The sequence below is a fragment of the Rhinoderma darwinii genome, chromosome 10 (assembly GCF_050947455.1).
Source record: "Rhinoderma darwinii isolate aRhiDar2 chromosome 10, aRhiDar2.hap1, whole genome shotgun sequence".
NCBI lineage: Eukaryota > Metazoa > Chordata > Amphibia > Anura > Rhinodermatidae > Rhinoderma > Rhinoderma darwinii.
The window spans coordinates 21,981,309-22,053,397 of NC_134696.1; positions in this window are offsets into that span (position 1 = coordinate 21,981,309).

A 72,089-nucleotide genomic window follows, 5' to 3' on the forward strand; every position below is an offset into this window, starting at 1 on the left:
GGTGAGGTCCGGCCATGGTGTGAACAGGACTCCCCCTCTCCATAAACGTAAGTATATGCAAAAATCGGATTTAGATTCTGATCCCATGCTTGGGTTGTTGGCGTCCGCAGGTGCACGGATCAACCCCCCTCTCCGCAATCGCAGCAACCTTACCAAACAATTAAGGTTGGAATGGCCAGAGGTTTATGGCGACTTTTTCAGAGAAAGGAAAAGGGTCAGGGGAGACTACGCACCGGGCTGTCCTGCTCCAGGACGGTGGGTGAGGATAGATGTTAGGAACCTGAACGACCAGGGTGCAATATTTTGACTTTTGCTAGGGGTCCCCTCTGCTCTGTGTACACCACTGGGTCCTAGTGCAACAAAAATAATCCATTTCTGTATACATAAACAAAAAGCTTTGAAGGTTGTGTTGATCTTTCAATGTGAACGTCATGTTCTCTCTTGATGCCAGTCGCCAGTGACGTCCATGAATCATGCCAAGCTTATACTGTCACTCTCATTTTCTTAAAATACTCTTTGGATGGACACAACCGCAAAATTCAATCTCCTTCTATTTTGTTTACTTGATACATGTCCAGCAATGGATTTCTGAAGGTAAATGCCTGTTAATTCGGATTAGTAATGCACGGCAGACTTGGCAAAATCATATTTCAAAAGTCATTTGTGCTGATGCTGCTTTCATGCAGATATTCCGACTGAACCATCAGATATATGAATGCGGAAAGTGGACAATTAGTAAAGAATTATTTAGAACCAACATGAAGAAACATAGATAAAGTTACACTATCTGGCAATACTATGGAAAGATCCTGGCACCAGGGGCATAATGCATTATATTGGATACGTTTATATTCCTTTGTCTAGAACTTGGCTTATCACATAGTTCTATGATAGGAAGTACTAGGGTTCATTTCCATTTAGGAAGTTTGTTTCGCAGCTGTGCATTTTATTTCGACATTTACTAGGCTTTATGGCAGTAAAAGAATGGAAATACTATAGTGGGCACTGCCAAGCCTACATAACCCTTCTCTGCCCTCAGCTCACTGCCAATGCAACCTTCATCCGAAGAGCTGTACCAAGTATCTGTCGACTAGAAAACCCATATAAAAGGAGTTATTAGGCCATATAGTTAGCAGTTTGTGTTAAATGCCCCTCAAGGCATGTTGGGCATTGTATTGGCAGGAGGGAAATAACAGCCTTGCAGCAGTCTATCCATGTGGTATCCCATCATTGGCTCCAGGTGTAAGTAAACTTTTGGGCGTCAGTGGCATCTTATCTATCCCACCCCCACACTTCAAAAAGCAAAGAAGATGTTTACCCAGATTATCATGTGCCCCCTCTGCCCAGGTTTGCCTACTGCTGACACCAGCCCTGCCATACGCCCTCCTCTCCTTTGCCGCTCAGGGCAGGCTGAGATCTGAGATGCTGTATGGAGATTATTTTAGCTGAAGAGCTGATTAAGCGGTCACTGTGGCAGCTGAACTGACACATCGGGACCGAGGAAGCCATTTCTTGAAAATCTTTAAAAATAAATCTATTTTTGATGAATTACTACATTTTCAATTGATGACTTTTTCTATAAAGAATAATAATTTCAGGAAGCCACATTAATGCAATTTAGTTTGAAAGAACAATTCTGGTTAGTACGTTTTCTATGATGAGGCTGAGCAAAAAATGACAAAATGTATGGAGGGCATGCTCCATACAAGTCTATGGTTGTTACCAAAACAGCTGAGCATGCTCACTCCATATTTCCCCTAGCTATAATGCGGCGTGCAGTGGGCATGCGAGGCCTCCGTTCCATTTATTTCCTTCCTTTTCTCCCAGCTTGATTATAGAGAATCAACCCCCATTCTCATGATTGTCGCTCGTTGTCTTACCTACCTACCTGACTGCCCGCTGCACTACTAAAAACGACATTTCGCAGTGCACCCTGATATGTCCTGTGCATCTTGTGTAATTAAGACACAGCCGAGCGGCGCCAATAATATCTGGAGATACAGGGCAAGGCTTTGCAGCTGTAGTAGTGGAATTGATGACAGAGGTCCAGGTCTTATGCAACAAGTCCTTTACCAGACTGGCAACTCCACACATGGCCATAAGGGTAGCACTTCTCATGGAGAGGCACAATTTTATAATTGTAGCTCACCCAACGTTTCCTTTTCCGGACAGAGCTAGTGCTCCTCCTTATTTCAGGTGACGTCCTTCTCAAATTCAAGGCCTGTCATTATCTTGGATCCACTTTACTTGTTGTCAACCCCATTAATGATTTTTTATTACCGATACAATGGAGCATGAATGTAATGTTGGAAGTAACCCTTTAAATATCCTACAAATATAATAAAGTGTCCATGATAACATTGACTTCATAGTATCTGGATCTTGTGAAAACGACCTAACGCACAGTCAGGTCACCCATGTACATGTTAGATTGTGGACCAATCGGCAGGGGCATGGGTACCCCTCCCTATGACGTACATATAACCCAATAGGGCATACGGACAAGGGTTGTCTTCATGGAACATCCCATTTTAAGACATGATCGTTGGGTAGACCCTGTTACAGATTTTGCATCCGGGCCAAGGAGCTTCACGTTAAGCCGCGGCCTCTTAGTAGCCAGAAATAGTTTCGGATACAATAGATTAAAATCTATTATCAGTCATCTTGATACATGGGCAGTTAAGAAACAAATGATTGACTTTTCTAAATGAATTTCTAATAAACACACATGCAATTAATTTACACCATCAAATGTTGTGCTCCTCAATGTATTACCAACTGCAAAGAGTGCAAAGCCAAGAAAAACAAAGAAAAGACTTAATCGTAGATCCATTTGATTAATATCTCCTAGGAGATGAAATATAATTAAACAACGTGCGCTAACATATCTTTGTGTTTTGATAAGCAAGTATTTAGACCTATCTATAGAGGATCATGTAGTATAGGCTAATCCTTTGCCTCCCCTCCATAGAAAAGACATTGGGGAACATATGTCAAGCACAACATTAATAAGTGTGAGGTGTGATTAAAAAGTCTAATCCTGAAGCAATATGGAAGAAAAGCTGAGCCGGAAAATTAGCATTCATTAGGTTTATGCCTATAGGGTATATCATCGAGGGTAATGGTTAAAGGAACTGTCGAATTAACTGACAATCAACTCTCTCGAGGTCTTGTCCTTCCATAGTTTATGATGCCTTTACAAAAAGAGAAAGCAAAAATACCATTTGAAAGTACACGATCGTCATAATAAAAGAAAAAAACATGAAATATACTTTATAAAGTGATGAAACTGTGTTGATCTTACTGGGAATTATATACCAGCAAGGGCATGCTGATCATAGAGGTGGATCCTGTGAGTGGCATGAGTCCTGTGGAGTGATAGAGCCGCATTGTATGAGTCCTGTGCAGTGATAGAGCCACATTGTATGAGTCCTGTGGAGTGATAGAGCCGCATTGTATGAGTCCTGTGGAGTGATAGAGCCGCATTGTATGAGTCCTGTGGAATGGGGATCAAATTGTATGAGTCCTGTGGAGAGAAAAAGGCCACATATTATAAGTCCTTTAGAGAGAGAGGACAACATGGTATAAGTCCTGTGGAGAGGAAACACCAGATAGTATGAGTTCAATGGAGACAGAGCACCACATGGTATGAGTCCTGTGGAGAGGGAACACCAGATAGTATGAGTCCAATGGAGACAGAGCACCACATGGTACGAGTCCTGTGGAGAGAGAGGACAACATAGTGTGGAGAGAGGACCACATAATATAAGGCTTGTGTAGAGGAAGGACCACATATAGTATGAGTCCTGTAAGGAGATAGAACCACATAGTATGAGTCTTGTGGAGAGGGGGCACCACATAGTATGAGTCTTGTGGAGAGAGGGGACCACATAGTATGAGTCTTGTGGAGAGAGGGGACCACATAGTATGAGTCTTGTGGAGAGAGGGGACCACATAGTATGAGTCCAGTGGAGAGAGGACCACATAGTATGAGTCTTATGGAAAGGGAGGACCTGTGGAGAGTTGATCACATTGTATGAGTAATGTGAAGAGAGAGGAGAGGACCACATAGCATGAGTCCCGTAAAAAAGACCACATAGCATAAGTCCTTTGGAGAGAGGACCACATAGTAAGAGAGGACTCCAAGTAAGAGTCCTGTGGAGAGAGAGAGCACCACATTGCAAGATCCCTGTAAAGAGAGAGGACCACATGGTATAGTTACATAGTTACATATTTGATAAGGTTGAAAAAAGACACAGGTCCATCAAGTCCAACCTATAATCCTACCATGTTAATCCAGAGGAAAGGAAAACCTCCATGAGGTGGATGTCAATTGCCCCATATTAGGGGAACAAAAAATTCTTCCTGACTCCAAATATGGAAATCAGAATAAATCCCTGGATGAACGTCCCATCTCCTAAATCCAGTACGCACAACCTGTAACATTATATTTTTCAAGAAAGGCATCAAGACGCTCCTTGAACTTGTTCAAAGAATCAAACATCACAACATCGTGTGGCAGAGAGTTCCATAATCTCAATGCTCTTACCGTAAAGAGTCCCGTCTGTGATGAGTCCTGTGGAGAGAGAGGACCACATAGTAAGAGTCCTGTGGAGAGAGGATCACATAGAAGGGCCTAATTCACACGAAAGTGTCCGTTTTGCGCGCTTAAAAAATGCAGCGTTTTTCTTGTGTTGCAGTTCCGTGTGAAATCGGTGTATGGTGCAGGTCTGCATTTTTTACGCGCGTATGTCATCAGTATGTCACGCGTTTCACGTCAGCAAAATAAAATGAAGGAGGTGTTTTTCTTTTTCCAAATCATTTCTTTAGCAACTGTTGCGCGAATCACGCACAGCACACGGATGTGCGTCCGTGTGCTATCCGGGATTTTCACGCACCCATTGACTTCAATGGGTGCGTGATGCGCAAAAAACGCACAAGTATAGAACATGCAGTGAGTTTCACGCAGCGGACACATGCTGCATGAAAAACACTGAATGTCTAAATGGCCCCATTGAATTGCATAGGTCCGTGCGACGTGTGTGAATTTCACGCGCGTATCACGGAAGTGAAGTACGCTCGTGTAAATAAGGCCTAAGAGTCCTGGTGTGAGTCCTGTGGACAGAAGGAACCCAAGCACTATTGCACTTTCTAATTTGGCTGGTTTCCCCTCCTCCCTTCCTTCGTTTGATGTTTGAGAGTGGGGGGAACCCCCTTACTACTTATGAGAAATGGGAACTGTGCCAATAGCAGTTGCCGTAACCCCCCTTCATGGACAGCTAATGCACCGGTTTTGTAACATATCCCCATGGTCAATGTATTCATAATGAGTGCTGTATCTTTTACAATGAAGGGAATCTTTGAAATGTATCCACTAAATATTATTTATCATTTCACCAAGAAAAGAACAGATATTTACAGTAAAATGTAACTCTGTAAAACACAAAGTGAAATGAAACACTTGAAGAATCAGCTCGCTAGCATCTGCAGTTAGTGGCAGAACGTGGAGATATCTCGCTGTAGCAGATCATTTATCATGCATGCATAAAAACAGAGCTTGTCTTGACTAAAGCAGAGGAATATTGTGTATCTGAAAGTTCTCGCGCCGCGTGCTTTTTTATGTCTGTTTTTTATGTTGTTGACGGTTTTGCTTTCAAATAACTACTCTCTTTTTCCTAAACTTGCAAATAATCCATCTGGATTTCCATGCTATAACTATACACCTTGCTGGATATTCTTCTGTGGGTCTAAAGATTTATAAGATAATGTGGGCCCTATTGTAAATGTAATTGTTAAGGCTCCTCTTGGGCGGGGTTTATGTACATTTGCATTAAAAGAGGTGGTCTATATGTAGAAATGGGTAGGGGCTTACACATGTGCTGAGATTTGGAATTCAAATGTTGGTTGGTATATTGGGATTTCAAAAAAGGGTTTTTTCCAGGTATTTTGGTGCCCATGTTGGAGTTGGCAAAATGCAAACCCCCCCCCCCACACATACAATTTAGATGTAAAATGGTTAACCCTGGAAAACACCTAATATTCCTGGTGTTGTGGGACGGTGCAAAGGTTGATGTAGATGGTTTGTCTATCATTTATTACAGCTGCATATTTTACAGTACATTTCCCCAGCTGCTGCAGAACCCCTTTTCAGAAGGAAGAATTGATGATGCCAAGTTTACTACACACAAACAAGACATATTATATGAAGTTCAGCATTGACTAGGTACTTCATGATATACATACAGCTGCTGCACAGCGTCTTTGAAAGTAGAGCTTTATCCAGGGATAAACTTTACTTTACCAAGGTGAAAGTTCAGTTTGGCGCCCCTCCCCCACAAAGTAATACATACAAATCCCTATATGCTATAGCCAGTCCTGCTCTCCTCAACCACTATGCATAGTGAGTCTGCTTCCAAAAAGGATGTATCCCCTTTTATTATTAAGAGTTTATTATTAACTCTTGCTGCTCTGCCCTAACCCCCCCCCCCCCCCCCCACACTATGACCAGCCCTCAGGGCTCATGCCCTGGCTCCCCTTCCCCAGCTATGCCCCATTTTATGTTAAAGATGTTTAAAATGAGAAAGGGGGACTTCATGTCAATCATTGTGGGGGCTGCACAGAATAAAGTTGTAGTGGGGCTTTAAAATGAAAAGAGGGAGGAGAAAATTAGTAACGGTTGGGGGATGGGGAAGGGGGGATTTGGTGGGGTTGCAATGATGACATCTTGTCTATCAGTAGCGTGGGAAAGCGCCCCGTCTTAAGCCTTCTGATGCTGTTCCATACAATTAGAGCAATCTCATGTCAGAAACGTTATGCATATATGTTTTTTTATAACTTATTATCATTTTTGTATTGCTTATTATTATTTTTATTACTTATTATTTTTTTATTTTTTTTTTGCAAAGTTTTATCTCTATAGCCACAGGAGCCAAGACAGGATTTACAGTACTACATAAGAAGCAATATACGGTATCCAGACTACCCCAGCATGCATTAAAGTCAAATGTTGCAAAGGCACTAAAGGCAATTTAGTTTCCCATATAGACAGAAATTCATAGCACATCTTGAAAGCAATGTCATATGGGTGACAAAAAAAAAGAAATTTTTTTTCCCTTGCTTTGTCCGCACAATGCATCAATGCAAGGTTTGAAGTTAGAAAAAAAAAAGATAAAAATGGTAAAACAGAAATGGGAAGAAATAAAGGAATAAAGTAATGTATAAATAATGGATATAAAAAGTCTCTGCAGCTTTAAAATATATAAAAAATATACGTATTTGCGACATGATCTTTTATGCAGTGGACTGGATTTTGTTTATGGCATCATATAAAATATGCAATCATACAAAGCAAATAAAACAAAGATAAATGATAGATAGATAGATAGATAGATAGATAGATAGATAGATAGATAGATAGATAGATAGATAGATAGATAGATAGATAGATAGATAGATAGATAGATAGATAGATAGATAGATAGATAGATAGATAGATAGATAGATAGATATGAGATAGATAGATAGATAGATAGATAGATAGATAGATAGATAGATAGATAGATAGATAGATAGATAGATAGATAGATAGATAGATAGATATGAGATAGCTCCCTCTAGTGGTGGTTTCGGGCAGACAGAAATGTACTATTTAACTATATCAATGCAGAAGATTTGGAGCTCTGTGTCAGGAAAAACACGCTAAAACCACTATACAGATATCTTAAAAATGGAATCAGCACAGTATTTTAATTAGATGAATAAGTAAAAAAAAAAAGTTTTTCTGAATATTTACTTTAACGACCGGCCTAAAAGTAACAAATATTCTTCCCCTATTGTTTCTAGCTGTTTTCCTTTGTTAGGCCCTCTGCTGCCATGATAACCAATCAGCGTTCCGCGACACGATCCCCCTCCTTATATCAAACACCTTAGTTGCATACCTCCCAACTTTCAATTATTGGAAATAGGGATAACAAATACGACGCGCATATCAATTTTTTCCCTGTTAAGCCACGCCTCTAACCTCACCCAATCCCCACCCATACCCACCCAGTTCAGCCCACTTAGTATCATGCTCCCATAGTGATTCCCAACTGTATAATGCCACAATAGACCACTACACAGTATAATGACCCCATAGAACTCCTCACACAGTATCATTCTTCTATAGCTTCCCCCACACAGTATAATGCTCCCATAGAACTCCTCACACAGTATCATTCTCCTATAGCTTCCCCCACACAGTATAATGCCCCCATATTGCCTCAGTATAATGTCAAATAGCTGCCCCCACACAGTATAATACCCCCATAACTGTCCACACAGATGCCCCATACAGTGTAAAGCCCACACAGATGCCCCATACAGTGTAAAGCCCACACAGATGCCCCTATACAGTATAATGTCCACATAGCTGCCCCCCCACACAGTATAATGCTCCTATAGCTGCCCCCAAACAGTATAAAGCCCCCCATAGTGCCTCCCAGTATAATGCCAAATAGCTGCCCCAACACAGTGTAATGCCCCCATAGCTTCCCCACACAATATAATGCCCCCATACAGTATAATGCCTACACAGATGCCCCTATATAGTATAATGCTCCATAGCTGCCCCATACAATATAATGCCCCATAGCTGCCCCCATACAGTATAATGCTCTATAGCTGCCCACATACAGTATAATGCCCCATAGCTGCCCCCATACAGTATAATGCCCCATAGCTGCCCACATACAGTATAATGCCCCATAGCTGCCCCAATACAGTATAATGCTCTATAGCTGCCCCCATACAGTATAATGCCCCAATAGTGCCTAATAAAAAAATAAAAATACATAAATACTCCCCTAGCCCTGAGATCCCTCTGCTCTGTGCTATGAGTGGCTCAGCGCAGACAAGGTGCGATGACATCACTGCATTGCGCTTGTCTTTGGCAATCCATGACATACCTCATTAAGGTTAAGGGGTATACCCCATGTTAAGGGGTTAGGGTCTTTACATTTTCAAACCGATTTTAACAGAATTTCATATTTGTAAAAAATCTTGGCACACAAATAAGTTTTAAGTCATAAGTTCCAGTGAAGAACAAATCAGCTGAGCACTTTGGATATATAATTGGCTAACCATCGTGCGCGCGTTGTCTCTGGTGATACATATGTAGACAGACTATAAGCATTTTTACAGACGGAAATTTATTAACTTTACTTTGCAGAAAATAATAATGTCCTGAGAGAAAACCGTCTTCCAGTAAACGACACATTCTGAGTAATGTATGTCCTAATTTGCTGCTTTACAAATGACTGCAGTTAGTCTGACAATTTTCCCTGTTTTTTTCCTCTCTCCGATTTTACAAAAGGGCTGCACTAAGGAAGGAAACCGGGAACCCAGCCGTGATTGCTTTATCTCAATGATTGCTATTTCTGAACTTCTAATAACCAATTGTCACTTCAGAAGACATAATTACACGTAGGGATTTTTTTTTTCTTGCCAGTGGTAACAAGTCGGAATCAACAGTTGGATTTTTCTTCTGCTGATTTCTTAACATCAAGACTTTATTTCTTCTTCTGCTAATTGTCACAACTGTATCACGTAAATGATTTCCACATTTTGTATGTGCCAGCTTAAATGAAAGTGGAAATCTGTTAAGACTGTAGAGCTGACAAGTTTTTTAGTTTTTTTTGCTGTTTTTGTTTTTATATTTTTTGATACATTTTCCTTACTCTCGGCACTAAAACCTTGTTCGGTGCTTTACCTTTGTAGAACTCATTCCCTAAGGAACAATTAGCAGTGTGAAAACAATCCTTATTAATTCCGACAAGGTATAAATTGACAGCTTGTGTTGCAAATATACACATAATTGTCACATCACAGTTTTGCCACATCGCACTGTCTCGTTTTTCTGTGCAGTTGGTGACGTCTGATATTCTCATGAGGTTCATTAGTCATATAGTATCACCCAGAAGATTATAGCTCATGGTCGCTAGCAATGAAAATCTGGATAAAGGTCGGGAAGAAGAGCACATAATATAGAAATTGATACATTTGGAGGTTGGAAATTGGATGCAAAATGACAGTATTAATTATTGATATATGATACTTTTGAATTGCATATTTCATAGAATTCAATATTTGTTAACATCATTATGTAAAGGTGATTGAGGATGTACTGCTTCTTGGTGCTGGAACTCTCCATCGTGCTGAATGGCATTGTATACTCATACTATACTATACTATTCTATACTATACTATACTATACTATACGATACGATACGATATACCCAAAATATGTCTGGAAAACACCTTCTGTCTCATTAGAGTCCAAGGTTGTTGCTCTATCTTCCATACTTTACCTTGCAGATCTGCTTGTTCAGATTGGCTGCTGTAAATCAGCACGAGCTCACCATAAGCTCACCAGGAAGTTAGTGTATAGAAAGCAGATTTGCATTAATGCAAGTTAGCCATTATTAAGGAAAAGGCAATTGCATCCCATAAACTGAGGCAAATAAGGCTCAAGAAGCTAGGATTCTTAAGTTCCTTTTTGAAGGACTTGTCTGGTTTAGAGAATACTATTTTAAATACATTATTAAGGCATTCTAAGTTAATAGTATAGGTCCCTCATTTGGGCCGTCCTTCAAAAATCCGGAGAAGAGAGCGGATACAAAGTGTAAAGGATTTGCCAGACACAGGTTCTGTGTCGACGCCCGTGGGCAATCAGTCTGCACCTGCTCCTATGTCTGTGAGACTGACTCCATCTTCCACCACTCAGGATGGCAGGCTTAGGAGTGGGAGAGCCTATCACAGCCTGGCCAGACGGAGCTAGTTCCCGCCCACTGTCTATTTATACCTGCCTTTTCTGTTCCTCCTTTGCCTGTGATTCTTCTATGCTTGTTTCCTGGCTTGCTGCTGCTGCTTGTACTACTGATCCTCTGCTTGTTATTTACCTAGGCTTTCTGACCACTCCCCTGCTCAGCGTTTTGTACCTCGCTCTCTCCTGGTTTGACTCGGCTCGTTCACCACTCTTGTTGCTCACGGTTTCCGTGGGCAGCTGCCCCGTTTCCCTAGCTTCTGTGTACCCCTGTCTGTTTTGTCTGTCTTGCACTTACTGAGCGTAGGGACCGTCGCCCAGTTGTACCCCGTCGCTTAGGACGGGTCGTTGCAAGTAGGCAGGGACTGAGTGGCGGGTAGATTAGGGCTCACCTGTCTGTCTCCCTACCCTGTCATTACACAAAGAGCATTTGTCACTCTGGAGGACCCAGCTATATATTGCTAATGTAGCGCCAGTAGATTCCACGGTGCTGGACAGGGATTGTCATCATCACATAATTCTTTGTCTCCAATGGGGCTCACACTCTAAGTTCCTGATCTTAGATACATGCACTAGGGTAAATTTTCGTAGCACGCCCGTTAAGCTTTCAGTATGTCTTTGCACTGTGGGAGGAAACTGGAGAACATGGAGGAAACACGGGGAGAACATACAGACTTCATGCAGATATTGTCCTTGGTCGGAAATCAGCATTGCAAGGCGACAGTGCTGACCACTGAACTGCCATTCATTACATGATTAACCCATTGATTTCAAGTCGCATTACGTAATGCTTCACGTCTCCCGTGGTGGCGCTGCAGGAGAATTGAACAATTACTGTTGGATTCCTCCATAGGTTAAGCCTGATTGACAATCCCGGTTGGAGGGACAGCCTATGATCCACGTATATATGGGGGATCGTTCTAACACATAAAGATTGTAAAAAGTGAATAACCCTTTAGGAAATGAAAAGGCTTATTAATTAAAAACATAAAATCAAAAGGTAACTATACGTTCAACAAACTTCTGACATGTCATAGAGACATGTCAGAAGTTTTGATCGCTGGGGGTCCGAACACTGAGACCCCCACTGGTCGCTAAAATAAAGCGGCAGAAGCGCTGTGTGAGCATGAGTGCTGACCCGCTTGCTTTCTGCTCGGCTTTTCTTGTTAAGCCAAGCAGTTGGTGTATGGACACAATAAAAAGTCTATGAGCCTGTACACCTCTACATCGGCTTTCTGAGAAAAGCCGAACAGAAACTAAGCAGCTCAGCACTCACACGAGCGCTTCTGCCGGTTCCTTTTTAGCGATTGGTGGGGGTCTCAGTGCTCGGAACCCCCACCGATCAAAACTTCTGACATGTCACTATGATATGTCAGAAGTTTGTTGAACGCTTAGTTACCCTTTAAATAGCTAAATACTTTGAGTCTAGAGGTGGTGTTGCATGTATAATCATTTTCCATTGGAGAAAGCCTCTTGAGTGATCTCGCTTGGAGCTTTCCTTAATTCTCATTTATTCAAAGGGGTTAGACTCTACAACCGCTGCCATTTTTTGCAGGTAAAGGTAAGCCATAATTTTTTTAGACCAATGGGGGGGTCCAAAAAGTTAGCCCTTTTGATCAATGGAAATCAACACCCTTTTCAGCAGCCCATCACCAGCAACAGCCAGCATCAACACCACACCATTGGCTAGTGCGCAATTAACTGTACTACACCGGTTAATATCAGAAACACTGCTGTATTATATTCTGCAGTGGTTTCCATGGTTTATGGCAGGGATGTATTATGTGTATGAAACAGTTTTTTAAATTAGTTGACAGATTCCAAGAAACTGGCTTTTATCTGGAGATCGAATCCATAGATGGACAAGAAAAAAAATATATAACATAGAACAAAGTAAAGGGACAAAATATCATAGAGGGAGAAGCAAAGGCTAAAAGAAGGGTAAGGGTAAAAAGTGCGACCCTGAATATGCGTGGGATAACAGGGTGTCTACATACATGGTACCCAATTAGGATGTACCTTATTTGATGTTCTTCAAGAGCCCCCGTTATGGTATAAATAATTTTAAATCACAATATATTCTCAACTAAATAAGGTCTCTTATATTTTTTGTGGACTGCTGATCTATTTTTCATGAAATTTTACTTAGGAGTGAATGAGATCAAAGATGATGTATCTGCCCATGTCTTAGGGCTCTTTGGCACAAGACTGGTTTTAGAAGGTGGTAGACTGCCCATGGCCCCTGTTTCCAAGGGGCCTCCAAAGTTTGGCAACTAGAGCAACCCAGTAGTATTTAGCAATGTTTGATGGTTTGATTATTTGGAATTTGAAATACAGTATTATGTGGTCACTATATGTGTTATGGAATAACTGGTTGAGCAATTCCCATGGTGGAAGTTGTATGGAATTGCTATATGAGCGATTCCCCAAAGGCTGCTGGAGACTGTAGGGACTGAGCGTGCAAATAAATCCACAACTCCAAATCCGTCACAACTCTGATCAACAGTGTCTAAGGCTACTCAATGGTTTTTGCCAGAGCCCACCGCAAGGCAGGTTGGACTTTGCAGCATAGAACCCAGGTTGTTTTAACAGAGTTCGGTATTTGATAAAAGGTGCAATGGAGGCAATACCAGAGCAGATAACAAGACAGCCACAGGGTAAACAGAAAGTCCAGGTCACAAAGCTAGGGGATGTCAGGAACAGCAAAGGTCAGTACCAGTTGGGAGCAGAAAGTCCAAATCCGTAAGCAAAGGGTAATCCAGAAACAAACCAAGATCCAGTTACAAAAAGTGCAAATAGTCAAAAATACAGGGTTTAGTCAGAAGCTTGATCAAACACATGGAGACAAGGAAAATCACAAGCAAAGAAAACAGAACCAACGCAGATTTAAATACTCCACCCTTCAATCTGATTTGAAGAAAGACAGAGAGAAGGGATAGGCTGAACAACTAAAACCAGAACCGCCGAGAAGCTAGACTAGTAGTCATGGTAATCTTAAAGGGACGGATGTTTCCTAACAATATGGTAGCATTATGTGGGCTTTATATTGCCAGCATTGTCTTGACACTGTAAAGCAGTATCATGGTAATGTGTGGAATATTTTTTTTTTAAAAAAGGACCCCATCTTCTATAAGCCCGCCCTGCATAGGCCTAGGCACTCTATATGCCACCGAATAATGCTTCCATATAGCACTGTATTATGAGGCATTGCTTCTACGGGTGAATTTTCCTTTTCCTGTCGAATTGTGTAAGAATCTGACAAAAGTGAACATGCATATGTCTCTGTATAAAATCAGAGGCAATTGGAGGTACAGCATAGTCCACAAGACTTCTATGAGTGCTTTTTCAACCTTCATACATCTTGGAGCTTGAATGGATCAGTAATACGGCCGTGTGCATGAGGCCTAAAGGTTGGAGTTGTAGTTTAGGCTTTGACCGGTCACATTCACTGCTGTACAGGAGGTCATATAATTATATATTGTGAATGAGCGGAGACCCTAATGAATATTCATGAGCAGTCATATTTATTACAATACAAATATGAAATTCAGAAGGATCACTGTATAAAATATATGTCCCATGTTTAAACATTTTTGTCTGTCAAATTGATCCTATATAAAGAAAATTGTGCGGATTCGTTGTGATGTCTAATGGGCAGTAGGGTGGGCCCCTGTTAGCTGTGAGTGCCAGCTGAGGGTGGGTCCTTGTTTGAACTCATTTACCTGGGCCCTTTACAACAGTACTACCCGATGGCGGGCCTGGATATACTTTACCTTTCATCTCTGCTCCTCTGCTCAAAGAGCTTTGTAGAGCGTTCTATGCAAAGCATTTTATGTTAGTAAATAATTCCGTCTGCCACATTTCCACTTTATTCTCCTTTGTAGCTTGGCAGCATCTTTTACTTTTCAATCACATAAAATCCCAGCGAGCGACTCTGATGACAAAGGAAAGTCAACAGACCCATCCCTTGACGGGGATTTTTGCTTTGTTTGTAAGCTTTACATGTTGTTGGGGAGAATGTAGCTCAAATTCTCCAAAAAACAAATATAAACAAATACATCCATCTGTTAACTGTGAAACATGTCTGCAATACTGTGTGACGTGTTCAAGGAGAGACGCCTCTGGCGTCTGCCTCGCTGAAAAGAAATATGCCTCTTAGATAATTTTCGAGATTTTATTTTATTATATTTTTTCTTTAAAACAATTTGCTAAATTTTGGCCATGTTCACATAAATTATAGGCAAATCTGCCAGGGATTATTTAGAAAATCTGCAACATTTCAGTATACAGCACATTCATTATTCCACACGGAGAGTGTGAATGGGGAATAAAATAGTGTTAACTGAATCAGTGCTGAAATCCGGATAGAGTAGTGTGCATCTGAACATTGCCAACCTGTTAAATATTGCTCCTTCCCGCTGTCATTTGGTGGCCTATTCGTGGCTACTGTTCACCGTACAATATACGAACATGGAAACGTAGGTCCTCATACTGTATTCAAAAAGTGCAGTAATCAACCCTAAGCGCATCTTCACATACGCTACGTAAAAGCACACTGTGTATCCACCCCGGTTGCCGCAGGGAATTCCGGACCAAAAAACGCACCAAATTGTGGTGCAGTTTTTTGGCCAGAAAGTCTTCTGCGGAAAACTGCGCGTAAAATAAAAAAAAAAAGTATACTTATGTTGCAAGGACGACGCATCCCTCTTCCGTCCTGCAGCCCGGCCTCCTATGATGACGTTTCATGCTGCAGCGTGATTCCCAGGAGGCCGGCTTGGACGAAGAAGCACAGAATTCTGGTTAAGTATAAGATTTTATTTTTTCTGAGTTATGATTTTTCCTGCAAAAATCGCAACATCTGTTATTTGTTGCGGGTTTTACCTCCCCATTGAATTCCATAAGGAAAACCCTCAACAAAAAAGCAGCGATTACGTAAATACAATTGACAGGCTGCGGATTAAGAAAAAAACCGCACCTCATGTAAATTTTTGAACAGTTTTTTTCACAATCTCATCATTTACGCAGCGTGTTGGTGACATTTGTTCAAATCTCATCCACTCTGCTGCTACTGTATTATGCAGCGGATTTTCCACAACAAAATCCGTTGGGGAAAATTCGCAGTATTTACGTAGTCTGAACTTTCCCTAACAGAGTAGGTTTTTTTTTTGTTTCAAATGAAACATAGTAACATAGTAATGGTAACAAAAAGTACATAAATCCATCAAATGCAACCTATTATGCCACAGTGTTAATCCAGCGGAGGGCAAAACACCTGAGTAGCCAATTGCTTCAAAAAAAGTAGAAAATGTTCCTTCTTTACTCCAAATATGGCGTTTAAAAAAATCTCTGGTCCACCAACCAGAATCTAGTACACAAAAGGCTCTGTTCATACCACATTTGCCCAATACGCCTGTAAAATCTTCAGGCATATATGCCCAATGTAACGTCCATGGCCACGGTCCGTCATTCCTACTCACCCCTCAATGACAGCGGTCATGGACTTGTGAGTGCTGGCCGGCATCTCCTTCCTAGGAGACGCCAGCACTCACTTCCGCTCCGCTCTGCAGTGTTCTGTAGTGTGTGCGCGCTCGTGTCTGGCCTTAAAATATGTCAAATATTGTTAATTAGCCCTAATCACCATGGACTATAAAAAGGGCCCTGCCCTTTCACTCCTTGCCTGAGCATTGTTGTAGTCTTCCCATGTTCGTATTGCAAATGGTCTCTTAGTGTTACCTTGCTCCCAGTGTTCACATGCCCTGCTTCCTGTATCACATGCTGTGTTTTGTTCCTGAGCCTGTCTAGTGTTGGAGCAGTGTTGTGCCGCCTACAGTTGTACACCACGTCTGGTGTCATCTGCCACCCCTGGTATCATCCGCCACATCTGGCGCAACCTGCCACACCTGCTGTTATATGCCACGTCTGGTATCATTCGCCACATCTGATGCAACCTGCTACATCTAGCCCCATCCGTGCCAGAGCCTCTACAATTTTCTGGACTATCTCAGGTACCCTTGTGCTACGAACTCTTTGTATAAGACTATGTATAGACTGTGACTTGGCCAGCTGCCTCTCCTCTACGGCGGAGCGGCAAAGTGGGTCCACATACCCCTAGATCGTGACACCCAAGGTAAAGCCCCATTAGAATCTGTAAGAAAAATAATTGTGGCATGCTTCATCACGTGCCGTATTACGTAGATATTCTCCCCTAGAACTATTGTTTTAGGGGAGAATATGGTACCTCAGTGAACACGGACTCGGAGGGTGTGCCACCATAGAGGTTCCGTGGAAATGTCTTTGCCATGTACATGAGCCTTAATTTTGTCAACATTTTTTCCATGAAATCTTTGTCTGCCAGTCAAAATGTGTCTCTTAGCTTTTAGATATGTAAGTTTTAGAAATGTAAGGAAGAATTGCCGACTTTTTATGTTTATTTTTTGGGATTAGCTGTAAAGACAATGGGAGAACTACAGTATTTATAACAAATGTACCCTGATACCCTCAAAAGGCTTTCCATCCTATTTGGCATCTAATAATAAAACAAAATTAGCTAATTTTACTCTTTTAATATATACAGTACATTTTTATTTTATATTTGTTCATTCTTCCCCTATTAAAAACTAAGCTAAAAAGAATAAAATGAAAAAATACATGTTTTATCTACTTTTTTTTAATTCATATTTATTTTATAGAGCTTAATTAGAATTTGGTGGTACAATGAATTTATAAAATGTGTAATTAATAAAAAGATAAAAATATATATTTTAGCCTAAAAAGCTATTTTTGTTTTACCTTTATGTTTTTTTTCTATGTTTTTGAAAATGAATTATTATTGGTAATAATATCTTACAAAAAATTCTAGTCAGCAGGTTTTTCTGACCTTAGAGACAATGTTCAATCTTGCTACAACTAAATACATTTTATAGCACGGTATCATAAAAAATACTAATATCTCCGTGGGACAGTTTCTATAGACTCAAAGTATATAAAGTATATAAATGTACTTTAATAAAAAAAAGAGTGAAAAACACACTTGGGTCAAGGGAATCCGGCAACAGAATAAAGGATAAATGGTTCTATAATGTCACCTACTGTGGAGAGTCATTACCACAGGTAAAGATTAAGAGCTCTAAAGACCAACTGAGTATCAAAAGATCCTGTTCTTACCCAAGACACCAGTTAACTCTTCCTCACTGATATACTGGGAAAGAAAAGAAAAATGTAAGAAAAACAATATAATATGGTAGACCAGGAAGCCCCATAAATAGCAATTATGAACAAAATTATTTACCCCAAAAATTCTCTTCCTAGTCCCCATACATTCTATATGTTTCTAAACCAGGTAGCCCTAACTCAAACAAATTACATCCAAGTACCCCAAGGCTATGACCCTATGCTTTGCTGCATATTAAAAGCAGAGACGGGACGAGGGGTAGGCGGGGTGCACAATTGATGGATGAGCAATGTTCTGCCTCTAAATTTTTGATAAGTTAATGTTTCCCTATATCAATAAGAACAAGTAAATGAATGATTGTCTATCCGACAACTATCTTGCGAAGTTTCAGAGACAGTCGGGAAAAACCACCGCCTTGGGAACCATTACAGTTTGTCCCACATCTATTTAAAAGCACAGCATGAGGACAGTTCAAGTGCCCCATAAAGACAGGTGTACCCTCTGTACCCCATACCGAGAAGCTAGGCTATAGACAACTCAGAAATGGATGAGTTATATATTAAAAGACTTTATGCAGTATAGAGCTGTATTTATATGTGCACATTGTGTAGCATTTTTGCCATATTTTTGCAAAATGTAATTCTAACAAAAATTTAGACCTAAAAAGTACAAAAAAAATGCATTGAAAACCACTCCAAAAAAAAAAAAAAAGGCTGCACCTGTGAAAATAGCCTATGATAAATTCACATGTGCTGATTTTGTGTATGTTTTTTTTATTTTTTTGCCTTCTTTATCTTGACTCATTAAATACACAGTGGCAAGCATTACTTTTTTTAATGAATTGTCAATGGCTTTTGTTGTGTGACATCAAGCTGTAGCTAGTTATTATTGTCAAGATAAACTTGGCTACATCTGTACGTCACCCAAATGGTCCCATGTTGAAAAATATATACCATGGAGTATTTTTTTTTCAAGATGCCTTAATAGGGTTATAAAAAAAGGTATATTGACGTTTACATCCCCGACCGATGACAAAGGGAAACTCTTTTGGGTTCCGTTGGGTGAATGGGGCCCTATGGATGCGTTCAGGGTATGCACCTGCAGCTCCGTGGATAGACCCCATGGGGTTAAAAGGCACGTGCATGTGTAGATTTTTGTTCCAATATTTCCTTTATTTCTTGATGTTATGTCACTCATCTCCCATATTTGTTTTTCTTGACTTTGAAGTTTACTTGAAACTATAGAAAGCTTACAAATTGCCTGCGACACAAAACCAGTTGATTTGCACTTGATTAAGTTGTTGAATGAAGTAAGACAGTAAATCTATAAATCGGACCATTATATGCTAATCTCTTTTGGAATCCTCTGCTTGATATTTTGCCCTCAGCTATTAGTTAGAAAGCCTTTCAGGTTGAAAGATTAAGTACAAAAACACTTAAACAGCCATGATACTTAAAGTTTAGCATTCTTTCTCAAGCAAGTCTATTTTTCTATTTTAAGACTTGTATTTTCCAATGCAAGACTAGAACAGGAGCCTTAATAAATGCAAATGAATTGTATCAAAATGTATTGCATCGCTGTGACATTTAAACAGCTGGTAAATGTAAACGGGTTGTACAAGAACACAATGGAGCTGAGTTGCAATACAAATCTGTGGACTGGTGTGGCTCTGTTTTTGGAAGAAAGTCGCCATGTGTTTCTAATCTTGAACAACCCCTTTAAAACAAAAAGAAATGTATTTATGAAAACAAGGCAAAACAAAAATAGAGGTGTTGGGCAGAACGACCTTAGGTGACTCTGTGACTATAAGATAGCTTCATAGTTGCTAAAATGGTCGCTGTAAATTAGGAACCTTCTGGATTTTGCTACAGGAGCACTAAGACTATAGTAGTAGATTCTGTGTTAACATTTTATCTATTTTATCTTCTGTTGTTCTCTCTTCCAAGTAAATTCAATATACTTCTCTTTAATCATTTGATAATTCTGAAAATCTGATAATCTGGCACTTATCATTGTCACATTGATGTTGGATTAAAGGAATTTACTCTCTTTCTCTCTCTATCTATCTATCTATCTATCTATCTATCTATCTATCTATCTATCTATCTATCTATCTATCTATCTATCTATCTATCTATATATATACATATATATATGTATATATCTTTATATCTATATATATATATATATATATATATACACATAAATATATCTTTAAATAGATCTATATATATCTATAGATATCTATCTACAGATAGATATCTATAAATATATATAGATCTATATATAGATCTATATATAGATCTATGTATAGATCTATATACATCGGTCTATATATATATATATATATATATATATATATATGTAGATAGATAGATAGATAGATAGATAGATAGATTCCAATTTCACATGAAATAAATTCAATACAATATCGTGACATGCTAACAAACCCTTGAGAGGCTGTAATGCACATCACAACCACTGGGTGGCCACACACAGACATCTCATGTATCGCAAAATCATTTTTTTTTCCAAAGCTGTTTATCTCGCACCACACATGTCATGATATGTTGAGATAAGGAAAGATAAGGTCTGTAAATATATTACTTACGGACTGTACTGTAGCTTTATTGTGCATTGAGATCCATTTTAAAGTCTCTTCTTTTTTATTCTTTGCCAATGTCTTACTTTTTGAATTCCTCTGATGAAGCTGCTGCTAATGTAAAGCTTTAATGATGAGGCATAGAATATCTGATTACGACTATAATGAATGTCTGCAATTTAGGTCCCCTCAATATTGTGTGCTCTGTCAATTATAGAACTAGTAAAATGTAATTAGGTCAAAGACACTTGAGTAATTTTTTTTCTTTTTTTTTTAATCAGTGTTGAGCTTTAATGGTTCGTCTGACATGTAACTCACAGACTAATTATACAGAAGCATGACCTCAGAAGTACATCCTACCCAGCGTGGAGCTGCAATACTATATGGCATTTCATCAACACTTTTTGTTTCAGTCAGACCCTAGTTTGTCTCTTCTTCATTACCTAAATGTGTCAATTGTTTTACCCATTGCTTTCATACAGATTGTATTCAGAATAAAATGTACAATTTTGTACTATAGAAACAACAGCCTTGTACTATAGGAAGAACCTCTTTGAAATGTGCAAATTTATAATAGGCTCAACACAGAAAAAAAATGGGGTTTAAAGTGAATCTCCACCTTATAACATCAAGTCGTTGTTAGATCAAACCGGCTGATTCATTTCTTAATATATCTTTATAACAATCAAATCCCAGTTTTTCTGATACAAAGCTCCAAATCCACCGCATAGACAGAGCGTTAAATAATTTAATGAAAACATGATTACAGTACGGGACAGTTGTCCTGCAGAGAGGCAGGGACTCCTAGCATCGTACATAGCTAGAAGCCCGGCTCCCTGCACTGAGTTCGGTCCGGGACTTCCGGCCGAAATACGTCCGTCCATTACGGACGTTAATGTGGTCGTGTGAATCCAGCCTTAGAGTGAGGCTGAAGGGACACATAGAATGCCATTGTGCAAGTTCATATACTCCCAGTCTACCCTCCTATATATACTCAAGGAACTATAATTCTGTATTCATCACTGTGAATCATATTGATGTGTATGTCCAATAATACAACAGTATATTTAATACTATATTAATATTCCATTTTATATGGGTTATATTAAAAGTTACGTTTAAATGGGTTTTCCAAGCTTATGAAAATCACAGAAAAGTACCTATATACGTCTAAATGGTCACCATAGCACTGAAGTAATTATTTCTTCATTTTCATTATGCTCTGTGCAGCACTGTTGTTTTCATTTTGCTAGGGCTTGCTGTGGGCAGGATTAACATGTAAAGGACAATAGTTCCCATGAGTCCTCTTCCCTCTTACAGACATTGCCTATATTTACAGCTGCCTGCATGCCCCTTTATTGCAAGGTGTAAGGTAGTGCTGGTAATAACTCACTGTCTGCTACTAAGACACAGCTTTGCTGATCTGCTGCTAGACTCTGCACTATTTGCTGCCCAGGATGTGAAACACGATCCCTCCAGAGACAGTGGAGATGAGAGGCATGTGCTGTATGATGTCCCATATTACAGGGAGGGAGAAGAGAGGAGATAACCATGTGTTCAATATTTGGAACGTCACACAAGCAGGAAATAAATATCAGGATCAGTATCATGAATATGTAACTGCTCGTGACACTGGATTACAGAGGTATTTCAGCTACAGACAGTGCATTAGTAAGGGACTAATCTTTCTGTAGTTAAACCATTTGCACCCAATTTTTAAAGACCGGAAAACCCTTTTCATGATAAAATTCTAGCTGCCTGCAGTCACCACTAAGGGGAAATTAGGTGCTTACTGAATACTCAATTATTATTTACTTCAATGAGAGCTCCATATAGTAAATTCCCCCTAGTGTAGGCAGACAGAATAATTTATTTCTAATTCTAAGCAGGAAAAATGTTGTATTGCATGGTGGTCAATCAAATGATTGGCCATCTTTGTAAGTCCACCAGAACGGGAGCCTAGTGTTGTATAGCAGAAGTTGTTACATCCTTGTCACACAAGCAATTGACACTACACACCCTAAACAATTATTCACTTGGAGTGTCACTTTAAATTATGCATTTTACATTTTATTTTGCACATTATTAATGACCCCTAAATGGTTCAAACTCAGACATTTCCTGCGCGTCCTCACTTTAATTATGTGCATCAATTAGAATGTAAAATTCAATCATCTGCCCCAGCTACTGAACCATCACAGGAATTGTTTGCTGCCTTTTTGATGCAATTTGCTACTGTATATATTTGCCACATAATTCTTAATGTTTACACAGCGGAGCATTGTTCTCCAGGTGAAGTATTACCAGTGATAAAATAAGCAGCACCTACCTTTCTGCCGGCTTTCGGCTGCTTCTTGTCTGCTTTTATGTCACCTGAAATAATGACTACAGGGTCCCTTTCCTCCCTCAGTTGACATAACAGTGCCATTAATCCTATATTCTGCCTTTGGCTTGTTCTGGCCCAGTTGCATTATTTTGCATTTATGGTTTTTACATTCTCAGAGACACCTTTTCCTACTTTTCTCTTGTCCCAATACTAGACCAATAATATATATTGTCATCACTTACATGCTTCTCTTATTAGCCTGAATGTAGAAATCTATATATCTGTACATGATGTTACTTATTAAATAATATGTCCACCTTTGGAATGTAATGTTTTTCTTTCTCCAATGTATCTGAAATGAAAAAATACATTTTATTACTTATCTTGTACTGATCCTGAGTTACAGTCCGTATTATACTCCGGAGCTGCACTCACTATTCTGCTGGTGGAGTCACTGTGTACATACATTACATTACTTATCCTGTACTGATCCTTGGTTACATCCTGTATTATACTCCAGAGCTGCACTCACTATTCTGCTGGTGGAGTCACTGTGTACATACATTACATTACTTATCTTGTACTGATCCTGGGTTACAGTCTGTATTATACTCCAGAGTTGCACTCACTATTCTGCTGGTTGAGTCACTGTGTACATACATTACATTACTTATCCTGTACTGATCCTTGGTTACATCCTGTATTATACTCCAGAGCTGCACTCACTATTCTGCTGGTGGAGTCACTGTGTACATACATTACATTACTTATCCTGTACTGATACTGAGTTACATCCTGTATTATACTCCGGAGCTGCACTCACTATTCTGTTGGTGGGGTCACTGTGTACATACATTACATTACTTATCCTGTACTGATCCTGTATTATACTTTAGAGCTGCACTCACTATTCTGCTGGTGCAGTCACCATGTACATACATTACTTATCTTGTGCTGATCCTAAATTACATCCTGTATTATACTCCAGAGCTGTACTCACTATTCTGCTGGTGGAGTCACTGTGCACATACATTATTTTACTTATCTTTTACTAATCTTGGGTTACAGCCTGTATTATACTCCAGAGCTTCATTCACTACTCTGCTGGTTCTAATGAAAAGAGTCAACAAGATTGTTGTCAGCCACTCCCCTTAACATCCTAGCTTTACTATACAGCTCTTGATATAAACATTACACTTCCCAGATTGAAAATTACTGTGCAGACACCATGCCAGTAAGGAATGCTGGGAGATTTCAGCTCTGAAGCCTGAATAATTGTGAATGATTCTGTAAATTATCCTTCTATAAACAATATGGTATCATCACATAGAACATAACTAGGTAAATAAACTATTTCCTCTACCTACAATATAACACCAAAGTGAATTTACAAGAAAGCCTATGTGCCAAACCTTCCACCCTCCTAACAAGCTTATATCCTTGGGAATACGACATATGTTAAAGTGAAACCCTGCAGCTACTATGTGCATATTACTAAGCTCTGAATTTCGGTAAGACCGCTCAGCAAAGAGAATATATTGCTCAACTATCTGACAGATCCAGGGCACAACAGCTTTAATATGCAAAAAGAAATTAAGGCTGAGCCAAACGGTTTCAGAAATCATGAAGCAGCGAGCGCTCATTCATCTGTCAAACCTACTTGTATGATTTATCAAGTCTATTTTAAATCACAGGCTTCATGTTATGTACTTTTCAATACTTCACGTTTTCGAGAGTTAGCTGGTGATCTGACAACTGAGCGTTGAAGGTAAGAGGCATCTGAAGATTAAGGATGAAGAACGGTTTGGATTCTATACATTGTACCGAGTCTTTATTTGGTTATGTGGCTGGTTGTAGAGATAGTTTGGCTCATAACTACCACGATAAGGCTGAAAAAAGGACGCCATATGATGATTTAACCCCTCAATGCTCTGTGCATAAATGTACGGCGCTGGAAGCCAGCACTTAATGCCCAGAACCATATACTGTCCTTGTGCTAACCACCAGGGGAGGACAACTGTGACTGACAGTTTACACCAGCAACGGCGAGGAGAAAACTACAATCATTGGTGTTTAACCATTGTGATGCCGCGATAAATAACCATTGCGGCATTGCCAGGGAGGGGGGCACTTTTTTCCCCCTGAGCGTCAGTCCTGACAGTTGTCTGTGCATTTTACATATACTGGCAGTAATACACTTAAATACATAGGTATTAAAACAAAGTAATTAAAAAATAAAAGTCCCACCAATGCCAGAATTAAATTTTTGCTGTTTGTAGAATTGATTTTATAGTATCAAAAAATGATACAAAAAAAGAAAAAAAAACAGAAACGCAAAAAATAATAATAAAAAAAATGACCACACACACAGCCATGTCGGCAAAAGAAGGAAATGTATTGTCATGGGTCTCGGAAAGTAGTGATAAAAAAATTGAAAGATAGGTAACATCCTAAAGGACAAAATAAACTGCACCTTTAAGGGGCTAAAGGAACAGACTGTGTTATTAAGGTCCATAATACATTGATTCTCTCTTTAGTGTTCTGTAGGTAGCAAGGTTAGGGTGAAAAGGGCTAAAAAAACAAAACATAAAAAAACACCTCCTTTCACAAGCATTTGCCAAGACATTCTTATAGCTGACATATTTATATGCTCAATTCTATCACACGTCCACGCAACAAGGGAATTAATCCTCATTCTGGGATAGAGGGCGGAGACATTCAAATTCCTTTTTGCCCCTAGTGGCCAACTGTGCATCCAGAACCGCTTTTGTATAGCACATATACAGTATAATAAGCACAGAGCCATGAAAACCCAACTTCCATACAGCTGTTACTGGCTTTTTAGCTTTCATCAGTGCAAGATACAGAAACAATGGCTCTATGAAGTTAGGACTTGGGTAGCAATAATCCAAACTAGGTAGAATTGTTAGGATGAGGATGCCTAAAATGATCTAAATGCCCCTTATCCCTCATGCTCTTTGGCATGTACCAAGGCATTCTAAAATAAAAAGGTATTAACATGGTGTTCCTTGAATCCCTGTGTCATTCATCGCCTCCTCAGGACCTACACTGCGCATAACACAGTTTCGTCGGTCACCGAAGGACATCGCCCTGCAGTGATTTGAGGTCTCTTGTCATCTCATGTCATGATCAGGGTCCTGAGATTTGGACTTCTGGGCTATTATCTTCTTGTTGTACTAATTACGGCCTCTCCTTGACCTTGTAAGGGGTTGCTCAATTGTTTTACTATGCCTATGTACATGTCAGTAGTGCACATATATAAAAGAGGGGGCACCATTGCAGAGATAAAAATTGGTCCCCTATTATGGTGCTGGGTTTGCCACCCAGGAAAGAAGGGCCTGATACTTTTTACCCCTCCTTGCCATTTCCGTCACTCCACGACACCTTTTCCCATCCACTATCCTTTGAGAGAACCCCTACTTCTTATTAACATACATTTGGTAGTTTAGAAAGATAGGACGGAAGGTAGTATGACTGCAGGATCAGACTACACAGGGTTTGTTTGTAGTCTGTAACCATGGAGACACAGCCTGGCATAGGAGCTGTAAACACAAAATCATAGGAAATTTTTTATCAAGATAATTTTTATAATTTATATGCACTGAAGCAATTATGGGTCCTTCTGAGGACAGATAATATGTAATTGACACAACTCCTTTTAAAGCACTATGCACATTTCTATAGAATATTTTATCTAATAATATACAGATTTTTAGAACTTTTGGTGATTTGTGCTGAAAGATTCTTTGCATTTCTTATGACTGGTCTTGTATTCCATTCGCAGTTAATGTAAAGATGAATGTGTTCTTGCAAAACACGGGTCACCATTCTTGAGTGTTGAGCTTTAGACACACAGTGCTAAATTCTGCAAGATGCCGGCTAAAGCCTGAGCTGACACTAGTCGTATGTTTACATTGATGCTAGCTGTTAAATTATACACGTAAAGCAAACACTACATGCTCAGTGATGGGATCGAGCTCTATGGCTACAGAAACATTGTGTACTAATCATAATTGTATAGAATGGAGATGATAGATAGATAGATAGATAGATAGATAGATAGATAGATAGATAGATAGATAGATAGATAGATAGATAGATAGATAGATAGATAGATAGATAGATAGATAGATAGATAGATAGATAGATAGATGGATAGATGATAGATAGATAGATAGATAGATAGATAGATAGATAGATAGATAGATAGATAGATAGATAGATAGATATGAGATAGATAGATATTAGATAGATAGATAGATAGATAGATATGAGATAGATAGATAGATAGATAGATAGATAGATAGATAGATAGATATGAGATAGATAGATATGAGATAGATAGATATGAGATAGATAGATATGAGATAGATAGATATGAGATAGATAGATATGAGATAGATAGATAGATAGATAGATAGATAGATAGATAGATAGATAGATAGATAGATAGATAGATAGACAGATAGTAGTAATGTCCACTATCGTTGGCTATGTGTTTGGAAAGAAGTGGGTGAGGTGAGAAGTGGCATCCGCTAATGGGGGCACTAATATTGGAACTCTGGGGGACCATTATTTCAATTGTGGACACAAGAGGGGCCTTGTACCTGAAATGGACAATGTGGAGAGGCACTCTTACTAATTGGAGTGCTGTGGAGAAGCACTGATACTAATGGGGGCACCATGGAGAAGCACTAATTTGAGATGCACTGTTACCAAGGTGGGCACTGTGGGGTGCGCTGAAACTAATGGGAGAACTGTGGGGGAGCACTATTACTAATGGGGCACTATGAGGGGCACTGTTACTAGAGGGCACTTTGTGGAGCACTATTACTAATGGGGGAACTGTAGAGGCACACTTACTAATAGGGCACTGGGGGAGCATTATTACTAATGTGGTTTCTATGAGGGGCACTGCTACTAAGGAGGCACTGTGGAGAGCACTATAACTAATGGGTGTACTGTTGGGAGCACTATTACTAATGGGTTACTGTGGGGGAGCACTATTACTAATTTGGGCACTGTAGAGGAGCACTCTTACTAATGGGGCCCCCGTAGAGGAGCACTATTACTAATGGGGGCACTGTAGAGGAGAACTATTACTTATGAGGGCAATATATGGAAAAACTAATTATAATAGGTTATCTCTTGGGGAGCATTATTACTATGTCAGGCACTATGGGGGGCAACTATTACTAATGGGGCACTAAGCTTTGCCTAATTATTTTTTGAGCACTACTACTGTCAGAGGCACTCTCTACTTGCCAAAATATTTTCAGTTAGTGGGCAGGGTGACACTGTTAGGGCACTAGGATGAGAAGTTTGTGCTGAGAATGTGCGGGAGATGATGGAAAAATAGGGAACCTTCGACCCTGTAGAAGTACCTTTTGATAGCCCTGAATAGGTTTATACTCCCTATGAAGAAGAAGGATGGGGCTGGCTGGACTTGGGGCGTTCACTCTTTTGAGCTGCTTCTATGCTTGGTGCACCCTTGATGTCCAATAAATAATAAGCTTACCATATTCAATCTACAGTGTAAAATGAGCTGAGACATCTCCCCGGGGTAAACGCGTTTCTCTGTGAAATGTATCAATATTTTCTAGCTGAAGACTGCGCTAATGCATTTTTCACTATAAAATCATATCACTTAACCTCCAAGCAAACAGAATCCTAATTAAAATAAATTAGTAATAATAACTTCAAGAGAATACATTCAAATAGCTCAATATTAACGGATATTAATTGCTTTTTGAACATATTAATTTGTGTAAATGAGTAGATCCCAAGACATTTTGAGCACAGAATGCAATGAAATATTTATATCTTAGTTTTGCTTGTATGGGAAAGTTTAACCAAATTTATGGAGACTTGTTGAGGCAGATACATGTGGGTGATATAATGTACTCCCTGGAGTAAATTGTAACAAGGCTGAAAAAAGGGAATTTATAGGGATAAAAAACAACAAGTTATGAAATGCTAAAATAAAAAAACTCAATAAATTTACATTTCGAATTCCTGTCTGTTCCTTTCCCGTCCTTTTGTCTCCCACCACTTCTGTTTATGAAAAATTACATCCATTACATCTACTGTATCACCTATGAAATACATTATTTTTGGAAGAAACAAAAAGACAGGCACAAAAATATGTCCTTTTGTTTCCATTTTTCGCCCAAAATCTGCCCTCAGCCATTGGTCTGCCAGGCCCAATAGTACTCAACCTTACCATATACATTAGTTAGCCTACAGCTATCTCCACTTTATAGCCATGTATGTTCCGATTACCCAAGCGCCATGTTTACTGCCACAGGGGGAGGGGATACACTGCTGTCAGACACATCTGGCAATCTTATCTCCAAAGAAATCAATCATGCCGATCCCTGTTTCCCGTAGGCAGAAAATGTAATGGAATAGCCAGGCAGTCCCAATACGCACTATATTGTTGTCCGATCCCACTTACTTCTCTAATATGTACGGCGAGTTATATATTGCTGATTAAACCATAGGTGTCCATTGGCAAACATCTATTTTCCTTGTCCTCCTATACATTTGAAGTTAAAAAAATGAATATACAAAAAGTATAAATCTGCATAGGTTCGCTCACCGCATTTCCACTGCGTTTCCTGAAATCATTCCATGCCACGTTTGAAATCCGGATGGTGCTTGAAGATACAAAGGGATCGTCTGAGTCGGCAGCAGATGCAAAAGACAGTAATAAATTAATGGAGATGTATCCAGTACTCGTAGTATAAAACTTCTTATTTTATTTGGTCTTGTTTATAACATAGTTTAAAATATTAGGAAAGACGCTGACGCGTTTCGAACCACTCGGGCTCTTAATCGTAGCTTTTAAAGTTAACCTTAACTTAATATTTCCGCTGAAAGGGCTGAAAAGTGGCTACTACTTATATTTCCTATGTACTGGACCGTTTTAATTCTTGTGGAACTATTAGGGCATAGTGACACCACTGCTCTCCCCCATCTTTTAGCTAGAGCTCATTTAAATAGGTGTAGTGTAATGCTTAATTTCCCCTGTAGTGGCCGCTGCAGGGGAAATATGTGGCTTCCCACAGCTTCCCCTATTAATAACAACTGGACCCTGGGATTTCATCATCTGGACCCATGGCGATCACCAGATGAATTGATTTGGAGCAGGGGTTGATAAATTGGGCTTACCCCTTTTAACGTTTGTAATTCAATGTTTTACAATTTTTGTTGACCATGTGACCTTCAAGTCATCAACATTTTTGTTCTTTTCATTTCAGAATACAATAGAACAATTTTTGATTCAACCGATGGGTTCAAATAATTTAAATCTCAGCATTCCTGATAATTATGTTCTAGATATATTTTCTTTGTATGAAGCCAGTGATATTAGATATATAAATTAGATAATTTTTTTTGAGATTCGGAAGCTTGAAGGCTTTTTGACATTTTGAATGCTGGTTATTGATAAATTGTTTGGAAGCTAAGGAAACAATCACAAGTATATAAACATAGAATATAAACAGTTGGACCCTTTAACTGTGTTGTGATTCTGGGGCATGTAGATCCATTAGGCAGCTCCGCCGTAGCGGAGTGGCAGCTGGCCAAACAACATTCAATGGAAAGTCTAGCACAAGAGTACCTATATGAGAGTCCAGACAGACACGAAATGTAGCAGATGCTTTGGCACAGATGATTTGTGGCACAGATGATGCTTGGTGTGGCAGATGACACTTGACGTGGCAGATGACACTGGGCGTGGCAGATCACACTGGGCTTGGCAGATCACACTGGAGATGGCAGATGCAAAAAACATGACTCCAACACTAGACTTCAGCTCAGGAACAAACACAGTTACAGGATACAGGAAGCAGGATACGGGAACACGGAACAGGATACAACTAAGGGACCGTTTGCTTAAACTAACATGGGAATACAACAACAACGTTCAGGCAAGGGGGATGAGGGCACAGTTCTTTTTATACAGGAGGGTGAGTAGGGATTGGAAGGGGAGCTTACTACTGTTGCGTGCGCTGGCCCTTTAAGGTCAGGAGCGAGCGCGCACAGCATAAGCACAGCAGCTGAGGACAGACTTGTGTGCCGGCGTCTCAGAGGAGGGAGAATCCGGCAAGAGCTCAGAGGCCTGCGGTCGCGGCCATTGGCGGGTAAGTAATGTTTTGTATCTTGAATGTACTGAACAGGTCAATGGCTCTAATCCAGAATAGTCTGCACCTCATAATTATATACGACCTCATTTATAAAAATAAAAACAAACTGTGTGAGATAGACCGTCAATTGGTTCAACAGTCTTCATGACAGTACAATGTATCTGAGCTGTGACAAACTAAAAAGATACAATGTAGCATGCACTAGTACAACAAGTGATGCCAGTCCTCATCTCAGTGGCATAACTATATTGGGTGCAGAGGTAGCAGTTGAACTCAGGACCTGGTGCCTGAGAGGGCCTATAGGCCCTCCTGCCACATAAGAAGACACCAGTATTATAAATGGCACATGGTAGGTTGGGGGTACTGTTACAGATTTTGCATTGGGAGCTTCAAGTTATACTTTTGCTGACAGGGCACAATATTGCATGGCCTGGGATCAGCTACCCAAAGATACTTAACTAATGATACGACTCTTGTTAATTATCAGATTAAGATCAGATCATCCACAGACTCTATACGATGGCATACATAAAGTCCATGTATTATACGGACCCATAGGCACAGACATTGTGCTCCTTATGGAGAATACCTCCGTAATACAACATGGAGAATGCCACAAGCTTTTTTACTCACACATTCATATGGACACTGTGAGAAATAACTTTAGTGTGCCTCTGTATGAAATCGGAGGCACACTTATATATATTATGGGCTCTTGTAATCGTATGGTCACCCTATCATTGATTTGCACAATATGGATCCCTTTAATTGTATAGTAAGTTGAGGTCCGATTCAGGAGAGCCAAAACAAATCACCAAAAAATGAAATTATGGAAAAACCATTTAACAGAAATATACCAGCAAAATATATCTGGTCAGTGGTTACTAAATTGCACACAAACAGTAGTTTAAACGGACCCATTCACCTTAGTGGGTGAATCGGGTCTGTGAAAACAGACCCGACTCTCTGATCAGTGGAAAGATAGAACATGTCCGATCTTTCCCCGGATAATGGACTTGGACTAAGGCAGGACACACGGTCGTGTGCATTAGGGCTAAGGCTCAAAAATATCTTATTTATTAAAAGGTATATACACCTTTAATAAAGATCTTCTGGCTTACTAAGAAGACCTATCAGAAGGCTTTGACCAGTGGGTTAGCACAAGCCAAGATCCACCTCAAGCATTAAAGCAAAGTGTATTAGGCATTCTTATATGTTCTTTGCCCCTTTGGCTATTATTTGGATGCAGTATATTATGTGGGCACTATATGGTGGTATAATGTGAGCTGGCTGTATATGGCAGTAGTATTGTAACACTGTATAATGGTACTATGTGAATTAAAATCAAATGAAAAACTGCCCAAAAAGGGAAAGGGTAAGGAGGGGCATATTGCTTGTTGCCCAGGACCCCATCTAAAAAAACAAAAACAACAACAAAAACAAAATTGCTCTGAATATATGAATATTCTTTAAGTGACATAAGGAAAATAATATTTTTACAGTAATGGAGTTGACAAAATTTGTGACCCTAAATTTTCTTGGTACTGTAACGACGGGGGTAGGGAAACGGACAAGTGAGCCCTAATCTACCCGCCACACTGTCCCTGCCTACTTGCAACGACCCGCCCTAGGCGACGGGGTACAACTGGGCGGCGGTCCCTACGCTCAGTAAGTGCACGAGTCAAACATACAAGGGAATACAAAGCAAAGTAAGCCAGGGTCAGTATGGAGCAGGATCAAATAGATAGGAGCTGTAGCTGGGCCAGGAAACCTCACGAGAAGAATCACAAGCAAAGGAGGAACAGGAAAGGCAGGTATAAATAGACAGAGGGCGGGAGCTAGCTCCGTCTGGCCAGGCTGTGATAGGCTCTCCCACTCCTAAGTCTGCCATCCTGAGTGGTGGAAGATGGAGTCAGTCTCAGAGACGTAGATTCAGGTGCAGACTGATTACCTATGGGAGTTAACCCCGAAGCTGTGCCTGGCAGATCCTTTACAGGTACCCTACCCTTAAAGGGTGTTTTTGTCGAATCTGTGTATGACTCATGATCTGATAATCAAGTTCCAATTAAATAAAAAACATAATGTGACGTAAAATACAACTATTCATAAACACACCCCAAAAGACAATCCAGGAAATATTCGGATCCGGACATCTGTTTGAAATGCAGAGAACAAATATCTTCTTTATTGCACATACAGTTAAATATATTTTGATCCTTTCTAATCCGTTTTTAGTAAGGAAACGATGATACACATTGTATGATATTGTACTGAAATAATCTGGTAAAATCTAAGAGCTTAACTAACAATTTAGACATAATCACAAAAATAAACCACTCTTATGTCTGGAATCATGACATGTATGAAGTTAGGTAAATCACAGCTGTTATTGCTAAAGCTGCGCCTCGAACTGACGGGTTCTCATATTATTCCAGCTGCTCATTTGCATTTGATTGAAGGAGGAAGTTTTGCTCATTTGCTTTAATGTTATCTTCCCTTAGTAATATGTTTATATAATATAATGCCCCTAGTGTCCGGCCATCAATACTGCCCCATATTAATGTCTGGTGTCATGTTACACAAAGTGGCAAATTAAAGGCTATGTACACCTTTGAAATTGTTTTATGTTTTTTTGTATATATATATAAATGTCTATCAGTGTGTTTGGTGCAAGTTTCTAAATACTTTTTATTAAAAATTATTTTTAATTTTTGAGATGCAGCTGCTTTGTGTCCTGTATACCAAGCATCTGTATCGTGCGCTGAGACCTGAATCCGTCAGGTCAGCGACACTGACGGGTTCAGTGTCAGCGGGTCACGCAGGATCCACCACTAATCTATCACATCTAAGTTATGAACTTAGATGTGATCGGCAACAGCTCGATCCTGCGTGTCAGTGTCAGAGATGCAGGACCCGCTGTCGCTGAACTCGTCAGTCCTACTGACCTGACGGATCCAGGTTTCAGCACACGATACAGCTGCTCGGTATACAGGACACAAAGCAGCTGCATCTCTAAAAGTAAAAATAATTTTTAATGAAAAGTATTTAGAGACTTTAGAGACTTGCACAAAACACATTGATTGACATATATATATATATATATATATATATATATATATATATACATATATATATATGTGTGTGTGTGTTTTATGATAGATATATATATATATAAAAATAAAAACAATTTCAAATATGTACATAGCATTTAAGGCTATTTTCATAACAATTGTGCAAACTAACCAATGGATTTTTTTTTATACCTTACATGTCTAAGTAGATATTCAGCAATTACAGGAACACTCCAGGCAAAAGTGATACACTGTATTATGTCTAATGCTGAAAGGGGCGGAGCATGACACAAGGATTCAAAGAACAGCAAAGAGAGAATTCTTCAATGCGCATCAGTGAATCAACCTGGATTGTCAGTGTCATGTGATTGTTGCTATCCATGTTGTCTTGCTTAAAAAGGCAGGGCCACTATCAGGAATTTCTCGGCCCCAGTAAGGTGTTTTTAAGCATGGACGGATCCAAGATTAAATCCTAGGGGGGCTTGCCATGGCATATTTTGCTTTCTTTGGTCACTCCCCTCGCCACTCCCTTTAATATGTACATCACACCATCAACACAAATAGGAAAATTAAAGTGGAACATAGAAACACCTAATAATATGGTTAAAAACAGATGTACACTCGCTTTTTCAGTCAGGGACAAGTGTACACTAACATTATACAAGCACCAATATAACAAATAATACCGCCATACAGTGACCATATAGTGGTCAGATACCAGTACTACACTGGCGGTCTGCAGAGTATTATCACGCTGCAGACTATACAAGAGAATCCAGTACTGATCAGACGCAGTTACAGGCAGAATACATAATCATTAAAGAGGACCAGTCACCTCTCCTCGCCTAGAAATCTATAAAAAAAAATGGATAACTGGTTGTTAGTCCGGGGCTACACAGAAACTTTTTGTAGCACTACTGATTGATTTTAACTATCGAGTGACAGTGACAGCTGCAGTCCATAAGGCAGCTGTAGCTCTATAGTTAAAATTCATCAGTTGTGTTACAAAAAGTATATATGTGGACCAGCCCTTCTTCAGACATTTCCAGGAAGCATAACAGAGGAAAAACACAACACAGTATTCTAAGTAAAGAAGCTAAAGAATTGTTATCTCGTGGGGAATACAAGGGTTTACTATAACAGATATGTCAGGAGAGGTGACAGGTCCTCTATAAATTCAGTAACTCAAAGGGCCGTCTACTCTGAGTAGAGTAATTTTCTTTCCTTTACTTTTCCATCCTCCCCTGACCACCATGACGATTTCTCCTGACTACTGCAGAGTTTACTGTCCGGACATCTTTGGTCATTTGCTTTAACAGCTGTCCCCAGTCTCTGCAGCAATGCAAATAAATTCAGACCCCAGACTCTAATACAGACTCCAGACTAGACCCCCTAAATTATTAAAATTCCAAACCAGACCTAAACTAAAATAGTCCCCAGATCAAACCCCTTAAAGCAATCAGATCCAGACCAGACACTAAACTAATACAGACCAGATCCATTAATCAAACTCCAGGTGAGACCGCAGACCAGAGAATTTTTTTTTATACCCCACATCTTATACTCACCACTCCGAGCTCCCACTCTTCAGCTCCAAGTGCCGCTCGCCGCACACTACGTCCTAACGCCGTCCCGCATTAGGGCGTTGTGACCCTGAAGTGCCTGTGAGGAAGGTAAGTATAATTGGAATTGGCCGCTATCAATTGGATAAATCCAATAGTTAGTGGGCATTACTGGAGGATGGGGGGTGGCATCGGAAAGTGTGGGGGGCAGAGGTGAGATGCAAACTTGGAGTGGTTCCGTGAAGGGTTGGGCACCGTCGCGGCACGCCTGGGCGAAGTCTCTGCATTCTCCTCACACGTCGCACCCATTTCTCCTGCGTAGACACCATACCGGATGCCAAAATTAATTCACCAAGCAGGGTGTGAGTCGCTATTGGATACCCGGGCAGGGCGAGAGCTGCCAGTAGAGATTACCAGGTAGGACGCAAGCTACCAAGTGATTGATCCACCAAAAATACTTTGTATTGCTAGGATGAATGGCGTATCGCTAGCTCAGCAATTCATATGAGAACAAACATCCCTTCCAACAACAGAGTGTCCCGTTCTCACCAGTTATATCAGAGACTGCCAAGTATAGAGCCTATTTATTAGTGAAACGTCAAGATTATGTACCAAATATTGTAACCGTGAAGACTGTGCCTCTGCTGGAGTAAAGTTCTGTTCAGCTTCTTATAACTGTGTCTGAAGTTATTGCCGTGCAATATCCTCTGCGGGACAGTAACCATCCTAAACCCCCTCCCACCTGTTACAAGTTCCCTAATTTAGACCCCAGTTCTGACCTTCCCAAAAAATCCAGACACCAGACCCCTATGTTCTTTACGCTCCTTGATCCTCTTGCCTCTTCACTTCTGTGCGTCTCTTCAATTCTGGGCGCATCACCCTGCGGAAACTGGGGCCATGCTTTATTAGGTCCGGACGATGGCCAACATCAGAACGTTGGACTTGTATGCGCCTCAGCACATAATTAGGCTGGCCAGCCCCAGTACTTTGTGAATCAGAACCCCAGCAGTAGAAACTTTGGAGAAGGGAACAGTTCCTGCAATATAATGGGGCGCTGTTCCATTCTCCAAACTTACTATCGCTGTGGCCCTGCTTATAAGTTTAATTAGAATATTATTTGGGCAGTGGTGACATCCAGAGGTCCTGCCCTGATGAATAGGTCTGTGTGTAGTATTTTAAAAATACTACTAGTCTACTTTGTATAAATAACATTTATTATTTTTAACGGTGCCACCCAACCAGTGGTTTGGCAGACACGTGTGTCTCGTAGGTTCCTGCATGTGGTTCCTAGGCTGTTGGCAAACTGGTGTACACCAATAATGCAGAGGCGTATCCATAGGTGGCTCAGAGGTAGCAATCATAGCCGAGCCCTGGTGCCTGAGGGGCCCATCCGAGGTGTCGTCCAAGGTTAAGTTCTCAGCTCATGGATGTGCACAGACCACTGCCACTTAGCTTTTTCCCTGTTTTGTTTTTAATTAATAGTTGATATAATGTTTTTGATAATTTTTTATAATGGATAAAGCAAATATATATTTTTTGCCCGATAAAACTTGATATCCAGTTTTTCTACATGCACTTTAAAGCAACAGGTATTTTTCTGCACACAATGGATATCTTGTAGCCAATTTATTTTCTCTGACCCTGTGATAATTATCAAAACATTGTGGCTGACCTACCTTAGAATTGAGGTAAAGGACTTTAACCTTCATGTCATTGATTCTTCATTGCACTGGTCAAGAAGGTTATTGTTCTAAACGAAAATAACATAATGGCCATTTTATGCTATAGGAATTTGTAGCACATTACTGGAGAACCAAGAGTTTAAAAGAAATAAAAACCTTGGTAATAAAATAAAGTGTTAGCCCTGAAATAACCTTTTGCAATTCAGTTTTTTTTTCTACTGGTTTGGAACATTATTGACGTGTATACGGGGATGACACACTGAATTTATGGTCAGAGGGTTGGGCATTTCTCCAGCCCCAGAGGTCCATCATTGTTGGTTGAGGTCCACCCTTGTTGGGTGAGGTCCACCATTGTTGGTTGAGGTCCACCCTTGTTGGGTGAGGTCCACCCTTGTTGGGTGAGGTCCACCATTGTTGGGTCCCTAGTTTTCAAGAGCAGTGGAGACAAACAGTCTGTATTTTTGCTTTTCCCTGCTGTGGTCATGGTAGCAGCAATTACAATTCCTGGATATTTTCTTATAAATAATAGTAAGCTATGGGGTGCCACATGACACAAAACAAATGTGCATTGAAAAATGGTGGCATTTCAGGCAGATACTAAGTAACTTTATCAAATCGAAGGGTACCCAACATTGGTAAAACATGTACATGACACCCCTACATGTAAGACCCTCCATGCAATATTGATGGCTTCTTTAAATATATGAATCATATGGGTGTATATTGGCTTTATGGGTCTGTTCATAACAGTTCATAAGAATTTCTAAAATGTGTTATCAGGCCTTATGCCCATCAAGATGTATCATAGGTAATGAGAACTTTATATTTGAATAACAGTGATGTATAGTCATTATTCTTGTAGGAAATTGGGGAAGAGGGTGACCAGTAGGAGGAATGCAATAACATAAATCATGCATAAAATTCTGAGAAGCATTATGACACTGGAGAAACACTATGTACATGGTCACCAGAAGTCAGAAGTTCTTTTGTAGTAATAATAATTTAAAAAAAAATAGGCATGAGTGAGAATAAACTTATCTATTATTTCTGCCATTTTTTAGAGGTTATTTTGTTACTCAGGAAATTAAAATCTCTTTTCCTTCCATGTAAACATCTTATTCCTTCCATATCATATTTCTGGGGACCACCTTTTACCATCCATATTACATCTCTGGTGACCACCTTGTTCCTTTCATATTAGATCTCTGATAACCACCATCTCCCTTTATTTTTACATATCTATTGTTCACCTTGTTCCTCCATATCTATTGTTCACCTTGTTCCTCCATATCTATTGTTCTCCTTGTTGCTCCATATCTATTGTTCATCTTGTTCCTCCATATCTATTGTTCACCTTGTTCCTCCATAGCTATTGTTCACCTTGTTCCTCCATATCTATTGTTCACCTTGTTCCTCCATATCTATTGTTCACCTTGTTCCTCCATAGCTTTTGTTCACCTTGTTCCTCCATATCTATTGTTCACCTTGTTCCTCCATATCTATTGTTCACCTTGTTGCTCCATATCTATTGTTCTCCTTGTTCCTCCATATCTATTGTTCACCTTGTTCCTCCATATCTATTGTTCACCTTGTTCCTCCATAGCTATTGTTCACCTTGTTCCTCCATATCTATTGTTCACCTTGTTCCTCCATATCTATTGTTCACCTTGTTCCTCCATATCTATTGTTCTCCTTGTTCCTCCATATCTATTGTTCACCTTGTTCCTCCATATCTATTGTTCACCTTGTTCCTCCATATCTATTGTTCACCTTGTTCCTCCATATCTATTGTTCACCTTGTTCCTCCATATCTATTGTTCACCTAGTTCCTCCATATCTATTGTTCACCTTGTTCCTCCATATCTATTGTTCACCTTTTTCCTCCATATCAGATCTCTGTTGACCCTCTTGTTCCTTTCTTATAACATCCCTGTTGACCACCTTGTTATTTCCATATCACATCTCTAGCGACCAATTTTTTCCACTAGATCATATCTCTGTTGATCTTCTTGTTCCTTCCTTATCACATCCCTGATGACCACCTTGTTCTTTTCATATCATATCTCTGGTGACGACCTTGTTCCTCTATATCACATATCTGGTGACCAATCTGTTCCCATATATCACATCTCTGGTGACCACATTGTTCCTTCCATAACACATGCTGTAAAGAGATTTCTCCACCCATGAGGAAGCCACGGTCAGTGGCGATCCACGTGGGACATATTACAATCCCACTTCCTGAGAAGGGTACAATAACTGGTGATTTTTGTTTTTCTCAACATCTGATGTTCTATTTTCCTCCCAGCTTCATGTGCAATATTGTTCAGCTACGAATCATTTTGGAATTGTATATAATATCATTCTATTTATGCCAATTGGTGATGTACCTCTCAAACGTATTCAGGGAAGCTCCTGGAGGTGGCAGCTTATGGGTATCTGTTCTTCTATGAGCGTTGTACCGGATGGATACTTTTTGTTTTAGATGTTTTTAGTATTCTTTGTGCTTTGTTATACTAAATGAAGAAAGTATTATATGTCTTTTGGATACAATGTGAGTGTATGTGAGTTTTTTACGCGGCACATTTTCTTGGAACATACAAGGTTATTACAGGGTATATTGAGTACATGCACCGATATTATTTTGAGTGGTGCCCACCATATCATTTCTTTTAGGCTGGGTTCACACCTTCGTTGGTGTTTCCAGTGCTCTGCTCCATCAGAGGAGCAGAACAACAGAAATACCAGAAGCACCGGTTCAGTTGTATGACGGACCCCACCAGCGGCAGACGGAAACCCATTGACTTTAATGAGTTCCGTCGGGTTTCCATTGGAGTGTCAGTAGTCTTACCTAAAACAATGTTTCCAGTATTTTTGGCCGAATCTACGACGTTAGCCTCCAACGCAGACGGGAACAAGGCCATGCAGAAATAACTAAATCAACTATGTAAGTCCCCCATCAAACAACTTCTGATACTACCTGTGATCTCCCAGGACCACGGTGACCATGACTATGAACATAATATATGAAACAAGAGTCAAACCAGACTTCTAAATCTGTGTATATTAAATAGGAATGTAAAGCTAATAAAAAATATACAAATCAGGAAACCCATGCAGCCCTAGGTCTGACATTACAAGCTTATCTGCCCTCCCATTAAATATATTGTGCACTTTCCTAACGGATTACACAATACATAGAAATGGTGACATATTCCATCAGAATAAAAGGGAATTAAATTGGATTCAAAATGATGATATTACATCAATCCAACATAATCGGGTTCTAAAAAGAAACATCATTCTCTTTACGAGAGTGTCACTGTTAGGGAAATATGCCGAAATTCAATTGTAAATCAGGACATGACATGTACTGTAAATGGATTTGAACAGGGAAAGCTCCAAGGAAATAATTCTCTTCATTTCAACTACCAACCTGGCTCTTGTGTTACTGACGGCTGTTTGTTCACTGTATTATTTGTGACAATAGGGCAAAATACTCTCTCCGAGCTCCGTCAAAGCCAAACATCAAGTAAGCTTCTTAGTACTCGACAAATCCACATACTCAGTAACTGTCCAAATGGTTTTCTGCGAGGATTAGAGTAACACAGAAATTACACTTCACATCCTTATTATTGGTTTGGTTCCCTCTGAGTAGAGAAAAATCATGGAATTATATAACTGACTTCTTAGGATCAAATAACGTTATTGACAGAGATCTAGAAGGTCTGATACATATAGAGCAAAATATAATAGGGGAAAAAAACAATAATGTGTGGAGAATAATGTGATGTAGCAGAGCTGGATTGGTCATCTGAAGGGTTTTATCTATCTCATAAATTGACGGCATGTCAAAGACGTGAAGTGATGGCAAATAAAGGTATTCTGTGTGTAACCTAAAGTTCTGCAAGTTTATAATATAATTTGTGTATCATTTCTGAACAATTTATAAGATCTCTGCTAACGGTCATTGAATGGAAAACCTTCATGGATCATTTCCAGAGGATAAAATGCTGTACCGGTCATGTGATGATTACACAGGTGCACAGATGATAACTATAACTGTAACACATTGTCCAACTGTGTAAATATCGCATGGCCAGGACAGATTTTCAATCACGGAAAGTAAGCAATGAAGATTCCTATTCAATGAGGCAAGCAGAGATCTTAAAAACCTTGAGAAATCAATACAGAACATATAAGGGAAAATTGGCTATTCTTTCCACAATTAATTAGTTTTAATTGCAGAAAATGGTAAAAATAAACAACCTCTAACATAATGTTGTAGCTTTACCTGCAGTCCCATGTAAAGCCAGAGGTTATATATGCAATGGTGGACAAACCCATGTGGCTGATAGGGAGTCCTTGAAGAGAAGGGGCTCAGACATTTTTTATTTGATTCCCTTTGCTATTGGGTGGCAAGTACCCTTGTAAGACTACCCTCTTCAGAGGAACTGCATTGTTAGGAAATATGGGGGACGGGAATTGGCCCTTCTGTCCTTGGTGGCAAAACTTGACATCATAATGGGGGGCCAAGTTTGATCATCGCTATGGGGCCCCCATTTCTTCTATGTAGCCTACTGCCAGAAATCCATTACAAAAAGGAAGAACGTATCTCCTACGGCTGTAGTTACACCCAGGAGTCATAGGAGGAAATTTATTAAGACTAACGTTTTATACGACAGCCTTAAAGACTATGTACAATAATAACAATAATAATAATAATAATAATAATAATAATAATAATTATATCACTGCAATTGGTGCAACTTTCTAATTACATTTTATTTTTAAAAAAAATTACTTTTTGAGATGCAGCTGCTTTGTATCCTGTATACAGAGCAGCTGTATCGTGTGATGAGAACTGAATCCGTCAGTTCAGCGGCACTGACGGGTTCAGTGACAGCAGGTCATTCAGCTGTTACTGATCACATCTAATCCTGCGTGTCAGAGACACAGGACCTGCAGACCTGCAGACCTGATTCAGGTATCAGCGAAAGATACAGCTGCTCTGCATACAGGATACAAAGCAGCTGTATCTCAAAAAGTTAAAATAATTTTTAATACAAAGTATTTTGAAAGTTGCACCAAACACACCAATGCACATTTATATATATATATATATATATATATATATAGAGAGAGAGAGAGAGAGAGAGAGAGAGAGAGAGAGAGAGAGATAGAGAGAGAGATAAAGATATATATATATATACACTTTTCAAAAGTGACGGAAAGCGAGTAAAGTCGCAAACTTTAAATTAAATATGGCGTCCACCAAAATTTGCAAAAGTGGCGTACAGCTGTAATGCAATGGTGTTCAGCTTCTTGTAGGGGATTCTGCTTTTTTTTGTTGTAAACATTAACATTAAATGCCCCAATATTTGACTATCCACTTATGAGAAAATAAACGCCACTTCCACGTAACCTGCGAGATTTTCCCTGATAGTTGAAAGTCACTGAGCTATTAAATAACGCACATCTACAGAATATGATTAATAGTGTTTTGCTAAACTGTGTTTTCTCTCTGTAATTCTCCATAGCTCATTTCATGCCTCTCAAATACATTATAATGGGTTTCTAGCTTAAATTCTCCAATGTACAATAAGTTTCCATTTCAATAAGTTCGTGCAGTTAATTTCTAAAATTCAAATGTTCTCCACCTTTTGTCTAAGAATTCTGCACTTTCTGTGAACGAGTTCCTTTCCATTGCTCTTTAGAATTTAGCATTTTATGTTTCATCTCAGTCATTTACTATGGGAATACTGGATTCCTTATGGGCTTAAAGGAGAACTCCATTCTTCTCGTAAAACAATAAGGCCTAGTTCACACAGAGTTTTTTTTGCAGGCAGAAAATATCTGCCTCAAAATTTTTTCAGGAATTTTGAAGCAGATTTCAACCTGCCTGCGCTATTTTTGCAGCACTTTTCTCTGCTGCTTCCATTTTCGCTCACAGTCATTGAAGCTAATGCAAGGACCACGGGCAAAAAACAGCGAAAAAAGCAAGGAAAAGTGTGCCACAGATCTTTTTCTGCATCCTATTGATTTCAATGGTAGGTCAGTGGCGGAACAGCAGCAAGAAAGGACATGGCACTTTTTTTTCCTGCATGCGGCTAAAAGTGACCCCGGAAATAAAATTCCTCTGCTCCTATTGAAATCAATAGGATGGGGGGGGGGGCGATTTTGGCAGTTTTTTGGCACCGATTCCGCATCAAAATCAGTGCAAAAAAACTCTGTGTGAACTGGGCCTTAAATGGGGCGGATCTCTCAATTTAGAAATAAAAAGTATCATGTAAATGTAAGGCTGGGTTCACACGACCATGTTACGTCCGTAATGTACGGAACGTATTTCGGCCGGAAGACCCGGACCGAACACACTGCAGGGGGCCGGGCTCCTAGCATCATAGTGATGTACGATGCTAGGAGTCCCTGCCTCTGCGTGGAACTATTGTCCCGTACTGTAATCATGATTACAGCACGGGACAGTTGTCCTGCAGCGAGGCAGGGACTCCTAGCATCATACATCACTATGATGCTAGGAGCCCGGCCCCCTGCAGTGTGTTCGGTCCGGGTCTTCCGGCCGAAATACGTTCCGTACATTACGGACGTAACATGGTCGTGTGAACCCAGCCTAACATGTAGGGTTCAATAGTGTTGGTTTTTCTTCATTCTGCACAGAATGCTGGGACAACTCTTGTGTCTCAATGATTCATAGCAGTCACCTGTGCAAAATAATGGGCAACCGCTAGGAGGATGAAAAATGCGACTACATGATGAATCAGCCACCCCTCCTGAAGGGGCTCCTCAGGGGCATCTGTGACCCTCAGAAAATGTGTTTATTATTTAGTGAAGAAAACATGTCACCCCCCCCCCCCTAAAATGTCTGTCTACAGTCTGAGTACAGTAAATACTTGTATTTCCCATAATCTAACAATTCTGCAGCATCTTTTCTTAGATCTCTGCATTGTGCCGTCCCTCTGTTATTCCTCCTAGAAATTTATGAATAAATTGACAGCTGTGTGTTACCAGTTGGGGGTGTGTCCCTACACAGACTGACACTGTCCAATCACTGCTAACTGAGTGAGACTGTGTAGGGACACGCCCATTAGACAAGGGGAATAATAAGGCCGGGTTCCCACGTAGCGTAAACGCTGCGGAATTTCCGCAACAGAATTCTGAGCGGAAATTTTGCAGCATTTACAGTAGCAGCAAAGTGGATGAGATTGTGAAGATCTCATGCCCACGATGCAGAATTTTTCTTTAATCCCTCAGCATGTCAATTTATGCTGCATTTTCGTTGCTTTTCTATTGTGGGTTTTCCCCATTGAATTCAGTGGGGATGCAAAACCCGCAACAGAAAGACAAGTGTTGCGACTTTTGCGGCGGAATCGCATTTATTCCACTGCAAAAATCGCAACTCAGAAAAAAAAAAAATCATACTTACCCAGAACTCCGTGCTCCTTACTCCAGTCCGGCCTCCTGGGATGACGTTTCATTCCATGTGATTGCTGCAGCCAATCACAGGCTGCCCATGGTCACATGGGCTTTAGCATCATCCAGGGAGGCCGGACGAGACAGCTACGGAGGGACGTGTCACCATGACAACGGCCTAGGTAAGTATGGGCTTTTTTTTTTACATATCCGTGTACTGTCCGTGTTTTATGCATCAATTACATTAAATAAAAAAAAGTGCTTGCGAGTGCGTGAAAACGCATGCCACTCGCAAAGCACACCAATGCATAACGCAACGCACACGTACAGATTTCTGCGTGTTTTTTACTCGCGTAAAATCTGTCACGCTTGTGTGAATGAGGCCTTACTAATGTTGCTAGGAAAATGAACATTTAAGGCTCTGTTCACATCATATTTTGTGTGTACGTTCAGGGCATTTCCCGCCGCATACGCTAAAAGTATCTATAGATCCTAGGAATGCTAAAAGAGTGCCGCATCTTGCTAGACACGTGAGACACTTTTATCGTTCTTAAGCCACCAGTGGCTCTCATACTTTACAACAGTAATTTGCACCAATTAAAGGTGCTTGATGTTAATAAATCTGGCACATTTTTTGCAACTATAAGGGCACATTCAGACGTGGCGGAATTGCTTTTGAATTCCACTGCGGATTCTGCAGCAGCCGTTTTTTACATTTGTTTTCATACATTTTTAGGAAACTTAGTTCAGACGTTGCGGAAAATAACTGTGCGGAAATTAGGCTTCCGTGCAGAATTTTCCCTCCGCAGCGTGCTCATTATGTTGCGGAGAAGAAGTGGAATTTCACTGCGGATTTCAGCATTTGCATTGCAAAAACTGAAATCTGTGGCAAGTCCGCTGTGATATCCGCAACGTCTGAATTACCTGTCAAATATGCAGATGTTGCTGCAAATTCGCAACAAATCTGCAGCAACATTTTCAGCTGAAAAATTCTGCCATGTCTGAACATGCCCTTAAACTGACTAGAAAAGTGCAAAAACTGTCTAAAACACATAACAAAAATTGGCGAGTGGCGTGTACTCCAATTTTTGCATTTTGCTTAGTGAATTTCCATCATTGTCTTTGGAGCTTTTAATATAGAAACGAAAACAACGATCGTTGTAATGAATTGTGACATAGAGTAAGACATTTCTAAATGGCGTCCTGCATTCACCAGCGCAGCGAGCCAACGGCTGTTTTACTAGATTTGTATTTATTATGGATAAAACGTTACTATTTGTGGTACCTGTCAATTATACAATATAGACAAAATGTCTGAGTGTCTTGTAATGTTTTTTAGCTATGGAACATCGTGCCAGAAACAGCATCTGAGTCTCTGCTAATGTCCAGACTAATTGAGTTGGTCATTCATTTTCTCCGTTAAAATAATGTGCAAACATCTCATCAATCATTCACACGAACATTTAATTGGAACCTTCCCTCATCGGATGATTCATAATAAATAAGGTTAATATCTAATGTGTAAAAACAAACAAAGAAGAATCCACAAACAAGTCAAGTTAAATGTAATATTTTATTTCTGCAAATAGTGCCACTCTTGTTTATGGCTGTGTCTGGTATTGCAACTCAGCCTCATTCAGGTTCTAACTCAATGAAACAGCAGGAGGAGAAGGGAGGAGCAACAGCAGGAGGAGAAGGGAGGAGCAACAGCAGGAGGAGAAGGGAGGAGCAACAGCAGGAGAAGAAGGGAGGAGCAACAGCAGGAGAAGGGAGGAGCAACAGCAGGAGGAGAAGGGAGGAGCAACAGCTGGAAGAGAAGGGAGGAGCAACAGCAAGGAGAAATAGCTGATTGGCTTAAAACACAGATCACAGCTCTTACATCACCCCAGGAGGAACCCGCCCACTCAGCAAAGAGGGAGAGAGAAAATGTGCAGACACGGAAACCAGCAGAGGGAAGAAGAAAGGTGTCACCCAACATTTCTGGCTGCATTATATCTAATATACATCTACAACTGTCTAAGAAAGGGCGTACCCAGAAATCATAGGACTCCGTGGAAAAAACTCATCATGTGCCCCACCCTCATGAGTACGCTTATGTTTCATATCGGATACTTTGTGGTTGGTGCAGCGTTTTTCAGACATAGATCTCCAAATTCACTGCTTCCCTCCACATAGTTATAGTTAGTTATTACAATGCTGGCTGTATACTGCCACCATTAAAGGGAGTTTACTGCATATGGATTACTACACCCAGTATTGAACTTAAAGGGAGTCTGTCATAACATTTTCTCCCCCAAAGCGGTTTACCGCTAGAAAAGGGAAGGAGGATAGTTTTTCAAATATAGCTATGTTGCCCAAGTCAGCCCATCGTGAACCATAAAAAAAGCGCTTTTGCGTCTCCGGGCACCGTATGCAAATGAGCACTGACGAGTCCGGCAATCCAGAAAGTGTCCTGCATTCTACTGCATTCTACGAATGAGGGACACTTCCTTGATCGCAGGACTCTTCAGTTCTCATTTGCATACGGCATTCACAGGAATAAGGCTTCGTTCACATCTTCGTTTGGCTTTCTGTTGTTTTACTCCGTCAAAGGAGGAGAACAACGGAAATACCGAAAGTGACGGTTCCGCTGCAAGACAGACACCACCGGCGGCGGATGGAACCCATTGTCTTTAATGGGATCCATCGGGGTGTATGTGGTTTTACTGTAAACAATTTCTGGAATTCTCAGGTGGATCTGGTTAACGGAGCCTCCAACGCAGATGTGAACGAGGCCTAAAATAACTTTTTTATGGTTCACAATTGGCCGATTTATGCAAACTATTATCCATCCCTATATAGCGGTATTAGCAGATTGGGAGGCAAAAATATGATGACAGACTACCTTTAATGCGGATTGTAAAGATCTGTACTCGCTTAGCTCCCCCTAGTGGCTGCTGTAGATAAATGATATGATCACATGATAGGAAGCAGTTCAGTGTTAGGCGCTCCTTACCATGTGCCCCATAGCAGTGACATCATCTGCCCCTATGCAAGGTAAGCCACTGGTTTAAGGAGTGATTGTGATTTTTTTGGGGAATGATAGTTATGATTTACAGTGAATGTCTTGACTTTTTAACCATGTGGTTTTAAGTCCACAATTCTTTGTTGATGAATTTCTTACGGTAGTATATCTTTATAGTGGTTAGAGAGCCATTCATGCATAGAGAAAGAACTAACTAAATAAATGTATGTCTGCCTGAATTCATGCGGCTGAATCTCCGACTGACTTGCAGTGGCCAATGGCCACGCGATTTTGCCAGGTATTACCGGCACAATTGTGCGGCCACTGGCCACCGCATGCGGGTGTGGTTTTGGCTGCTAGGTGGGACCGTATTCTTAAAGCTATCTTCACTCATTACACTTGGTGCATAGTAAGCCTAAGAACCCTACTAGGTAGTCAATGAATAATTAACGAGTCACACAAGCCGTGATCTTGTATGTTATTTTGGAACACGCTTAGAGTCACTGATGAGTAACACTCACTTGACAATCTTAATTCACGTCACAGATTCACAGATCCGCCAGGTGATATTTGTGCATGCAATAAATCTGACAAATGGGCACGGTTAGTATTAGCACCGAGAGATGTGACTAGCAGGTTTTTCGAAGTGCTAATCACAACTTCAGAAATTTTATAGCCAGTGTGTGAAATTCTGATTTTTACTAGACAGAAATCACAATGGCAGAACTAATTCTGAAACTCAATCTGTTCAGTTCTAACTTTATATATTGAGCAACTTTTTAATTAGATGTTCACAACACCGGTGACTCCTTTTCAGTTTATAACTTTCACTTATTTCTATTATTTAGTTATTTGTTTTAATTATTTTATTATCTGATTTGTTTTATTGTATGTTTTCTGTCAAATTTAAATGTTAAATTCACTTAAAGTGGCAATGACATTTGAAAATTCACAGTTCCAGTTTTTAACATGTATTTACAGTGTCACCACAACTTATAAAAAAAATACGGAATATTTTTAATATTAATTTATTTGCTTATTAATACAAGACAAATAATTCTCCTACAATTTAATGTCATCTTGCCATTCCTAGTGAACAATAGACTATGGCATAGTGGCAAAATGTAATAGATAGATGGATGGATGGATAGAATATAAATAGATGATAATGGCACCAAAACACTATAAATAAAGAATAAATATACATTGCTGCTGAATCTACTTACAATAGGGAGGTTCTTAGCTCATATTCTGATCAAATTCTGTGAGCCCACCTGCCACGACAAGGAGACCACGCTTATAAAGTGGGTCCCTATGCTGCACATTGACCCAGTTCTGGGACTAAGCTTCAACGGTGGATCATCATAGGGCGCAAAGTACAAAGTAGTTTTGTCGCATTTTTGCCGCGAATCGCATCAAAACTGCATTGTGTATGTCCTGCAAAAGGACCTTTAGACATAAGGTCACTTGACCTTATCTGTGAAGATCTTACTACTGTTTAGGGACCTGCTGGTCACCTGACCGCAGGTCCATGTGCAGCAGAAAAACTCCACAGAGAAGACTGAGGTGAGCGGCTATGTAAGTATAAGGGGATGGATTTTTTTTAGGGGGACTGTATTTAGGGGGCCTGGTTTTGGGACTGTATTTAGGGGGTCTGGCCTGTATTTAGGAGGTTTGGTGTCTGTATTAGTTTAAGGGGGACTGTGGTCTGTATTTAGGTCTGTATTTAGGGGGTCTGTATCAGTTTAAGGGGTTTAAGATCTGTATATTTAGGGGTCTGTGTTAGTTTAAGGGGTCAGTATTTAGGGGGTCTGTATTAGTTTGGGGTCTGTATTTAGGGGGTCTGGTCAGGGGGTCTGTATTAGTTTATGGGGTCTATTTAGGGGGCCTGTTCTAGGGTCTATTAGTTTAGGGGTCTTTATTTAGGGGTTTGTATTTAGGGGTCTGGTCTTTGGTCTGTATTAGATTAGGGGGTCTTGTCTGGTGTCTGTATTACTTAAGGCAGTCAGGTCTGGGGTCTGTATTTAGGGGGTCTGTATTAGTTTGAGGTCTGGGGTCTGTATTTAGGGGGTCTGGTCTGGGTTCTGTATTAAGGGGGTCTGGTCTGGGGTCTGTATTAGTTTAAGGGGTCTGTATTTAGGGGGCCTGGTCTAGGGTCTGTATTAGTTTAGGGGTCTTTATTTAGGGGGTCTGGTCTGGGTTCTGTATTAAGGGGGTCAGGTCTGGGGTCTGTATTTAGGGGTCTGTTCTGAGGACTGTATTCATTTAGGGTGCTTGTTCTGGAGTCTGTATTTGTTTAGGGGGGTCTGGTCTGGGGACTGCAATAGTTTAGAAGGTCTGGGTCTTTATGTATTCTATGATCTAGTCTGGTGTCCAAATTTATTAGTCTGAGTAAAAGGGGTTGTCCGGGCACATCGATAGGTCTTCAGTATAAAAAACAGTCTGTGCCCGGACAACCCCTTTAATATATGGTCCTGAGCCTTGGTGTCTAAATTTGTGTGTTTCTATAGAGGCTGGAAATGGCTGCAGAAGTGATGGGCAAAGATGTCTCATCAGGAGAAGTCGCTATAACGGTCTGTGTCAGATGGAGAAGAAAAGAAAATGACTCCGATCAGAGAAGACTTCACCAGTGAGTCACTGGATCTATAGAAGAGCTGTCCCCTCTCCTGACAGGTCTGTTGTAGGAAACCCTTGTATTCTACATATCTTTGTGTACCCAGGACTAATTGACAAATGTGTGTTACCATTCCCATTGTCAAGAGGAAGTGTCCCTACACAGTGTGATACTGTCAGCGATGGTTGGAGACTGTCAGTATGTAGGGGCACAGCCCTTTGACAAGGGGAATCGTAACACCCATTTGTCAATGCTCACACAGAAAGGTGGTGTTCACTATAGACACGGCAGAGCGGCTGTGGGGAAGGGGGGCAAGATCAAATTGTGTGAGCCAGCTGGCACAACACGGCAACCTCACTTATAAGGGTCCTCCGATTCTGCCTTCGGTGATTTTAATTAGTCTAATGCTGGTTCCTAACATCCCCAGTTATTTGTAGGCTTAGTCCCAGAACTGGTTGAATGTGCAGCATAGGGACCCACCTTATAAGTGAGGTCGCCTTGTCGTGGCAGGTGGGCTCCCACGATTTGATCAAAATGTGCGCTAAGAACCTCCCTATTGTAAGTAGATTCAGCAGCAATGCATATTTATATATACTGTTTAGGTGGCATTGGTGTTCGCAGTGTGTGGTCGCCATTTTCTTTTGTATCGTATTGTTTTTAGTCGCAGGCGTTCTTGCACCTGTATACATGTTTTTTTCCCATTTTGTTGGACTGTGCTGATCAAACTTTCTTGTTTGTTTGTGATAGATAGATAGATAGATAGATAGATAGATAGATAGATAGATAGATAGATAGATAGATAGATAGATAGATAGATAGATAGATAGATAGATAGATAGATAGATAGATAGATATGAGATAGATAGATATGAGATAGATAGATAGATATGAGATAGATAGATAGATAGATAGATGATAGATAGATAGATAGATAGATAGATAGATAGATAGATAGATAGATAGATAGATAGATAGATAGATAGATAGATAGATAGATAGATAGATATGAGATAGATAGATAGATAGATAGATAGATAGATAGATAGATAGATAGATAGATAGATAGATAGATAGATAGATAGATAGATAGATAGATAGATAGATAGATCGATCGATCGATCGATAGATAGATATGAGACAGCTAGATAGATAGATAGATAGATAGATAGATAGATAGATAGATAGATAGATAGATAGATAGATAGATAGATAGATAGATAGATAGATAGATAGATAGATAGGTAGATAGATAGATAGATAGATAGATAGATAGATAGATAGATAGATAGATAGATAGATAGATAGATAGATAGATAGAGAGATAGATAGATAGATAGATAGATAGATAGATAGATAGATAGATAGATAGATAGATAGATAGATAGATAGATAGATAGATAGATAGATAGATAGATAGATAGATATGAGAGAGATAGACTGAAGATAGATAGATAGATAGATAGATAGATAGATAGATAGATAGATAGATAGATAGATAGATAGATAGATAGATAGATAGATAGATAGATAGATAGATAGATAGATATGAGACATAAATAGTAACAGACACAGAAACATGTTGAAGTTATCCCTAGATGACAACCAAGGTGTCAGCGTAACACAAACTCAAGAGACTGAGGGATATTCGCAGTTAAAGTGCAATATCCCCAGGTGACAGGACAAGATAGAGTCACTAGAGGGATGTATAGCTGGGTCCTAACCACTGTGGGATACACAGGACGGAGGTCAGTAAATGAGGATCACGTCTCAAGAAGCAAGTTTTAGAACAAAGCACTATGACTTTGTGATGGATCTAAAAAATGTGTATCAAGATTTGATTGTCCGGGCAGAATGCCAAGGTACTCTGCATGTTTTTACTGGCATCCTGCCCAGCCGCAGCCACTGTGCATAAATTATAGCGGTGTGATATGTGGTGGCCATGGCTTGGCCCTACAGACTGCACTGGAACAGATTGATAAATCATAATATTTCTTAGTGGCAGAGGAAGCTCATGGTGGTGCCAATGCTCCTTACTAAATTATAGGATAATTACAGTACAGGAAACGGGGCAGACTCGGGACAGGACTGGTAGTCATGAATATAATGCTTGAAAATTGGAAGAATGAAGATGATGATCATAATATTCTAAAAAATTGATTAATTATATTTTTGTTTTTCATCGTCGCATTCCAAAACCATAACTTTTTTTATTTTTCTGTTGATATATTCGTGTGAACAATTTGTAAAAACTTGTTTTTGTGTCGCCACATTCAAAACACATAAAAAAAATAATTCTGTTGACAAAAGTTTTTGTTGGTACCATTTTGGGGTACACACAACTTTTTGATCTCTTACATTTTTGAGGAGGCGAAGAAACAAAAAACAGCAATTCTGGTATTGTTTTCCACTTGTTTTTTTTTAAATGTTATTCACCGTACGGGATAAATAATGTGATATTTTTATAGTTTGGGTCCTTAGGGATGCGGCGATTCTGAATATATGCCTTTTTTATTTATAAATAACCATAAAAAGATAATTTTTACGGAATTTTTTTTTATTTTTAAATTTAAAAAAAACTATTTATTTATCTTTCCTTTAAGATTTTTTGTTTGGTCCCGCTGTGGGACATCTCTCTGTTTGATCGCTTGTATAATACCGGACAATATTCCTGTATTGCAGTGTATTGTACTGACCAGTTAAAAGACATGTATCCTATAAGGCAGGGCCTCATAGAAGTTTAAAGATGGCAGACCTGTGAGCCATTGATAGGCTACCAGTTGCCATAAAAGCCAATCGGCACCCATTGACCGCATTGCCTGGGTGCTGATGGTGTAACAATGGAGGGCCCCCACCCTCGGTTCTCAGCTCCCTAGACTAAACCATGCGAGCATTGTAACTATATAGCTGCTCGCGTTAGAGCCCACCTACACGTGCCATACATTTACGGCACAGGGTGCGAGAAGGTTATAGCTACCGGGCCCCAAAGAAAAATCTGTACCAGGGCTAATACCTTACATGTGCCTTTTATAATAATGCTGTCTTCTTATGCGGCACAGTGGCCTTTATACCCCCTCATTCACCAGGTATAACTGCTACCTCGGCTCCCCCTATAGCTTGCGCCTCTGGACATACCGGCATTGAAAATACAACATTTTAATTATATTTGTATGGACCATGAAATCTCAAAAAGGGGCGACCAAGCTACAATCTTATTACCATTGTTATAAATAATAATAATTGCTGCATTATGTTTAGACATAACACAATTTTTCTATTAACCTCCTTCATTATATCAGTTATATTTCATAAAGACCAATTTTCGGAGTTATGGACCTTGCACCCGTTCTATTATAAGGACACGTGTCCTGTATGTTGCTCTCAGGGTGTATTAAGAGCTGCATTGGTTCCTGCATTTTGCTTTACTGTTATATATATGACCCTGACGTAGAGTGGATTGGATTCTGTATATAAATCCTTAGTGTAAGGATCAAAGTGATCATTCATTCCATGGAAGGTGATGATGTACTAGAATTGGATAATACATAACAAGAGGTTATGAACTCGGTGTTTGATGTACTGTAAGTCAGAATTCATCATTTTCCGCCAGCTTTGACTTTCTATTTTATTCCCTTTTTTATAGACAGTTAGTTCATTTACTCACTGACCGGAAAATTTTCCCATATTTCCAATTATGGAAGAAAATATCAACCACATAAGACAATGGACGTTAATCTAATAATGATGTTTTGATCTCTTTTGTCATAATTGGGAGGGATAGGGTACCATTGTAGGAATTTGCCAGTTGGCGAGTTGACAGACGAACAGCCAATTTTTCAGTTTAGTTCCTACTTCGTTGGAACCAATGGACTCGATTTTTATGACCATGTATTCATCATGCAGATTACCAGCTGTATTGCGTAGCAATCGGGACGATGTGACATTCTTGATTGGAGAGTCGTAAAAATTGTTACGTCCAACCTGAACTGACCGGAAATTCTGAACGTTTTTGAAGCCAATGGATGTAATTTTTTATTAAAAACACTTTGCCCCACCTCAAGGTTTGGATTATTTGGTTTTATCAGGGGCAGACTGGCAGTGCATAGAGGCTTTATGGCAAAGGAAGCCATGGATCCCCATTCCACCCATGCCAAATGACTGACCATGCAACACTTGTCTGTGTTGAGTCCTCCATAATCGAACCTTTTGCTTGGAGTAGCTCTCTACTACAGTATGTCCAATAGAAGTGGGTCCCATTCTATGACATCCATAGGCCTTAAAAATCCAACTAGACCACTATTAGTGATGTCATTGCACCTGGCAGAGTGATGTCAGTGGCCTTGGGTCTTGGGATCTATTCCACCCCCTGCCTAAAACTAATGAATACTGTTTAGCTTTCTCCATAGTTATCTGCTTGTTAAATATGTTGATCTATATTAATCTTGAGAAGTTTATGTGCACAGTTTCTCGACTAGAAATAGAAGAATTAGGATATCAGTGCTGGGTTTTTGCCTGTAAAATTGTCAGGGTAGAGGAACGGGAGGAACACAATTTATCTTCACAAGTTTACTACTGGATATATCAAAGTCACAGACTAGACTAGTCAAAGGAATGATGGGACTGCTCAGTTTATAGACGATGCCACTGAGACTTAGAAGTTCCTTCTTCATCTTTAGATCACAGCCAACATAAACTAGAATGACATCTATCACCATTATCCCCAAAAAATGTTGTTATCAAGTGTTGTCAAGTCGTAAAAAGCCAATGTGTCCTACAGTGAAACTAACCCATCATAATCTACAGTTCTTTAAAACAAATGTTATGCTCTATCCATATGGCATTGTTCACATGTACAGTAGATAAACTCTATTATACAAGCATACACCATACATGGATCTTGAGAGTAGTTTTAGCCCCACCTAGGCCCTTTTCAGAAAAAGGAATTAAATCCTTGTTGACCCATTACCCCTTGTGTTCCCATAAAATTAAGGATACACAAGAGAAGTACAAGAGTTTCAGCAACGCACTTACCATAGAGATAAATCATGTGAGCGATATTTGGCCCCCTTACTGATGCTTCCCATGTCATGGTTATGGGGGTACCAAATATGTAGGATGTTTTTGTTTTATCATATATGGCTGTTATTAAATTAATTTTGTTTCAATAATTTGTTAAACTTTTTTTAGTCCTCTAATGGGACTTTTCCCATTACACAAATGGCATACTGCTAGAATATGCCATCACTTTGCAATCGGTGGGGGTATGACTACTGGGACCCCCAGGATCATGAGATTAAAGGGGCCGCAGTGCAAGCAGCCCTTACACGGTTTTCCTGCACGGCGGCGCTCCCGGCCATCTGTGCAGGGAATTTCAGAATGGAGCTGTGCTGTAGTTCTCTGCACAGCCGGAAGGCTTGGGGCTCGCCGTGCAGGGAAAAAGTGAAAAATCCCTTAAATCGCAGGATCGGTGGGAGTTTCAGCAGTCAGACCCTAACCGATCGCAGAGTGAAGGCATATCCCAGTGGAAAAAAAACAAAGCTCCGACCACTAGAAAGATATGAATAAAAGTTAATTAGCATGAAATGTTAGGCCCAAAAATAACCAGGTGTTATAATGTGGACATGCCCGTTAAAGGGGTTGTCCAGGCATGGACTAGGTCATCAGTATATGATCGGTGGGGGTCCAACACCAGGGCCCTGCACCGATCAGCTGCCTCCAGGCACCGGATGTCCATGCCGGAAGCAGATGGCTCTGGTCACAGAATAGTGGCCGAGCTACAGTACTGCAGCTCTGCTTCTACTGAAGTGAATAGGAGGAGAGTTACTGTTATGCAGCACGGCACTATTCAGTGTACGGAGCCATCTGGTTCCAACTCCGAATACTGCACACCCTGCATAACATCTGGTGCCCAGAGGCAACTGGAGCAGCTGATCAGTGCGGGGTCCAGGTGTCGGAGCCTCACTGATAATATACTTATGACCTATCCTGTAGATAGGTCATCAGTTGTCCATGCCTAGACAAACCCTTTAAGGGATTAAGCAAGTCTATGTTTCTAACAAGAAAGGAGAATTATGCTAAAGTTCCAGAACTACAAATTCCATCTGTAATACTAGATCTGTAATGTCTAATTAGCATTATAAACTGTTCATAAGGTGATGATGGTTTATTTTCTTATAATTATTTCATTCTAATAACACTTTTATCACTTTTCTTTGCTATAACTGTTCTATATGGCTGATGTCTCCCTGTCCTGGTACATGACTCACTGACTTTCTGCATTTCTCCCACGCTCTTTCTTCATCTTAGAAAGTCAATGGATCTACTTACAGTATCTTTGGCTATTGATCTTTTGCTTTTAGCTTTATGTAGCACTATATGAGATTAAAGTGTTTCACCTAAGCCGTGACATCTGCCGTCTAAGGAGGAACTAAATATACGGTCATAAATTAATACTATATGACCTTCCACGTTGGAAGGGACGCATTAGAGGTAAAGTATTAGATTTGTGAATTTGTTTTATTTTATTACTACAGGGTAGTGAAAGGTTAATATTTTTATTATCTGAATAGCCCCTTCTCGATGAAGATAGTGTGCTTGACAGTGATTGGTTTATGGGAGATGTTAAATAATAAAAATGAACTCAGAACTTTGTACATTAAAGGAACAGTAAACCTAGAAATCAATGATAAAAGTAAACGGAATAAAATCTTGCCCACAGTGTTTGTCGGTCTGCAAATTTTACTGCAGCACCTGAAACAAACGGTCTTGTAGGAATCTTGCAAAGAGCATGTGTTTATTTCCTCCTAACCCCTTTCATATTCAGGTGACAGTTAGCTGAGCGGTGGGGCTTGTCAATGGCTAGGACTTAGCGTTCTTGCTTTCCTGCTGCAGCCAGTTGCCTTACACACAGAGAAAGGTTTGTAAGGAAAAGGGTGGCGTGTTCAAGTTCCTGGTGCACATATAGGAGAATTTTATTTATATTTCTCACCATTCTAATTGCAATCTGTTTCAGATGTAACCCTCCACCAACCATGTGCCAGGGCCCGGGACCAACTGTTATCTATGCACCTTGAGACACACTATTATCATGAGAGCAGACTATTAAGGTAGAAGTTGACCCCATGAATGACAAATGGCTGCAAGCGTACATTCTGAATAATGTAACAATACTAAGTAATATGTTATTTTTCATTAGAGCGGTTGGCCACTTCTTACGTTTCTAAAATGCCCTAAACTGCTGTGTTAAGACACAGGCACCCTTTACTACCCCTATCGCTTACCCCTATTCTGCATTTATAGGTCGCCTGCTCCCTCCGGTTCAGAGCTGTAAACAGTGGACAGCAGCGGTGAGCCCGCCCATACCTCTCAAGATGATGGCGGTCATGTGACTTACCGTGCCTGCCCTTTTGTTCTGGGCATTCGCAAATGCAGGAGATTCTGCAGTCTGCATCTGAGGATGTGGAAAATGCACCGGCTCAGAAGAACAGGCAGCCGGGGAGGCGGTCTTGTGGTTAAACCATATGATCTCCGCCAAGTTGAGAGCCATGGACGGGATTATCGCTGCTGTCCACTGTTTACACCTCGAAACCAGGGGGAGCAGGACACCTTCAGATAAAGCACAGGGGTAACAGATGGGGTAGATAAGGGTGTCTGTGTCTCAACACACCAGTTAAGGGCATTTTAGTAGAGAGTAGCCAACCTTTTTAACATATTATAAAAACAGTCATAGTATATATAAACTTTCCTTCATATGTAGTGACATACAATATACACAATACATCCGCTTATGATGCTCTCCAAGGCTACAGATGACAAGTCGGAACATCCCCCGCTCTCATAGATATTTTGAGATCTGTTGTGTCACCAATTAAATTTTAACCCCTTCCCTCTTTGGCCACTTTTGACCTTCCTGACAGAGCCTCATTTTTCAAATCTGACATGTTTCAATTTATGTGGTAATAACTCCGGAATGCTTTTACCTATCCAAGCGATTCTGAGATTGTTTTCTCGTGACACATTGGACTTTATGTTACTGGCAAAATTTGCCCGATACATTCAGTATTTATTGTGAAAAACACCAAAATTTAGCGAAAAATTGCAAAAATTAACATTTTTCTCAATTTAAATGCATCTGCTTGTAAGACAGGCAGTTATACCACACAAAAATGTTGCTAACTAACATCCCCCATATGTCTACTTTAGATTGGCATCGTTTTTTGATCATCATTTTATTTTTCTAGGACGTTACAAGGCTTAGAACTTTAGCAGCAATTTCTCACATTTTCAAGAAAATTTCAAAATGCTATTTTTACAGGGGCCAGTTCAGTTGTGAAGTGGCTTTGAGGTCCTTAGATATTAGAAACCGCCAATAAGTCACCCCATTTTAAAAACTGCACCCCTCAAAGTATTCAAAACAGCATTTAGAAAGTTTCTTAACCCTTTAGACATTGCGCAGGAATTAAGGCAAAGTAGAGGTGAAATTTACAAAGTTCATTATTTTTTTCCAGAAATTCATTTTGAATCCATTTTTTTTGTACCACAGAAGGTTTTACCCAAGAAATGCAACTCAATATTTATTGCCCAGGTTCTGCAGTTTTAAGAAATATCCCACATGTGGCCGTAGCGTGCTACTGGACTGAAGCACCGGCCTCAGAAGCAAAGGAGCACCTGGTGGATTTTGGGCCTCCTTTTTATTAGAATATATTTTAGGCACCATGTCAGCTTTGAACAGGTCTAGTGGAACTAAAACAGTGGAAACCCCCCAAAAGTGACCCCATTTGGGAAACTACACCCCTCGAAGAATTTATCTAGGGGTGTAGCAAGCATTTTGACCGGCCAGTTTTTTTGCAAAAATTTTTGGAACTAGGCCATGAAAATGAAAATCTACATTTTTTCAAATAAAATGTAGGTTTAGCTAATTTTTTTTCATTTCCAAAAGAACTAAAGTAGAAAAAGCACCACAACATTTGTAGAGCAATTTCTCCCGAGTAAAACAGTACCCCACATGTGGTAATAAACAGTTGTTTGGACACACGGCGAGGCTTAGAATGGAAAGTGCGCCATTTGGCTCTTGGAGCTCAAATTTAGCAGAAATGGTTTGCGGAGGCCATGTCACATTTGCAAAGCCCCTGAGGTGACAAAACAGTGGAAACCCCCAACAAGTGACCCCATTTTGGAAACTATACCCCTCGAGGAATTTATCTAGGGGTGTAGCAAGCATTTTGACCGGCCAGTTTTTTTGCAAAAATTTTTGGAACTAGGTCATGAAAATGATAATCTACATTTTTTCAAATAAAATGTAGGTTTAGCTAATTTTTTTTCATTTCCACAAGGACTAAAGGAGAAAAAGCACCATAAAATTTGTAAAGAAATTTCTCCCGAGTAAAACAATACCCCACATGTGGTAATAAACGGCTGTTTGGACACACGGCGAGGCTGAGAAGGGAAAGTGCGCCATTTGGCTTTTGGAACTCAAATTTAGCAGGAATGGTTTGCGGAGGCCATGTCACATTTGCAAAGCTCCTGAGGGGACAAAACAGTGGAAACCCCCAACAAGTGACCCCATTTTGGAAACTACACCCCATGAGGGAATTATCTAGGGGTAGAGTGAGCAGTTTTACCCCACAGGTTTTTTACAGAACTTATTGTAACTAGGCCGTAAAAATGAAAATCTACATTTTTTCAAAGAAAATGTAGGTTTAGGTATTTTTTTTTCATTTCCACAAGGACTGAAGGAGAAAAAGCACCACAACATTTGTAAAGCAACTTCTCCCGAGTAAAATAATACCCCACATGTGGTCACAAACATCTGTTTGGACACACGGTAGGGCTCAGAATGGAAGGAGCACCATTTGGATTTTGGAATGGTTTCTGGGTGTCATGTAATATTTGCTGAGCCCCTGTAGTACTAGTACAGTAGAAACACCCCAAAAGTGACACCATTTGGGAAACTGCACCCCCTGAGGAATCATCTAGGGGTATAGTGAAAATTTTGATCCCAAAGGTTTTTTGCTGAATTAATTAGAATTAAGCCAAGAAAATGAAAAATATTTTTTTTTTCCAACAAGATGTAGTTTTAGATACACATTTTTCATTTTTACAAGGAATAGAGAAGAAAAAGCACCCCAACATTTGTAAAGTAATTTCTCCCGAGTACGGTAACACCCCATATGTGGTTATAATAGGCTGTTTACGTATATGGGAGCATTCAGAAGAAAAGGAGCGGTATTTATCTTTTGGAGCGTAGATTTTGCTGGAATGGTTTGCGGATGCCATGTTGCATTTGCAAAACCCCTGATGTACCAAACAAAAGTGACCCCGTTTTAGAAACTACACCCCTAAAGGCATTTATCAAGGGATGTAGTGACAATTTAGACTCCACAGGTGTTTTTCAGAAATGAATACGCCGTGGATGGTGCAAAGTGAAAATTGCAATTTCTCCACTGATCTGCCCATTCACCGCACAAGATGTTGTGCCCCTAGAGAATCTTACCCCATAAATTGTTAAGCGGGTTCTCCCGGGCATGGTAATGCCTTACTTGTGGCCATAAATTGCTGTTTGGGCACACTGTAGGGCTAAGAAGGGAAAGACCGCCATTTTGAGCATGGATTTTGCTTGGTAATAGTTCTGTTTGGGGTTTTGCTGGTATTTCAGTTTATAATGTGGTGGCATATGTAATCTGTGCGGAGTACATCAGGGTATATGTAATCTGTGCGGAGAACATCAGGGTATATGTAATCTGTGCGGAGAACATCAGGGTATATGTAATCTGTGCGGAGTATATCAGTGGTATATGTAAACTATGCGGAATACATCAGGGTATATGTAATCTGTGCGGAGTATATCAGTGGTATATGTAATCTGTGCGGAGAACATCAGGGTATATGTAATCTGTGCGGAGAACATCAGGGTATATGTAAGCTGGGCGGAGTACATCAGGGTATATGTAAACTATGCGGAATACATCAGGGTATATGTAATCTGGGCGGAGTGCATCAGGGTATATGTAATCTGTGCGGAGTCCATCAGGGGATATGTAAGCTGTGCGGAGTACATCAGGGTATATGTAATCTGTGAGGAGTACATCAGGGTATATGTAAGCTGGGCGGAGTACATCAGGGTATATGTAAGCTGGGCGGAGTACATCAGGGTATATGTAATCTGTGCGGAGTACATCAGGGGTATATGTAATCTGTGCGGAGTCCATCAGGGGATATGTAAGCTGTGCGGAGTACATCAGGGTATATGTAATCTGTGAGGAGTACATCAGGGTATATGTAAGCTGGGCGGAGTACATCAGGGTATGTGTAATCTGTGCGGAGTATATCAGGGGTATATGTAATCTGTGCGGAGTACATCAGGGTATATGTAATCTGTGCGGAGTACATCAGGGTATATGTAAGCTGTGCGGAGTACATCAGGGTATATGTAATATGTGAGGAGTACATCAGGGTATATGTAATATGTGAGGAGTACATCAGGGTATATGTAATATGTGAGGAGAACATCAGGGCATAATAAGAGGGTATAATCATGGGGTAAATAATACAATTATCCATAGGTGTGTGTTACGCTGTGAAGCGATCCGTTATGCGCAGGCCGGCGTCACACTGATAAACGGTTTTCTTTCTTATCCCTCCTTTGTAACGCTCTGCACCTTTTGGGGACTTTTTCTCCTTCGTAGTTTGGGAAATATTACTGGGAAAGTTTTGCGCTGATATAATACGGGCGCCCTCGCTTCCAGCGGATGTGCTATGTCCCTTCCCTTTCCTAGTTCCTAAATACTAGGGCCCTGAAACTGAAGGAATGTTCCCCTCCGGCCTGCGCATTGAGATGTTTTTCATCACCGTATTACTAGTGCCGTAACTTTTTTATTTTTCAGTTGATTGAGCGGTGTGCGGGCTTGTTTTTTGCGAGACGGGCTGTAGATTTTATTGGTACCATTTTAGAACACATACGACTTTTTGATCACTTTTTATTTCATTTTTTGGTAAAGGAAATTACCAAAAACAAGCAATTCTGGAATAGTTTTTTATTGTTTTTTTTTCTCTGCATCCACAGTGCGCCCTAGATTACATGTTAGCTTTATTCTGTGGGTCGATACGATTACGGCGATACCAAATTTATATAGTTTTTTTTATGTATTGCGGCTTTTGCACAATAAAATCACTTTTTTTATAAAATCATTTGTTTTCTCTGTCGACATATTCTAAGACCCATAACTTTTTTATTTTTGCGTGCACAAAGCGGTGTCAGGGATTATTTTTTGCGGCACGGATTGGCGTTTTTTATTAGTACTATTTTGGAGTAAATGTGACTTTTTGATCACTTTTTATAGCATTTTTTGGAAGGAGATGTGACCTAAAAACAAAGATTCTGGCGCTGTTTTTCATGTTTTTTTTTTACCGCGTTCACCGTGCGGGATAAATTACATAATAGTTTTGTAGTTTGGGTCGTTACGGACGCGGCGATACCAATTATGTATAGTTTTTTTTATTTTTACGGTTTTTCCCATAATAAAATACTTACTATGGGAAAAAAGTCAGTTTAGCTTTATTTTTATTTGAAATGTGTGTGTTTTTATTGTTTTACCACATTTTTATTTACTTTTTTTTACTTTTTTTACTTGTCCCACTAGGGGACATGAGGGCCTGATGCCCCGATCGCTACTCTAATACACTGCACTACATACGTAGTGCAGTGTATTAGCGCTGTCAGTTATTCACTGACAGCAAGCCTATGAGGACTCGCCGCAGGCGGGTCCTCATCGGCTCCCGTACAAGGCAGACTCGGACGCCATTTTCTGGCGTCCGATTGCCACAGCAACCCAGCGATTGCATCACTGGGTTGCCGATCGGGTGAAAACCTATCTGATGCTGCGCTCTATTGAGCGCAGCATCTGAGGGGTTAATCTGCCGGATCGGAGAGTAGCTCCGGTCCTGGCAGTTACAGGAGGGTGCCAGCTGTATAATACAGCTGTCCCCCCGCAGTGATAGTGCCGGCTCTGCTTCTGAGCCCGCACCATCACTGCGCCGTATATATACGGCGCTTTGCGGGAACCACCTCCCGACAGCGCCGTATATATACGGCGTATGTCGGGAAGGGGTTAACAAATTGCTAAAATAAGTTTATTTTGGACAAGACCACCATATGTGGGGAATGTTTTTACTTGTTATTGCCATTTATTTAAAACAGAGAGAAAATGTTTATGTGTCAACATATAGACCATATACATGACTGATTGTTGTATACAATAGAAATTTGTTACAATTTCTCAGTCCTGGAACATGATCCAGATATTCAATTGCTTTCTGTGAATTTAACCAAGACATATATGGGCCTAAATTAAAAAACAATAAACTTTGTCCTATACTTACCTTAGTAATTCTTATGTTCCCCGCCAACGGTCTCCTTGGACCCAGCAGCTCTGTTCTTTACAATTCAAACATCTTGTCTATCGTGACCGACAGCATATCGCACATAAAGGCAGCCAATCACCGCCTGCCATATTGACCCATCATTCATAGCGATCTCACGTTCCCACAGCAATCGGTCGCCACTGTCATGTGACTGGCAGCAAAGGACTTTGCAAGAATTATTATTAATAATAATATAAAAAAAATAACCTTTATTCATATAGCGCCAACATATTCCGCAGCACTTAACAATTCAGAGGGAACATGTACAGTGAATATCAGACATTACATAGTGACAAACTAATCAACAATTCAAATAAGGGGAGTGAGGACCCTGCTCGCAAGTGCTTACACTCTATGAGGAAAAGGGGGTGACACAAAATGTAAAAAGTGCTTGTTTAATAGAATGGTCCAGCCAACTTTTATACACATGGAGTAGTCCACATAAAACTGCAAGAGCCCTCATGTACCTAGATGTTGGGGTGTGATGGCGTGAACCAGCAGAGGGCACTATTTTGGGTTTTCTACAGGGTACTCTGATCTTTATATATGCCACTGGTTTGAGATCAGTGTTTCTTAAAGGGGTTAGGTGGGGACCAAAATGATTAGCAGTGTAGTCCCTGCAATATGTGAGTACACTTTATCAGCCATGACTAAGGACGCTGGAAGCGTCTGAAACGCGTAGGCTTCTTCTACCTATGATATTTCTCCTCACACCTCAGGATTTTACACCTTCAACCAAGTCCTGATTTTTTAGATTTTGACCAATTAAACTTGGAACAAGTTTCCATTTTATACGCAACCACGATGGATCCACTTTTCTCTTTCCTGCTGTGAGTACACTTGCTAATATACATTCTGGTCCCCCATCGCGCTGATTCTGAGATTTTCATAGCGCTGCCGGGACCGGAAGTCTAGTGGCACAGTCTTCTTAGATGGCGGTACGACTCTGTCATGTGACCTGCCCCGCTGTACTCTATGTACTCGCTGTACCACTGCTACTGCTTATACACAGAGTACAGCAGGGCCGGTCGCATGACAAAGAGTCGTATCGTCTTCAAAGAAGACTTTATTTAAGAGTTGGTTTTTCCGAGGGAAGTTGCTGTTGGCCGATTATTTTCCCCGTAAGGGCTATTGCAGAGGAAATGTAGTATTACATGGTGGCTGTTCAAATGAAAGGCCTTCCTGGTAATACATGGATGACCCGAGTCCCCCAGAGCGAGAGCCGCTGCTTAATAGAAGGGAACCCCTTCCATGACGTCAACGTGCCCTAATAGGACATATGGACAGGTGTTGGCTTGACTGGAAAACCCTTTAAAATATCCTAAATTCTCTAAAAAAAATGTTTATATATTTTTAGTTTATGCTTCATCACCTCATCACAACCATAAATTTACTGTCGTATGAAGTCACGTGTCTTTGTCGTCCTAGTCTAAGGACCGATTATAATCTTTTATGTCGTTCCTGATGTTAAAGATTTCTTCACACTTGTTTTATAAATAGAAATTGTTCAGTCAAATCCAGCAGTTTCTATAAAAAAGACAACCAGCAGATAAAGGATCAAGTTCTATAAATAAAGCAAAAAGATGTCAATAAGTTCTCGCTAACTTAAACGGTATCCAAAAGGCAGGCAGCACCCCACATCTCAAATTTCAATTGAATTTTTTTTAAACATTTTCAATTGAAATTTGAGATGTGGAGTGCTGCCTGTCTTTTGGATGCCTAAATTGAGGGACTGATAGTCGTAGTCTTGAGGCTTGCACCCACAAACCTTTTTGAAGGATTTTCTTTTTTGGTGCTGCTCTTCTTTGTATTTGTATTTTTTTTAACATAAATGGTAAATATAATATATCACAATGATGTAAAGGGAGTCAAGTATTCACACAGATTCGGTGGGTGTAGGACATTATATCATTGGATTAAAGAGGCAGTTCAGTAGACAGTATAAAGTTCTGTTTATAGCTTAAAGGGGTTGTATAAAAATAGAAAGACGGGTGTGCTTTTATTTCTAAACGTAGCACCACTTTTGTCCATTGAGTGGTATTGCAGCTAAGCCCTATGCATTTGAGCAGCAATACCAGACATTGACCATGGCGGAGAATACAGTTCCTCATGGAGGCACCATAGGTTGGTACCATGATTTGGACCCGTAGTCACTCCATGTGATGGCATTCTGGGTCTACTGATGCCTTGTGTGTGGGGAAACCTAGATTGGACGGATTGGATTTCTCTCGTGCAGAATGACCTCTGGGTCGGTGTGGATGGTTCAATTTACCCAATCTATGCATGAGAGTCTTGCGATTTCCACACTCGGATTGGCTAAACACACTGAGGCAGATTTACTAATGCGATTGTGGCTAGACCTGGTTGTAAAATGAGACAAAATGTCACAAGTTTTAGATCTATTTATGAAGCAAATGCGCTAAAAAGACCAGATCTTTGTGTCTCACGGGACAGTTTTCAAATGTGTCTCAAAAGTTGGTGTGGCTTAAAATGTGCTAAAATTTGGCACAAAAAATAGTCATAAACTAAGCCAACCAAGAGAAAAGTGTCTAACATGTCTAGCAAGATGCTCCCAAATTTTCATACAGCGTACGCCACTGTGATGATTTTTGCGCATCTTCTGACTGCCTGGTCTAAATTTACGCTGTGTAAATCTTAGACACCATTAGTAAATCTGCCCCAGTGTTATTACAGCATGTGATTGTTCAGGAGTAGTCCCGGATGTACTAGGGTGTGACACCTTCTCCTCACATCCCCAATGTATAGCGCACAGAACATGGACATGAGAGATTGACAACAACATTGAAATTGACCTCTAGGAGGGTCCTTCAACTCAGCCAATCAAATCATTAGTTCAGAGATTGCCACACTGACTGGCTGAATGTAACGTCTGCGGTCCGTTGTCCTCACTCAACCCTCAACGGCCAGGACCGCAGACTACTAAATTCTGGCCGGCATTTCCCTCCTAGGAGATGCCATTACTCACTTCCGCTCTGCTCTGCAGTGTCCTCTAGGGAGCGCGCACATGAAGTTTATCACAAATCAGCCCCTGATCACCCTGGACTATAAAAAGAGCTCTGCCCTTTCAATCCTTGCCTGAGCATTGTTGTGTATTCCCATGTTAGTCTTAGAAAATGGTCCCTTAGTCGTATCCTGTTCCCAGTGTTCCCGTGCCCTGCTACCTGTATCCTGGGCTGTGCTTGTTCCTGTGCCCTTTCTAGTGATGGAGTCGTGCTGTGTCATCTGCCACGCCTGGTATAATTCGCCACGTTTGGCGTTATCTACCGTCAAATTCCATCTGTGCCTAAGCCGCTGCTACTGTCTGGACTCTTATAGGTACTCCTGTGCTAGGACTTTGCATAGACTTTGTACGCTGTTGTTTGACCAGCTGCTACTCCGCAACGGCGGTGCGGCCTAGTGGGTCCAGATATGCACGGATCGTGATACTGACAGTCACGTATGACAGCTTGTGATTGTTCAGGTGTTGCCCCTGATGTTCTAGGCTGTGACACCCTCTCCCCATATTCCTCATGTATATCGTACATGACATTTGGAGATTGACTACACTAATGAGAATGACCTTCAGGTTATTCTCAATATTTTATATATTTTGGATTACTGTAGATTATTGCATCTGATTCTGTACAATAGTTCTACTCCCAGTGCTGGAAACGGCATAGCAATCTAATGTCATCCCATAGAAACATTAGATATTCCAGTCGGAAGAAAACAGAACAGGCTATGACAAAAGTTATGTTTGATCTTGATATTTGACTTTTTGAACATATCACATCTTTTATTATCAAACATGCTTATCAAATCAAAAGAGCCGGGTTGTACAGCTGCCATGTTTTATATTATTTTCATGTCATGACAAATAATAACCCTTAAAACCATGACAAAATGTCTAGGAACAAACACAAACATCTGAAATATAGACTATCCTCTTAAACTAGAAATGTCTAAATGTCTATATATTTTCCTAGAAATTACATGAAAGAGGTGCATTGATGATGCAGCGGCTGAAGAATTCTCTGATTATCATCGGTGCTGCCTACACTTCATTCATCTCAACAAACTCCTGTAAAAAAATAGTAAAAAAGAAAATGTCAGTGATCTGAAAGAATATCAGCAAAGAAATAACAGTAAAATGAGGATTATTTATATAGAAAACAACATTATATTCTGCTATATGTGTCCAGGAGATTAGACATGTCCGACCTTTAACTTCTCACAAGCCTGTGTCTGGCTGTAAGGCAACTGGCTGCAGTAGGAGCCTTCCCTCAATGCTTTGCTTGTAATTGAAGACTAGGCAATCTAATATCTGCCCTCCTTTCTATGCCTTATATTTGTATACAAATAGCTCTATAAGTAAACGAACATAATTAGTAAACTTCTGATTTACTAATATATGGCCACTTTTACATATTTGGTGAAAATCTTCTGAGCTCATCCCACAGTTCATATAAACATTTGTGAAGTACTAAGCATGAGGCCCATGTGTTTTATTTATCTCCTGAATGCGCCCGTGCCTCGGCTTCAGAATAGGTGCATGCGCAGTACAGCACCTGAGTGTAGTGTAATGTAATCGACGCATGCGCAGTAGAGCCAATTCGATCGGTGAAACTTCACTGCTGTAATGTGCATGTACCGATTCTGAAGCAGACGCACGGGCACGTTCAGGAGAATACAGGGCCAGGTGTGATCACGTCTTCTACACTACCTGGCTCTATCAATCATAGAAGGGAGGGAGGAACGGACTGGGAATAGAAGGTAGAGCAGTTTGGAGCAACGGTGATGCCCTCGTTGCTCCAAAAAGCTCATTTGCATTTGAAGAATAAAGTGATTATCGCTGCAACGGAATCGCACACCTGAAAAATGAAAACCGCGTTATATTCACGTTAGTCTACACTATATTACTGTGTGGCTGCTTTAACCCCCTTCCCGACATTTGATGTATCCATACGTCATAGCCTGGTAGGGTAAGTATGGAACAGGCTTCCGGAGTGAACCCGCTCCATACGATGCCGGTGTCGGCTGTATGATACAGTAATGAGCGTGATCCCACTCGTTTAAGCCGTTAAATGCCGCGGTCTATAGCGACCGCGGCATTTAGATCGTTAGAAAGAGGGGGGTGACCCCCGCAATGAAATCGTGGGGTGGCGATGGTTGCTATGGCTGCCTGGGGGCCTAACGAAGGCCTCCAGGTCCGCCATCTTTGTGCCTCTGCAGGGCTTAATAGAAGCCTGTCAGAATCACGATATACTGCAATACATTAGTATTGCAGTATATAGTGCAAGCGGTTGAAGTCCCCTAGGAGGACTAATAAAAAAAATATATCCTTAATTAACCCGCACGGTGAACGCCGTAAAAAAAAAGATGTAAACGCCAGAATCGCTATTTTTTGGTCACATCATAACACAAAAAAATGAAATAAAAAGCAATCAAAACGTCACAAGTACCCCAAAATGGTATTATTAAAACCTACAGCTTATCCTGCAAGAAATAAGCCCTCATACCACTTAATCAACAGAAAAATAAAAAAGTTATGGCTCTCGGAATTTGGCGACACAAAATAAATAAAAAAATTTACACTTAGTTTTTTACTTGTAAAAGTAGTAAAATATAGAAAAAACTATATATATTTGGTATCACCGTAATCGTATTGACCCGCAGAATAAAGTTAAAATGTTGTTTTAATTGCACGGTGAATTCCGTAAAAACGAAGCCCAAAAAACCATGGAGGAATCACTGTTTTTTTTTTCATTTTCTACCCCACAAATATTTTTTTGACCGTTTCCTAGTACATTATATGGCACAATAAATGGCGCTACGAAAAACTACAACTTGTCCTGCAAAAATCAAGCCCTCATAGGACTATATCGACGGAAAAATAAAAAAAGTTATGACTTTTGGAAGGTGGGGAGGAAAAAACGAAAATGAAAATTTGAAAAATGTCTGCGGCGGGAAGGGGTTAATGGGCAAATTTCTGATGACAAACTCCCTTTAAGGTTTTCTCCTCCTGCATTTTACCCATACATGTCTACTCTCCTGGAATGTTCAGGAGACTCCTGGAAAAAGGGAAATCTGCCAAGTTCCTGGAAGAGTAGGGGTTACCCCTGCATATCTGTACTGAGCTGATACTTGCTGCCCAGAATCTGCGACACAGCGTGACCTCTCCCGAACCTGCATATAGTTGTGACATATATATACTGAAAAGGTCCAGGAGGCATCACTCTGTAGTGTAGGTGCCAGTCTATGTGGCAGTGGTGGAACCCTACTGATCATTGGAACTGGTGCAGCGAGTCCTGTCTGGGGACTGATGAGTCTTGGCTGCTGAGGTCTGACGAAATCTTGAGATGGGAAATCTATGGGTAAGCCCACACGGAGCGGCCCTGACACGGTCGCAACGCGGCCAACAACCGTGCTGGCATCATGTCCGTTGTTATTGCAGGTAAAGCGGCCCTTTACCTGCATAATCGTGCGGTCATGAAGGCTTTATAATTATTATTATTATTGCACGATTTTGCAGATAAAGGGACCTTTTACTCGCTTTAACGCGAGGCCATTAACAGGGTTTTTGACAGGCGCGCCGAACATGGTGCTGGGGCCGTTGTTGGCTGCGTCGCGACCGTGTCAGGGCCGCTCTGTGTGGCCTTACCCTAAGGGTTAACATTTTACTAAGATCTCCAATGTGCTGCCGTCTCCTTTACATTCCTGCCATCAACGTGTTTTTCTTCTATTAAATTCAGGTTACTGCATAGTTCAGGATCTAGAACATTTCCCTGATTAAAAAAAAAAAGCAATATTTATGGAGATGGTTATTGATTTGGAATGTGACATGATTTGTTATTTCCTCTAATTAGTTCTATATGTACTTAAACCAGATTTAATTGGTCTTCACCTTTTCAACCGTATCCTCTTTTGGTCACATCCTCTCCATTTGTATATTATGTTCATTGCCAGGACTATATCGTGGAGAATGTAAAAAAAAGTACTTGCTGTAAGGAAATGACTCTCTCTCTCTCTCCTCTCTTCTCTCTCCCCTCTCCTCTCTCCCCTCTCCCCTCTCCCCTCTCTCCTCTCCCCTCTCTCCTCTCTCCTCTCTCTCCCCTCTCCTCTCTCCCCTCTCCTCTCTCCCCTCTCCCCTCTCCCCTCTCCTCTCTCCCCTCTCCCCTCTCCCCTCTCCCCTCTCTCCTCTCCCCTCTCTCCTCTCTCCTCTCTCCTCTCTCTCTCTGTGATCTGATGGATGGCAGAATATCAGAGGTTCTGGATTATTGGCTGGTCAAAGAAAAATATATAAAAGTCACTTGTATGTGTAGTGAACCTCCGGGAAATAGAGTCAATATCACAATGTTACTGCAAATATGGTGATATAATTTGTTTTTTTAATTTTAGGAATATCCTAATTGCTTCTCTCTGTTCTCTCTCATATTAGGCCCTGCTCACACAGAGCTTTTTTGCCGCATTTTTTGCCGCGAAAACCGCTGCAAAAAAGGGCCGAAATTGGCTCCCATTGATTCCTATTGAAGAAAGGGGTAAAAAAAACGCGGCACAAAACGCGTCAAAAAACTCCTATCGTGCAAAACCTCTTTAAAAAAAATACGGAGCTGACTATACAGTGGCATACGTTGCAGCCTTCTATTGGAGGTATACGTCAGAATCTCCTCCCAATATGTAGCTGTATACCTCCAACGAAAGGCTAAAACGGAGTGTGGACACCGCATTAAATGCATTTTTTTCGCCGCATCATTGACCATCTCAATTGTATTTAAAGTGACCTTTATGACTATTACATTTGTAGATTGTATTGGAAATGTTCTAAATTATGACAAAAAAAACAAATTGTACTTTTCTCCAGTTATTCTAAATAACACATTATTTTTTATTACGCTTGATCTAGGCACGATGCATCGCCGAGCAATAAAACAACAATAAGAAGGGATGAGATTATATTTCGGCATAATCATAAATAAAACGGCATATTAGGAAAGCAATAATATTGCAGCTACAACGATGCTGCGGGCAGTCCTGCCATATTGCTGATTATTTACCAACTCAATGAAATTTCCTGATTTGATTTTCGACATACGGTTACATTAGCAGAAAGTTACAATTATGTCTTTAGATTTACTAATAGGAACAAGACACGCTTTACATTCTCATAAAACTATATACATTAAAGTGGTTTTCTGATATTAATTAAAAGGGTCTACTTATTTTAGAGAAGCAGCACCCCTC